General features: G+C 38.4%; 5 protein-coding genes across 5 annotated transcripts in view; 1 reads left to right on the top strand and 4 right to left on the bottom strand.

Annotated features, from left to right (window-relative positions):
* Positions 1–330: 330 nt before the first annotated feature.
* sec63 (SEC63 homolog, protein translocation regulator) lies at positions 331–15,331 on the bottom strand. The gene is made up of 20 exons (XM_084432759.1): positions 14,845–15,331; positions 13,423–13,522; positions 11,177–11,291; positions 10,957–11,069; positions 10,144–10,205; positions 9,990–10,048; positions 9,815–9,865; positions 8,308–8,416; positions 8,112–8,206; positions 7,858–7,990; positions 7,467–7,559; positions 6,338–6,483; positions 5,204–5,351; positions 5,022–5,104; positions 4,685–4,744; positions 4,389–4,553; positions 3,062–3,220; positions 2,788–2,988; positions 1,262–1,366; positions 331–905 (listed from the first exon to the last, which is right to left on the bottom strand). The coding sequence occupies exons 1-20, from the start codon at positions 14,966–14,968 to the stop codon at positions 768–770; spliced, it is 2,259 nt and encodes a 752-aa protein (XP_084288885.1). The 5' UTR covers positions 14,969–15,331; the 3' UTR covers positions 331–767.
* A 318-nt stretch (positions 15,332–15,649) lies between these two features.
* Positions 15,650–18,163, bottom strand: LOC311305594 (uncharacterized protein). The gene is made up of 4 exons (XM_084433400.1): positions 17,698–18,163; positions 17,073–17,111; positions 16,885–16,978; positions 15,650–16,799 (listed from the first exon to the last, which is right to left on the bottom strand). Exons 1-4 carry the CDS (start codon positions 17,820–17,822, stop codon positions 15,870–15,872), a joined length of 1,188 nt encoding a protein of 395 aa, XP_084289526.1. The 5' UTR covers positions 17,823–18,163; the 3' UTR covers positions 15,650–15,869.
* Positions 18,164–20,899: 2,736 nt separating this feature from the next.
* On the bottom strand, positions 20,900–27,989 carry ostm1 (osteoclastogenesis associated transmembrane protein 1). Its single transcript, XM_084431833.1, has 6 exons — positions 27,523–27,989; positions 26,970–27,084; positions 26,728–26,822; positions 26,534–26,644; positions 22,947–23,112; positions 20,900–22,702 (listed from the first exon to the last, which is right to left on the bottom strand). The coding sequence occupies exons 1-6, from the start codon at positions 27,898–27,900 to the stop codon at positions 22,647–22,649; spliced, it is 921 nt and encodes a 306-aa protein (XP_084287959.1). The 5' UTR covers positions 27,901–27,989; the 3' UTR covers positions 20,900–22,646.
* Positions 27,990–41,365: 13,376 nt separating this feature from the next.
* On the top strand, positions 41,366–48,872 carry nr2e1 (nuclear receptor subfamily 2, group E, member 1). The gene is made up of 9 exons (XM_084432588.1): positions 41,366–41,850; positions 44,846–44,991; positions 45,419–45,506; positions 46,380–46,615; positions 46,726–46,872; positions 46,983–47,079; positions 47,236–47,385; positions 47,961–48,066; positions 48,212–48,872. The coding sequence occupies exons 1-9, from the start codon at positions 41,691–41,693 to the stop codon at positions 48,372–48,374; spliced, it is 1,293 nt and encodes a 430-aa protein (XP_084288714.1). The 5' UTR covers positions 41,366–41,690; the 3' UTR covers positions 48,375–48,872.
* A 2,221-nt stretch (positions 48,873–51,093) lies between these two features.
* Positions 51,094–60,948, bottom strand: part of snx3 (sorting nexin 3) — a 22,108-nt gene continuing 12,253 nt past the window's right edge. Inside the window, exons 2-4 of the mRNA XM_084432589.1 lie at positions 54,023–54,118; positions 53,600–53,724; positions 51,094–51,922 (exon numbers count right to left, since the gene is read on the bottom strand). Of these exons, the coding sequence (XP_084288715.1) occupies positions 51,817–51,922; positions 53,600–53,724; positions 54,023–54,118 (327 nt within the window). The 3' untranslated portion in view covers positions 51,094–51,816. The remainder of the gene's footprint in view (positions 51,923–53,599; positions 53,725–54,022; positions 54,119–60,948) is intronic.

Below are 60,948 nucleotides of genomic sequence, written 5' to 3'. Positions count from 1 at the left end.
TGTGGAATGTCTGCAGTCATTTTTGTGAGGCTGAGACAACCTGCGCTCGTGATGCGAAGCTGGACGAAGTTAAGATAGGTGAGATTTTAGAAATGTATTTACTTTCCACACTTCAGGACAACGGAGACATTTTGAGATGCAACCCACAGCGGCGCGGCTCCTCCGCTCAAGTCCTCGTGCTCACTCCAGAACACACTCCCACACAGCCTCGGAAAAGTGGAAACACCTGGGAAATCTGAGATCTAATAAACTACAAAATGATAAGGTAGAAAACACCCTTGAAGCATAAACGGACATGACATTGAAAAATGACAGTCGTGAGGTGTGTGATTTTTCAGCGGTACTCTGGTTTTTATTTTTTCCCGACGCATTGGTTGGTCAGACATGTTTTTCGTCAAGTGGAGAGGAACATGAAACACAGCTGGATCTCCCACACACAACCACTGTGACATCCCACCGATAACGACTGGATGAACGCGGGGAAAGATAACCAACAGTTCCTTAAGTCTTGTTTTGATTGGCAAAATAAACGGTTCAGACAGATTTGTGATTCATGAGGGTTTTAAACAGGAAGAGGGGGGCGTCAACGTCCTTGTCTCCTGTTTGCCTCCGGTGTGTGGCGGCCCAGAAGACAGCAACGGTCTGGGGCTATGTGGGTGTGGGTGTGTGTGTGTGTGTGTGTGTGTGTGTGTGTGTGTGTGCGCGTGCACGCATGAGTGGGCACATGGGTGTATGAGCTGTGCTCAAGTCTGCATGAAATGACTGGTTTAGTCGTTGTCTTCTTCGTCTTCCTCAGACTCCTCAATGCCGTCACTGTCCTCTGGGTCATCCTCCTCTTCCTCAGTTTCTGGGATATCCCACTGTGGGTGGTTATCCAACATGGCCTTCGCCTCGTGAACCTCCAGCTAAAACCAAACAAAATTAGGACCACAAAGATTATAGTAAATACATTTGCTAATCGATTAACTGGAGTAACGGCTGGTGAAAATCCAGCTTTGCCATCACATTTAAAATATAATACAATTGTAATAATATTTTTTGCAATATTACCGTTTTACTGTATTTTTTATCAAATGAGGATAAGAGACTTCTTTTAAAAAATATTTTTTTAAACATTAAAAATTGAACTTAATTCAGTACAAAATTTAAATCGACCCCAGTGTGCGTATAAAATATTTCAACAAATATTTAATAAAAAAAATAATTTAACAAATAAGAAAGAGCATTTCCAAAGAAGAGAGAATGAACAAAGAACACTGACCTTGAGTGGCTTGACCTGATCTAATCCCATGAATGAATCTGATCTGAGGATCACAGAATATTGATAGTTTCCGGTTTTGGATGGAGCGGGGAATTTCAGTTCAACCTGAGGCAAAACAGGAAGTTTACATAATCGTTGGTCACTTCGCACAACTCAGCACAATCTAATACGGAGGAGTAATTGGGAAATATGGGCTGATTTATGACCCTTTTGTTTACATCCTTGCATTCTCATGCTCCTCACAGAGAGGAAGCACTCAGTATGTCAGACAGAATTATGACAGGCATCTGGCTGTCCTGCAACCAGACAGAGACTGCAGTGTGGAGGTTGCCTGGCAACAGGCTATGGGGAAAACTGCAGCGCAGGAGTCTCACACACACACACAGCAAAACACTCACTCATTCTATTATTCTTCCATTTAACTATATTATAATGGTACACCATATTGTGATTTGTTTTTGTTATTATTCCAGTTCTAAATGCCTTTGTTTTCCTATTGAAAGACTTGGAAAAAAAGAAGGAAAACCTGGATATTAGGGCTGGGTATTGACACAAATTTCACAATTCGATTCGATTTCGATTCGATTCAATATTGATTATTTTGGATATCTGGTACAATACATGGCAAATTTCAAATCTCTTAACTAATGCTGTAAACTATGGGAGTCAGCTTCATTAGCCTACTATAATATTGAAGGTAAAAATGAACCGATTTGTATAAAAACTTAAATTACACTTTTATTTATTTTTATAATAATAAAGTTATATGAAATGTAAACATTTAAATGGTGGCTGTCATAAAAACTTGCTAGATTTATTCAAACATGCATTAAAATATTGAAGAACATTAACAATTATTATGAATATGTAATATGGTGCATATATATAGCAAAATGCTCCAGAATTACTTTTTCTAGCTGACTAACGAGTTTATGGTCACATGGTTTTTCTGAGGTAAATGTGACGTTACATGACATTGTTTACAAGCCGTTTTACTGACGTCTTTCCACGGTTGAAGATTGAGCGATTCCATGTCACATGATACGGATTGTACTCTACCTTTTAACACACTTTCAGATGCTCATTCATGTTTATTTCGCGCTGTAACGGGTGTTATTAAGGCGGAAGAGAAGGTCATGTGTCGCTGCTGCTGCCAAAACAGTAATTATGTTTTTGAATTTCGTAAGAAAATGGACGTAATTTGAAATCTGAGACTTTGTTTCATATCAATAGTAACAAAGCACAGAGATTATTGTGATTTATTGGATGGGATGCGCGCTACAATGTTCCATTCATTCATCAACTGAAAACAGGATGACTAATCGATTCTTGGGATTTAAGAATCGATATCGGATCGTAAAAATGAGAATCGATTAAAAACCGAGAAATCGATATTTTTTTACCCAGCCCTACTGGATATACTAAACATTCCAAGACCGCCAAAACAATGAGCCTTTCTTTTACCTCTTTCAACTTTCCTCAACAGAAAGGTGTGATCGAGCACAAACAAGTGGTTGTGGCCTCACCTCCTCGGTGTCTTTGAGTGTGCACACATGATTGGGCATAGACACCAGCGTCTGTTCCTTCCTATCTGCGATGTAGAGCCACCACCACTCCTGTTTCTCCTCAGGGAAGTACAGGCTGTAGACAGGGTGTGTGACCTTAGACTTGGTCTCCAATAGCGCCCTTTCACGACGCTGAATGCTCTGTTGTAGGGCCTCCCATTCCTATAGAAAGAAGACGTGCTGGTTATGGAACACTACCATCAGCAGTCACTCATCCAAGCGATTCGACACACACCTCCTCATCATCTCCGGCAATCTCGTCCAACTCCGTGTCGCTCTGCTTGTCACTCTCCTCATCTCTCTCGCTGGGCGAGTCCTTATTTGCCTCTGCTTCGTCGGATTCGCTGCCTTTATCAGAGAGATCGTCCTCTTCCTCTTTTGATGCAGCAACTTCCTGTGAACAAAAACATAAGCAATGGGATGAAAGATTTGCTGTTGCCGTCAATAATATCAGAAAATGTGCATCAAAGTAAAACTGACTAAAATGAATGAATATTATGTATACTACACTAGCAAGTTTGGGGATGGCAAGATAATTGTTTTAAAGAAGTCTGTTATGCTGAACAAAGGCTGCATTTGTTTGATTGTGAAATATTACTGGAATTAAGAAAAGCAGTTTTCTATTTTAATACATTTAAAAATGTAATTTATTTCTGTAATGACAAAGCAGACGTTACTCTATAGTCTTCAGCGTCACATGGTACTTCAGAAATCACTCTAATATGCTGATTTGGTACCCTGGTAATCCAGAGTTCTCGACGAGAGCACAAGTTGAATTTGCTCAGCGAGTTACTCTGGTGTCCAGTAATGATGCTCATTAAATATGCCCCTCGATCTGAGCTGCACCAATCACATCGGGTTATCTGATATAGGCGGGCCAGAGGCGAGATGGCGACAGCGCTGTGACGTCGAAGTCATTAGTAAACATTGCAAGATGGCTATGGATGAACACCAGTTGTTTGAAACGGCTTTAGCCGCTACAATGAACGAGTTAGACTTGGCTTTTTATCTAAAACAGGAACAGAAGACGCCGCTCGAATCCTTCCTTTGCAAGAAGGACGTTTTTGCTGTTTTGCCGACCGGATACAGCAAGAGTATAATCTACCAGTTAGCTCCGCTGGTAGCTAAGTGATGTTGTGATTGGTCGTAGTGTTATCCAATTGCGTGCAGTGAGATTTTCAAACGCACGCTTGGTGCCGCCCCTCGAGCTGGCCGATTTTCATTAGTCGACGCCAGACCATTAATCTTTTAGATTTAGGTCTGGATCTCCAGGCTACTGATTTGGTGTTCAAGAAGCATTTATTATTATCAATGTTAAAATCAGTTTTCCAGAATTCTTTGATGAAAGGAAAGTTCAAAAGAACAGCATTTGGTCAAAATAGAAATATTTTGTACCACTATAAATGTTTTACTGTCACTTTCATCAATTTAATGCATCCTTGCTTAATAAAAAAATAAAAAAAACGTACTGACCTCAATCTTTTGTACGGTAAAATTGAAGGTTATTTTTATCAAAAGAAAAAATGTACCACTGAATATATACAAAATTCTAGGTTCCTTACATTTCCTGCCACATTGCCATTGGCCTGTTTGGCCTTGTCTCCTTTCGCTTGCTGTTGGGTGACTGGTTTCTTCTTAGTCAGTTTCTTCTTTTTGGACTTGGCAGCTTTTTTAGCTCCTTTATTCTTATTTTGCCAAACTTTTGTTTTGTTTTTGGCATCGCCTTGCTGCAAATGACAAATTAATCATTTTAAAACGTTCAAAACATGATAATGAGAAAACAGCAAGATGCAAATGTGCATTTTTAAATCATTCTAATTTTGTGTCTGATTAATGTGTAACTTAAAAGCATTACTACCTCCTCTGTATTAGCTTCCTCTGTAGGCAAAGGAGCGTTCTCTTCTTTCTCGAACATCTCCTAAACACAAATACAAAATTTAGTGTACACATTTTCAATGTTGTTGTGCGAAAAGAATTCAAATAATAAAGACTTTTTTTGGTAAAATATGATTGTCTTGCTGAAATTAATTCTCAACCAAAAAAACAAAAACAAAACAAGCTCAGCATTGGCCTCTTGTGGATGCCTGCTGCAACTGCAATGTGTGTACACATCAAACACTACAGTTGAGTAGCACTACCCCTTTTCAAGTAAACATCTGGATGAGAAATGGTGGCCCATGAGATATACTACTTACAGACATTCTCTTCCTTGTCAAAGTAACCGTAACAGTGACGATGGATCCTGCTGTGATGTTATTGCTATCTTCATCGTCCAACACTGCAGAGTGAGGAAACATACACAGAGTTAAAGTCTTTAAATCACACATATTGTTTGTATTGAACGTAAGAGTGTACAAACGCTGACTAACAAACACACCTTGAAGTTTAGTTTCCATGTTGATATGGGGGAAGCTCGCGAGGACCCCCATGACCTCATCATACTTCTCATCCCCGAGGAATCTCAGCATGTTTCTCCTGTCAGAGTCTTTCAGACTGACCAGATCCTGCAACGTCCGCACCTTATACTGGGAATAAGAGAGGGGGAACGATATTTCGAAACCATAATTTTTGCATAGAAACAATAGTTTAAGTGGGGGTATGTATCGCTATCTAAACAAATACAAATATAAATACTATCTATATTTGCATTTGTATTATGAAGAAAAACAGCCTACACAATTTAGAAAGTGCAACTATAACTGATGTAGCAGATTCCCTCACAGCCCTAACTATTAGTATGCATGGATTTACCAAATAAAATGCCACAGTTTTTATAGTTATACTATAGTATACTATACACAGCAACAAAATTGCCCTATCAGATCCTTTTACCTATAAAGTCCCGTATTAATTACAAGGTATTGCTACTGACCTATAAAGCCCTAAACGGCTTAGCTCCAGTCTATTTAACGGATCTTCTATCGCCCTACAATCCATCGCGCTCTTTAAGATCACTAAATTCGAGGCTTTTGGTCATACCTAGGATATCCAGATCCACCAAAGGAGGGAGAGCATTTTCACATTTAGCTCCAAAACTCTGGAATAGCCTTCCTGATACTGTTCGTTGCTCAGACTCGCTCTCCCAGTTTAAAACTAGATTAAAGACGCATCTCTTCAGCCAGGCATTCATATGATATTTTAATCTTACAGTTAAATCCGGTCTCTAGTTCATAAACGCCAGAGGAGAACTGGCCCCCGACTGAGCCTGGGTTCTCCCAAGGTTTTTTTTTCTCCATTAGGTCACCTGATGGAGTTTTAGGTCACCATTAAGTCACTTGATGGAGTTTTTCGGTTCCTTGCCACTGTTGCCTTTGGCTTGCTCAGTTGGGGATATTTTGGGGATATTTAATTTAATTTTATCAATCAATAAATTCCACTAGAATCAAACCTTGTTGTATTATTTTAATTTAATACTGTGAAGCTGCTTTGATACAATATGTATTGTGAAAAGCGCTATACAAATATACTTGACTTGACTTGACGTGCTGTAACGCCTTTGAGAAAGACGTACCTTTTTAGAGATACAGTATCGGAGGTGCTCCTCTTCAAAATGGGGCAGCTGCAGGAGAGGAGACTTGGCCTCCTGCAGGCCTTGAACCACCATCTGAGACAGCTTCATGCAGTTCTCTATGGACGTCAGCCTGGGGGCCCGGAGGCCTAGAAAATCAAACACAAACATGTTTTAATCATGTATGATACTTCATATGTGACCCTGGACCACAAAACCAGTCACATTGGTCAATTTTATGAAATTGGGATTTAGACATTATCTGCAAGCTGAATAAATAAGCTTTCCATTGATGTGTGGTTTGTTATGATAGGACGATATTTGAAAATCTGGAATCTGAGGGTGCAAAAAATAAAAAAATAAAAAATATCAAAACATTGAAAAAAATCTCCTTTAAAGTTGTTCATTTATGTTGGCGATTATGCTGCATTCACTCACAAAAATAAATGTTTTATATATTTACAGTAGGAAATATACAAAATATCTTCATGGAACATGATCTTTACTTAATAGCCTAATGATTTTTGGCATAAAAGAAAGATAGATAATTTTGGCCCATACAATGTATTGTTGGCTATTGCCAGAAATATACCCGTGCGACTCCGCCGACTCGTGACTGGTTTTGTGATCCAGGGTCACATGTTTTTAAAAGAAGTCTCTTATGCTCACCACGGCTGCATTTATTTGATTAAAATACAGTAAAAAAAAAAAACTGTTATATTGTGAAAAAGTATTACAAATTAAAATAACCATTTTGTTTTATTTTATTTTAAAATGTAATTTATTCCTTTGATGGCAAAGTTGAATTTTCCATTACTTCAGTCTTCAATGTCACATGATCCTTCAGAAATCATTCTAATATTTATTATTATCATCAATGTTGAAAACAGTTGTGCTGATACATTAACCTTTCAAGGCTCTTTGATGAATAGAAAGTTCAAAACAACAACATTTAATTGAAATAGGATGATTGATTTATATATATATATATATGCATTCTTGAATAAAAGTATTAATTTCTTTCAAATCAAAAATTCAACCAAACTTTTGAACTGTAGTGTATGTGTATATATGTATATTAAAATTAAGCCTTAGTCCTTCTCAGTATTTGAACATATTGTTTTGAAGTTACCTCCTCTACTGGTTGCCATCATAGTGAGTTGACAGCCAACATTGATCATTTCCTGCAGTAAAGCCGGGCCCTTCTTCACCACAAACCTTTGATCTGCAGAAGATACAAAACCACCAATTAATTCACATTAATAACCCTAAATGATCTGCAATGATAATTCAACATGAACACAGTTCAGTTAGCTCAACTAGCAGAGCGTGGCATTAGCAACGACAAGTTTGGGTTTGATTCTCAAGGAGCACACATACTTGCAATGTATAGCTTGAATTCTTTTGGATAAAACCGTCTGCCAAATGCATAAATGTAATGAATTGTATTAGACAGGTAGTTGTTGTGGTATTATCTCACAGGAATAAATGTTGACACTAGAGAGGTGTGTGTGAACGCGTACCCTCCTCTATGTTCTCAGAAACATCCATCCTGGCAAGGTGTGTAAGTAATAAGACTCGAGCCTTCAGGCTGTAGGGATAGCAGAACGGAGGCTCCTTCTTCTTAACATTAATGTTCCCCAGCTCCCGAATCAACTGCATAAAGGAACAAACACCCAGCATTATATTATTTACAATATTAAATTGTAATCATTATCCAAGAACGCTCTTAAATCTTCGGCACAAAACATTGCATATAAATGTTTGAACGTTTTACCTGGGGAACTTCTATGTTGTCTGTTGGTCTTATGATGGCCTCTTTGTTACTACGAGGATCAAACTCAAACGCTGCCGTCAACACCATCACCAATCCTGTCAAACAGAGAGAGACTCAGCCAGAGGAATTCACGAAAGGAAGTCATAAAGTAGCTTTCTGAATGGTGACTTCACGTCCGTCTAGGTGTTGCACTTACGTTTCATGTTCATATTAGGTGTTTTGTACATAAAGTGCATAAAAAGCTGAGTTGTGTTGATTAGGATCTGATCACCACTGTAGCGAATGGAACGGTACCACCATGTGCCCTAAACACAAATGCACACATTAATATACAGATTATTAGAAAATTGTTTATTTATTTATTTAACAGGGAGCATACAGTCAAACATAGTTACAATATAAAGCCTGTAACTGATGCACAGCATATAGAGTTAATAGCTAATGCTAATTTTCAACTCCTGTCCCTGGTTGGGCATTTCTAAGTAGAATATAAAACAGATACATACAAATAAAAAACATTCACATTTCTTCAATCACTCACACACTCACACACTCACACACTCACACACTCACACACTCACACACTCACACACTCACTCTCACACACTCACTCTCACACACTCACTCTCACACACTCACTCTCACACACTCACTCTCACACACTCACTCTCACACACTCACTCTCACTCTCACACACTCACACTCACACACTCACACACTCACACACTCACACACTCACACACTCACACACTCACACACTCACACTCTCACACACTCACTCTCACACACTCACACTCTCACTCTCACACACTCACTCTCACACACTCACTCTCACACACTCACTCTCACACACTCACTCTCACACACTCACTCACACACACACACACTCACTCTCACACACTCACTCTCACACACTCACTCTCACACACTCACTCTCACACACTCACTCTCACACACTCACTCTCACACACTCACTCTCACACACTCACTCTCACACACTCACTCTCACACACTCACTCTCACACACTCACTCTCACACACTCACTCTCACACACTCACTCTCACACACTCACTCTCACACACCCACTCTCACACACCCACTCTCACACACCCACTCTCACACACTCACTCTCACACTCAGAACAACAACAATAATTAGAAGTGGTTACAGTTTTGGTTTGCCAATCAATTAATCAATGGAAATCAATTAAAGGGTTTCTATACTACAGTTTCTAAAATGCCTGTACAAAACGACCCAACAAGGTACACTACTGTTTAAAAGGTTATTTTTATTTTTATGAATTCATATCTTTTATTCGGCAAAGATACATTAAATTGATCAAAAGCAACAGTTAAGTAATTTAAACATCGTTTTCAACATTGATAATTAATAAATAAATAAATTCTTGAGCACTGAATTAGATATTAGAATGATTTCTGAAAGATCATGTGACACTGAAGACTGGGGTAATTCAGCTTTGTCATCACAGGAATAAAAACAATTTTAAAATATATTAAAATAGTTATTCTAAAAAATTGTAATAATATTTCACAATATCAATTATTTTTGATCAAACACAAGCAGTCCTGGTGAACATAAGAGACTTCTTTCAAACACATTCTAACTTTTGAACAGTAGTGTACATGTTTTCTATTAAATCTAAATGTCTAAGTTATGGATCGCCACTAGAAGACTAGCTTACCACAACCACAGGAAGGATGACCATAAAAGCCAACCCGTAGACCAGCAGCACCTGTGAGAGGCACACGCAAACAGGTTTTGCCAGTTATTGCACTCTTGGGGGATTTATATCATTTTTAGTTGACTCTTAAAATGTGGTTAAAACTTAACAAAAAACAAATAGTGTGTGAACTTACCAGCATGGAGTTTTTCTGGTCAACAATCCACGCAGGAAGAGCGATTCCAAAACTCGTCACTGATCAAGAGTGAAATGAAACCGAGATAAAAAAGATTTTCAGTTTAGGGAACGCTAAATAATCAATCAAGTTAACAAGTTAAAGAAGTCATCACCTCTTGGGCCATCAGGGTTGCCATATGTCTCCCAGTTTTTCCGTGATTCCTCGTTTGTCAAACTGTGAGAAAACCAGCATGGAAAACCATTTAAAAAACTGATTATTACATACAGTGCCATATTGACAATTGCGATTTGCGATTTGTCTAGTTCTTGCAAGACGTTTAGTAGCATTTTACTGGAAGAACATAGAAGGTCCATCCATTGATCATTGGTTAAAAGATCTGTCACACTGTATTGCACTGGAAAGAATAACCTACAGTATAAAGGGCAAACTATAAAGATTACCATAAAATATGGGATCTTTTTATACATTTTCTGGAAAATAACCAAATATCGATAGAGGCAATATTAGATACCTCCCACTCCACTGATTGATATGCGTATATATGATGTGCTTATGTATTTGAAAATATGTGGACATGTCTGTCTTAGCCTTTGTATAATAACTTCTATACCTGTGTAACTGATTTTTTGGATGGTGAGGGTGAGGGTATGTGTGGGAAGATAGTTAAAATATATAGAAAATGTTTTGTTTTTTGGAAATGTTCTTGTTATGCTCCATGTTTTTCAATAAAAATATGTAAAAAAAAGAAAGGTGCAGCGTGGGTATTTCAAGAAGATTAAGCATTTAATTCTGGCACACATTATTATGAATAGCTTTTTTATGAATTGTATTGTGCTAGCTAAAACAACACACTGCAATACCAAGATTGACTCGCACAGAAAAATGAGTTGCCACAGCCATAAATAACATGACATTAAATTTAAAAGGCAACTATGAATTGTACGGGTGTCGGCAGCAGTCTTACGCTGAGTAAGCTTTAGCCAGCTTCATGAACATGGCCTCATCTCCACCTTTATCAGGATGGTGTTTTAGAGACAGAACTCTGTACTGCTTCTTAATCTCAGCAACAGATGCCCCCTAAAGAGGAACATAACGGATCTATTAATCTTGAGAAGTAGTAGTTTGGAGATTAAAATGACAAAGAACAAGATTGACAAGAGAGAAAGCAAGAATGTCGTCCTTACCGCGTCCAAGTTGAGGACCTCATAGGGGTTATACTCCTGGTACTCTCGATCTAATTTAGACACCTTATAGGCCAGGAAAAGAAATACTGCCCACCCAAACAACAGGGCTGCTTTTCTAAAATGACAGAACAACAACAAAAAAAGTGGATTTTAGTTTGTGACAACAATTTACAATTAAATCAGAGCTGCCAACTCTCACGCATTCACCGAGAGACTCACGCAATTGACACTTTTCACACGCCACACATCCATTTTCTCACGCACAGAAAAGTCGCGAAGCAAAGAGGACATGGAGACCCGACAGACTAGACAGAGCAGGTTAGTTATGATATAAAAAAAATCTCAGCTCTCAGATGCTGTCAATTTTATTACGAAATTCAAACGAAATTTGGCGTTTGTAAATGTGACGTGACAGATCCCTAGTGGCACGTGACCCGATCATCTCTACTAGCTAATAGTAAATAAACACGAATTAACAATGTTAAAAGATACAGTACAACTTACCGAAATGTATATTCATCATAGATAATATCAATCAATCAATCAGTGTTTTTCAACCGCGGAAAGGGGTCAATAAAACAGCTGGAGAACAATTATGTCACATAACATTTACCTCAGGAAAGCCATTTAATGACCATAATATAGGCATGTTGGCTAGAAAAAAAGAGCTATAGAGAGTATTTTATGTGTACTATATTACATATTTATTATATTTTTACTTATATCATTAAATAAAGTTCTTATTATAATAAAAAAAACACATTATATTTCATTTTAGTTATTTTTAACCTTAAATACTTTACATTAGGTGAGATTTTTTTTTTCTTGAGAAAAACTAACGCCTATCTTGTGTACCTAATATTTATCCAAATTAGTCAATATTAAATTAAATCAAATCACAAGAACTGAACTGAATTGAAATCCTGAAATTTGTTTCAAGCTATAATTAAAAAAAGTAGCTTACCAGAAATTGTCCCATGTTGTCACTAAACCTAATAAAATTCAGTTTAGTTACTAAAATGTTTTGACAATTATTATTTTTACACCCCCTCCTCCTCCTCCTCAATCTCACTCCAAGCAAAACTCAAAAGTTGGCAGCTATGATTAAATAGACAGTAGCTGCTGTATATGTAATGGTGACTAAATAGCCAAAAGAGCAGATTTAAACCATGAAAGACAGGATTGTCTGAACACTCCATGCATCTGATCTGATCCAAGCTTTGTGCTTTAAATAGTTGGTGCAGAGCTTTGAAAAGTGTCTGAGGCCATTATTTTGCTGAAGAATTAATAACTTCATAAGTTTTGCCCACAGTGCTGCTGCATTGCCGAGTCGTCACAGCAATTTAGTGCATTTGAATCGGCCCATTCAAATCAAACAGATCTAGATCGCTTTATGAAAATTCAGAAGTCAAATCAAATAGTGTGATATCAATAAACAAAAACTTACAAAATCATGAAATAACTGCTGTCCTACTGGTGAATCATAATAAAATATAATGTTTTCAGAATACCAAGCACCTAATACATCATATGTTAATATATTAAATAGGGGTGTAACAATATATCGTGTCACAATGTATCGCAATACAAAAATGCAACAATATGTATCGTGGAAGTTTTCAGAGTCAGTACTACATTAAACGACAATATAATATGTTGAATATAATGTATAATAATGGGGGAATATTAGTGTGTCCTCCTGATCATACATATATTTATTCTGGTGTCACCATTGTCCAAGCCTATTCATTTACACCCACAATGTTATATCAAATTTGGCATTTAATCAACAGTAAATTTTTTCTTAACCTTTTATTATGTCTTGGAGTATCGCAATAATATCGTATCGTGAGTTCAGTATCGTGATATGTATCGAATTGTGAAATTAGGGTATCGTTACACCCCTAATATTAAACAATATATGTTTTTTATATCCTTTAATATGCTTAACATGCATAAAGGGCAAATTTAAATAAAAAAAGTGCATCATCGTAAACAGATGCTGTTGTACAAATTGAGGAGAGATCCCCTGACGTGATTGTAAAGCGCTTTAGGTGTACAGTAGTACATATGAAAGCGCTATGCATTCATTCAAATGCAAATGTTCCCCAGTGCACACTATATACAAACATATACTGGTCTGCAATATCTATGCATGTTAAAAACTAAATGCAAAAGACAGCAAATCAAGCCAAACGAGATGAATTCCCCTGAAACGCACCATTTTCACAGAAACAATCACTTACTTAAGTGTTGGAACAACGCTCTGCTGTGATTTCATAAGCCGAAGACGATACCACAGACATCTCCCATGGACTCTTCGTAAACTCTTCAACCGCAATTGCTCTGTGAATTAATTTAAGTAACAGACAAGAATGAGAAAAAAAAAACAATAGTGCAATGAAATCTAATTCTCACTCACCATGCAAACAAACATAAGCCCATACCAAAGCAGCACTGATAGCTTAGCTTCAGATAATAATGCTGTGGTACGTTGAAGTATTTCATTGTACTGAAAGCTTGCCATATTCATATATCACAGTATTTACAGTACACGTGCAAGAAACAATATTAGTCTTAGCATGGACCAAAAAGCATGGCAGTACTATGGTGCTTTTTAGTTAGTGGGGTTTTGCAAACTCGGCATGGCATTTGATATTTTTATCTGAATGTGACCCTCTTACATTGAGAGCCATATTACAAAAGCTGCCTGAAAATGTACAAAAATGTTAATGTTATATAACAGAAATGAACAAGACAATGATTTTTGTGAAATCAAACCATTGTTAATAATATCTAGACAGAGGGTTTTATACGCAGTCGCACACACACACACAAATTAAGCTGAAAAAACCAAGAAACTATAGCTTTTCGTGAATGTTGCTTGTGTTACACACTTCATTCTTGTTTGCACAGCTGAACACTTGCACTGTTTATACAGCTGTTTAAACTCTTAAACATAAATGTGTTTACAAATGTGTTTTTTATCATTTTAATTATAAATTTGTACCTTTTACCTGTCAGTTTATTTGTGTGCTTTCTTCAATGTATCCTGCAGAAACTGCATGCCATTGAGGCTGGATTTATTGCTGTGAATTTGATCAAGTTTGACTTGACTTAATAGCATGTCTATCTGTTATAAACATGCAGTTCCTGAAAGAGCACAATTTACAAAAAAACGTTTCATAACACATGCTTACAAATTAGTGGGAGTGGCACTGAATGCCATGCAGACGGAAAAAATATTTATATTTTTTAAATCACTGCATTATATTATATGATCAAAATGTGTTTGCCAACGTAAACAAATGAGGACATACGAAAACAAGCCTATTGAACGGAGGACCGCTGTATTTAACGCATGTAGCTGGTGTGTGTGATGGGAGCAAAGCTCAAATAGAAACCTGAAAAGCCTTATTTGTATCTGTATTAGGATTCGTTACTGGAAATATCCCACCTAGTCTAGTTGATTTGAATAAGGGTCAGCTGCTAATGCCACACATTAACATTCTGGCGAGCCCTTGGTGACATTAACGGGTTTACTCTCGGCTTTCGTTTTATTAAATACAGCAAAGTCAACTAATATTCCTCGCAGAGAAGGCAATCTGGTGATCAGCAAGCGACAGGCAACTGGTTAGCTGGTGGTGCATTAGCATATGGGGCCTTACCCGCATTCTGATCCCGGGGCCAGAGGTAATAGGTGGCTGGGATGACTATTAGTCCCACAAAGGACGTGAGGAAATAGAAAAAAGTGTTGCCACTGTCGTCGTACTGAAACTGCTGTCCAGCCATTTCGCAGCGGCACTAATCCCCGATTTTTTCTGCCGCCTTGCCGCCGTACCAGTCAGTCGCTTCACTGTAGGACTAGACACATATGCGGGAGAGGGAAGCCAGCAACCACGCGCACTGTCTGCCACGATAGCTATTGTTTTCAAAATAAAAGTCCCCCGGTGTTCGTATTATTTTTATTGAGACTTTGCCCGCCTAAGTTGATTATGTAAAAATTCGGTGGGTATTTTTAAAAAACGCGTTTTATTTTACAGTACTGCGATTGTTGTTGGTAGGATAAAAGATTAATATATTTTCACTCTTAGCACGACATAGACATTTATTGTGGCGTGTTAATAACGCCTCGCCGCTTGCTGTCGTAGCTCTGAAATACGAAAAACCTGTGCGCCGTTTTTAAGTAACAGTGTACGTGTTCTACGCGTGCGCGTTGCAGTATTAGCCTACTTGTTTTTACACAATTTGTATTTTTAGTTGAAACCCCTGATTTTAAGTTTCTATTGGCGTTTAATTTACAAAATGACAGCGTGCTTTACAGACATCTCTCAGCCAAGAACCCCAATACAATATTATATAATATTATAATCTTTTTTCTTTACCAGATTTGGACCCAGATTATTGTAATGGATCATTTTAAATAAACCATAAAAGTATTTTCCGATTAATAGAGATCCTAAATCCTCAATAAAGAATATGGTTTTTATTACACAATTCAATATATGTATTTTTATGACATATCACTCCAACACAGTAGTGCATATAACAAAAAGAACAAAAACTACTGTGCTTTTTGACTTGTTTACACAAAAGTCACCTTACAATTTCAATTAGGACATTTTTTTTTTTCAACATTGTCATATTAATGTCATTATCATGCAAAACTGAAAATAATTTTCTAATTGTACATTCATTTTCTTTTTTTAGTGGTTCGCCCAAGTAAGGCGGCGATGTCTTGTCTTTTAGAGATTCCACCAAGACTTCCAGAGTGTCCATAAGGTAGTTCATGGAAAGGTTCTTGGGTTATATCATCTTCCATGCAATCCACTGGCACATTATACGTTTCCAGGAACATGTTGTATAAAATACAGCAGGCCTTCACAGCTAAGCTGGTTTGACAGATGGACTGCTTCTGCAGACACCGGAGCCTTTGAAAACGAGATCTCAGATTATGGATGGAGCCTTGCACCACTGCAAGAGATGACTGCACTTTCTGATTATAACATACTTTTTTCTGTCCGACTGTTCCATAATCAGGGAACGGGGTGAGGAAGTGCTCTGAAAGTGGGAAGGAGGAATCACCTATGATGTGCTTGCCATGTAGGAGAGCCACGGGGTCTTCCTGCAATGCCTTGCCAATCTCCGTGGCTAACAGCACTCTTGAGTTATGCCAGTTACTAGGGTGCTCTGCAGTCACATAGGTAAAACGACCCTTGTGGTTGCAAAAAGCCATGAGTTTTATAGAGTACAACCCCTCTGCATCTCTATATACCTCTGGATCTGGCACATCAGAAGGCTTCTCAATAGGAATGAAACACGTTCCTACTACACAGAGAGTATCTGGCAACCCCACAGTAGAAAAGAAGCCCAGCACAGACATTTCTGCTTCCTCCCCCTGAGGCCAGTGAATTTCATTAGCCAAATTGCTGGTAATGATGATGCAGAATTCATCCAGCTGATCACAAATGAGTGACTCTGTGATGTGGAAGCGGTTTGCCACACTGCGGTAAGACTCTTGGGTAGAAAGAGCCCACAGAGTAGCAAGCACAGCATGCCACACGGTCCATCCCTCTTGTCTAATGGCAGTCCATTTACAGGGTGCCAGCAGCCGAACCAACTCCTACAAACACACAAAAAAAAGAACAATTTGTTCACAAAATACAAATGAGATTAGCAAATAGTAGGATCAGCATTAGCTGAAGTACCTCAGTTTGAGTTGGCGTCAGCTGGAAGTGACTCTTAAACTCGCTTATCGTCAAGCTTTGCAGCACGGTATTGAACACTTCTCTTTCTTCCTCTCTGACACGTGAAAAAGAATAACGTTAGAGCATTTATCTCACATTTCATTATAAAGATGATTTTCTTTCATCAAATGCTGTGTGGATCGTCTTACCTTTTCAGATTATCACTTTGTTTAGTTTTCAGCTTCATTCTGTTGAAATATAAATTAATATATATTTGTTTTTTTTAGCTTTTTAGTTGCTGCTGGTCATTGGCACTCTCAGGAGAAAAAAAAAAGGTACAAAGATGTCACTGGGGCAGTGCCCTTAATGCACAAATGCTAAAAAAGAAAAGAAAAATAGAAAAGTACATCTTTCTACCTAATTTTACCCCTAAATGGCATATAATAGTATCTTAAAGGTACATATGAATACTTTAAATGTACATATTAGTACCTTAAAATGTACATATTAGCACCTACTGCCCCAGTGACAGCTTTGTACCTTTTTTTTCCCTGTGAGTGCTGGTGATCCTCAACCAGTAAGCTAGCAAAGGTACTAGCCAAGCTGGCTTTTAGTACATTGTGGGCAGACAGACAACCAGCAAATGAAGAGCAACCACGTTTGAAACATTTCCAGTTTAAAATAGATTTTCAACAGGCTGGGGAACATAATGAATACTTCTAATTATCAAACTGTTGCAAGCTGTAGTGAGTAAGAGCGCCGTGCTGTTTGTTTACTAAATGAAGCAACAACGGCTATAATATTAAGTATGAAATATTAACAGTTTTTATTCACCTGGCTTTCCGGCGAGTCGCATTTTTCTTGCAATATAAGAAATCTTCTTCATCATAACTGTCCGCTAATAAAAAAGCAATACATGTTTCCAGCGCCATATGCTTTCCGGACCGGTTCAAAGTCATTTATGTATTTATTATTTCAAGTTATTTCAAACACTCGCTGGTGTCTGAAAGTGTCTTTTGAGCTGAAATGGTTTAAAATGCCTTAAATGTTGAGGTTAGCTGGTAACGTTAGCCTGATATGAAAACATGGGAAATGAGCAGCGGTGCTGCTGACCGTCTCCTGACTCCTGGCCACACTTTAAGCCCCAGTTGGCCCGCTTTGGACCAAGATATTCGGTGGGACAAAAGCCCCCGATTTGGCACCATCAATCCCCGTGCCAGTGGAAACACGACTGGTCCTCCTGGCTCGCACTAACACTAGCTTTTTGCCCGACAGTGGTTGGCTACGCGGCTACTGGTGCAATGCCGCCCTCTTATGGCAAATCCATATATGTGATGGATTAAGAGGCTTTTCCCGAATGCGATTGATTTTCTTCAGTGAATATTGCTGTCAAACCAATCAACTAGGCTGAAAATATCTTAAAGCAGCCCAAGATAGCTGGTCTCATCTGGTTTATGTTGGTATGGCCTGGTCAATCAGGTATTCTGCTCTGGTTTAGCTGGTTTAAATGCTGGTAAACTAAAACCAATAATCTGATGTACCAATCTAAAAACCAGCAAACCAATTTAGTCTGGTTTAAGATTTTTTTTTTTTTTTTTTCAGCAGTGATGGCATGAAAACATCTTGTCTCTCAATCTAAAACTCAATCATAAAGCATAATCAAATTCCATCGATAGATGGCACCAGAGTAATACAATCTGATTTATTTATGATTCATCTCCATGTAGTCTCAGTATGGTTCAACTGTTAATAAATTCCACATTATAAAAAAAAAAACATCAAGTGTCTCTGTCTGAGTTGAAATGAGAGACAGAGTAAAAACGAGAGGAAGTGATCATGCTCAAACCCTCCTCAATAACCTTTGCCATTTCCTCTTCAATCCCATTGACCTGAATGATGATGGCAGCACAAAATAACAAATAAGAGCTACAGTGATGAGACTGCTTACTTCAGACTGGAGAGATGCTCTTACCGTCCTGCGTTAATCAGACAGAGTTAAATATGCAGGGAGTAATTGTGTAGGTCACAACCCTCATCTTAATTTACACATTATTAAATGGAGGTTATATGCTCTATAAGGCCATAAATCTGTATAAAAATCAACCATAACAAGTTGCATGAAAATTAAGAAATTAATTTTCATGCCCAAATATATTATGTCAATTTTCTTTTTACAATGAGGGTCATGAATATTTTAAAACTGGATATTCAGTAGTAGAAACTGTAAAATAAAGGTCATGTCCATAAATATTTCGTATTTGTGTTCATGGTCCCAGTGCATTTGTAGGCTAATCGTTTGAAACAAAAATTTGACCCTATACACAATTTATCACGCGAGACTCTATAATACTTGATTCTGACTGATCGACCGACGATCATATATTTTCGAACATGGCGTCGCTGGATAAGGCTATCTATCAAACAGTTTGCCCGGGTAAAATATGTTAATATTACTGTGATATTTTTTGCAGAGCTCGTTTGCTTATTTCGTACACTTTAATACACTCTTTCTTTCTTTCTTTCTTTTTTCTTAAGAGGAAGTTCAGTATGAATGTAATTAAGGAGTAAACAAACATTAGCATTAGCAAACAGAGAGTAAAAAATAGTAGCATATTGAGTTCAGTGCGTAACAAGATAGGCTATATGTATAGACTTAAATAAGTGGAACAATTTATTCATTTTATCCTATGCTTTCTGTTATGTTGCACTGTGCTATTCAGATGCTAAACCCATTTTAGAAATAGACTTGAATGCAGCTCATCACTGATGAAGATGAAGCACCACAGTGAAGCACTGTTTCCCCACTGAAATCTTGTGTATTATTTTCCTCAAGAGGCTTTATAGCCGTCTTATCCAGCTGATGGGCAATGCACTGTACCCAGAGATGAGTGGGCAGGGGTGCCCAACAGGGTCAGATGTTTCTGCCCTTATGCCATAGCCCCTTATTCAAAAGCTCTTATTCTGCCAGACCCCCTGTGTCTGTGTAAGCCTTGCCGACTGTGATCCCATTGTCTTATTAAAAAAAAGCTACGGGGAACAGAAGTCATCCACCTTAGGATTCTGACACACCAATCAGCATCTGCGATGTCTCCTCCAGCTGACCTCTCGTATGACCTTTGTAATGGGGCGAAGCATTTAAGAATGATCAGCGGCAAATGGAGGCTGGGATGGAGAGCACATCAGCGGTGCTAAGTGACCACTGCGATGAAGTGATTTTATAATCATAATACCATAATCCCATGATCTTCAGACTTTAACCCTTATGAGGTCATAATGGCCCCTTTCATTCAGCAACACATGTTGGCTCTTAAGTGAGAGTTCTCTAATTATAAAGCTATATTTCTTCAACAAAGCACCATATTCAGCTTTAGCTAATTTACTAACTGACAGCTTTAAAAGGTTTGCATAACTAGCAAAGTTGCACAAAATAAGAATACTATGTGTGATGGATGACAGATTGGTATAGAAGGAACCAGAGATACAAAGTTTAAAGATAAAAATTTGATAAGTGAATCTAATTTGTGTTAAATCAACAATATTTCATTTATATCCCAAATATCATTATGATATAATAACAGGTGTGTATATATTATTATATTACTATTATACCAGGGTTTTATCAGCTAGTTGATGGTTTTTCTTGTTGCAACACACTAGACATGCAATTACGGTAAATGTAGTGTTTTCCAGTATTTTATCTAATTTGTACACATTTTAACTAACAAGAAACAAAATAACACATTATAATGACTTACCAGTTATCACTATCAATATCTTCAAACTAATTTTGAGCAATATTGAGACAATTTTAAATAATTAAAAGGCAGAAACTGAAACTTACAAAATAATCAAATTACGAAATATTACATTTTACACACACAAAAAAAAAAATTAACAAAGAATTATTTTCTTAGTCAATTACAATTAAAGCTCCTTGGAATAGATTATAGGGGTGGTAATGAACTCAATTCACAATGCTATATACATTGCTGTACTAAGTAAATTATACATATAAATAATAATTATACAATAAACATTTTTAGAATGAATTTTTTTTTATTAGTCGGAATAAAATTACAGCTTTACAAAAGGTGAAAATATAAGACTTTTTTTTGTTAGTATACGAATTCTCCTTAAGAGCACAAAGCAATCATCAACAGACGAGAATGATTTCATTTCTAAATCACAGGTCATCCAAAATCCTAACGTCAACTTTTAAACAAAATGCAGCAGCGACATTCAAGGTTTGTTGGATTTCAGTTTCAGGCTCAGGGTTATTTCTTAACAGGCTCATTGCTTAAGGTCCAAAGTCACTGCTCTGATTCTTATTGGGGCAAAACGTGATGTGGGATAATCTCATATTTTCCACCGGTTTCCCCTCATCCTCTCTAGGGTTCTTGTCAGGGAAAGTAAGCTCGGGTCATACGTCTCAAAAGCTATTTCAGCTTTTGCGTCAGTTCGTCGAGCACGTGGCCATGAAATTCGCCTGGTTGCTACATTTGGCAGTCAGGTCAGGAGTAATGACTTTCACCAGTGCTTAACGGATAATGGCATTGCAGGGATGAAAGCTGTCATTCTTGTTAGACATTGCACTCATGAGCCGCGTATGAAAAGGCTATTTTTCCCCACATCTTCCTGTACGATCATATGATTGGACAAATCAAGCAAAATGCGCTTATGAGGCAGTGTGATAGGCAATGGCTCGGCTCCATAAGACCAAAAAGCCAATGCGGCTTAAACGGATGTGTTGTTACGATTATTCGGCCAAGTAACTTTATCCTACATTTAGATTAGCTGCTAATGACTGGGGAAACGGGTGCTTTGCAATCCAAGGGAAGTCCACATAACCATGAAAACAACGAGCCTGTCAATCCCTCCAAGGAAGGCTTTAGGAGTTAAGCACAATTAACATATTTTAATAGAGGTATGAGGAAACTAGATTGAAAACTATTTCACAACCACAAAAGAACGCAAGGAGATTTCTTATAACTTACACTTTACATAATTTAATACTCAGCAATGGGCAAATTAAAGTTTCCTCTGATATATCGTTAATTCAACTTTCTTATTCCATGCCTAACTCTGATTAGTCTAATTTGTTCGTCAAACATTATCTAACCATACAATGAGGTGAAGACTATGGCAACTCCATTGTAAAAAGCATAAAAAGCAAACAAGCACATGGTTCATCTGAAAGGCTTCATGTTGCCTCTGCCATCCTTTACTTTTCTCCTCTACTCACTGCATACACCTTTGACCCTGAATAAGGTATTTGTTACAAGACCTTTCTCTAATGCACACGGAGTGCTTCCAGAAGTGGTACATTGCCATGTCATTTATTTGTGTGTGTGCGCATTCGAGTATAAAATGTAACATGCTCTCTCAAAAATGCAGCATAACCAGTTTCATGTAAAAGATAAAGCAACCTTTTCATACCTTAAATACAATAATATAATACCAACATCCTTTCTAATTATTGAAAAGCTCACTGATCCTCTCTGAAAAACAGTAGAATTATGTCTTAACAGCTAAGCAAGAAGAAAAAGCACTGAACCTAAATCAATAGTGCAAATCACAAATAGTGCAAAACAAAAGAAAAAAAAACCTTCTGCCTTAAGAGAGTGTGATCACAGCAGCTGGAGGACATCAGTCTTTGAACCAGGATGTGCTCGGAGTCCAGGAGAAGACATGAACCCCATCCATCCATGCTAAAAGTGCCTGTTGATTTAGTGGGAGAGGTGTATTAAAGATTCAGTGCCCTCTCTTCCGTGCCTCATCTCCACTCAGCTGAACTTGTCTTGGATATTCATTAGGCTGCTGCTGGACTTGGCTCTATTGGCTGTGGATCAAGATGAAGGAATAGATTAAAACCAGACTGGCAGGAGATGCAGCAGAATATTAAAGAACACAGTTTGTGTATTACACGCTTTGAGAGATGCTAAAAGTAGTAGTCTTGGTGATCTGAGGCAAGTACCGTCAGCAAGTAATTGACCATAAAACCGAAAGCATGCACAGTTAACACCTGTGTCCTTTTCCTTGAACCTTCTGCAGAGACAATTTGCACAGCTAAGCAAGTTACTCACGGTGTATGAGCTTGCGTTTCTTTTGTTCCGAGTGCAGGAAGCTGCTCAAGTAGAAGATGATGGGGAGGAAGAGCATGAAGCTGGACACCGCGATGACAGGCACCGTCTCTTCCCGAGGCAACGAGCATTTAAAGTTTTTACTCCACAACCGCCGTGTCACGTTCATCTGAGAAGTAAGCGAGGTAATCAGTTTCACAATATCTAATGGCTCCATCTTTATCTGATACCATTAAAGGGTTAGTTCACCCAAAAATGAACATTCTGTCAGTAATTACTCGCCCTCATGCTGTTCCAACCCCATAAGACCTTCGTTCATCTTCGGAACACAAATTAAGATATTTTTGATTAAATCTGAGAGCTGGCTCACTCCTCCATAGGCTTCTAAGACACTATAACTTGCTGGCCCAGAAAATGTATTAAAGACATCGTTAATATAGTCCAAGTGACTCCAGTGGCTCAATCTTAAGTTTATAAAGCGACGAGAATACTTTTTGTGCGCAAAAACAAACAAAAATAACGACTTTATTTCACTTTTCATTTCCTTCTCTCTGGGCCTCGAGTCTTTTCACGTAGTGTTTAAGCGTAGCACGTCTGTGTTGCACGTCACCACGTAGGCTCACTATTGGGCGACGCTGGTCATGTGTGTGATACGTGGTGACGTGCAACACAGACGCGCTACGCTTAAACACTGCGTGAAAAGACTCGAGGCCCAGAGAGAAGGAAATGAAAAGTGGAATAAAGTCGTTATTTTTGTTTGTTTTTGCGCACAAAAAGTATTCTCGTCGCTTTATAAACTTAAGATTGAGCCACTGGAGTCACTTGGACTATATTAACGATGTCTTTAATACATTTTCTGGGCCAGCAAGTTATAGTGTCTTAGAAGCCTATGGAGGAGTGAGCCAGCTCTCAGATTTAATCAAAAATATCTTAATTTGTGTTCCGAAGATGAACGGAGGTCTTACGGGGTTGGAACAACATGAGGGTGAGTAATTACTGACAGAATTTTCATTTTTGGGTGAACTAACCATTTAAGGCTGAAAAACATTTTCTTTTCTTTGTTGGATCAGTGTGTTATATTACATCACTGCATTAGGCAGACGATTTCATCCAAAAAAGCAAATTACAATGAATTTTATCATGCATTTTCATCCATTCTGTGAGAATCAAGCTGTGTGAATGGTGTGAAATGCTACTGTTTATTAAGACTGGAATACACTACATGACTTTTAAAATCTGAACATATTTTAAACACTAGGCATTACACACTTGCCCAATTTGTAAATGGTTACAGAGGAAAACTGGCCGTCATACACAACCAGATTTTCAAGGTGTCCCAAACACAACAAACTCACATAAGCTACGTCCCAATTCAGAGGCTGCATCCTTCAAATGCAGACTACAAATGCGTCCTTCATTTCCTAGGCCACAAAGGATAGAACGAGTGGATCCTCCACAGCCTAGCCTATTCCAAGATTCATTGCGCTGGTGACGACTAGAATTTTTTTTTAGAGAAAATGCCATATTACACTCTTAAATGTAAGTATTGGGTTTCAACTTACTCGAATATCTAACAATATTAATTTGCAAAAAAAAAAAAACTTTAAAGGGGTTCAAATGTTGACTTAAATCTATCTAAGATGCTTTATTATGTACATAAATGGATCAAGGTGAAGAGATTTAGACAGGTTGCAAACCCTGCTTTGTTTTCAGACAGTTTAATATAACTTTCAAAAAAGTACAGTACAAAAGTTACTGGCGCTCATCAATGGCAGCTGTCACAGATGCAAGGCAACAAGAGAAATCCTCCTTAGGCTAGACCGTCCCAATTAAAGTACCCATGAAGTTTTTTGTGCTTTTAATATGAATATGTAAGCCTTACTGTTATCTATAAGGTAGTGTGCTCCAAAAGCATTCAGAACTTCTCAGTCTCTCACTTCCACCAATATGGATCAACGATTTTGATCAGATTTTCTGTCCAATCAGATGCTCTCTAGAATCTAAAGCATCCCGTCCCCTACATTATAAATAGATGCTGAAGCTGTGGCTAAAATGGCTCATTTGTTCACACATTTACTATTTGCGTCATGGTGAATGGCACATAGTGCACTATGTAGGGAATGAGGAAAGATTCAGACAGTGTAAATATGCTTTACATTGGGGCGAATAAAGTCTGGTTTCACATTAGTATCACGTGAACCGCCGCAGCGCACACACAGTCTGCTCTGGTCCAAAAACATGATAGCACAGAGCGGATCATATGCGCGAGTCGGAGCATACCAGAAAATGTATCAGACCCATTTGAATTTTGCTATTTTAAAGCGATACGGAGGAGATTAGGAGGAGAAACGGTTAGAGATTAGGAAACGGTTAGAACTGCGGGTTGTAATGGAATTTTTACATTTAGATGTGTTTTTTACTTTCAGATGTGTGCAACGTTGAACATTTATTTTTACTCATAAGCATTTAAAGAAATATAATCATATAAGCTTGCAGGAACAAAATGTTCAGGGTAGCAAAGAGACTATGTGTACTCAAAGTGACCTATTGTTTGGACTTCAAGTGTGAAAAGTATGTGCGCAGCTTTGATAAAAATAGAGATAAGCAAAAGGTGTGAAAAAGCTGCAGCTAAAAACAGGAACTTGTAGTAGACGTGATATTGTTCTGTCTAGATAGAATTTATTTAAGAGATCTTGAACAAAGACGTTTCCTTTTAAGGTAACTAAGGCGATCTTTTGAGACAGACCAGGATGTGTTTTGTGTATATAAGCTGGGCAAAAAGCAGAAGTCGGCGCGCTTCTCATATCAGACTCTGACTGATGTGTGAACAGCCTTTCTTGCAAGAAATAAAGCTGATCTTTGTTAACCTTTGAGATATCCTACTGTCTTACAATTATTGAGAAAAGTTGAGAAAAGAATTTCCACAACAGGGTTTACCAAGCTCAACGGCTCTGGCCAAGCAGTGATATAGACGAAACGCTATTGGCTATTTAAAAAAAGGGGAGGAGCTGTTCGGCATGTCCCGTCGCAACTTCCATAGTATTTTTGGAAGTCAATGGCTAACATCAACTGTCTGGTTACCAACATTCTTCAAGATGAATGTAGAAGAGAATCGAAGAAAGAAACTCGTACAGGTTTGGAACAACTTGAGGGTGACTAAATGTCTGAATTTTCATTTCTGGGTTCGCTCGGTTCGGCCTTCGCGGAGCAAGGTCCTTCAAAGGATGCAGCCTCTGAATTGGGACACAGCTACAGAAACATGCATTGCTAGGAGGCGTGACAAATGAAAACAATATGTTTTCTAAAATCAGCTTAAAATATCAAACATGTTTGATATCTTCCAAGTCTGTGCACATCACAAACTACAGAAACTCCAACTTCCCAATATTTGCAGAATCAACTAGCGTCGACTTGTCCAGACTGGAAATTGGAGGCAAAATGAGTGTACAAAAAGCATTGTTACAGATGTAGTGCTATTGAGGGTGATATTTTACAATTCTCCCAAACTTGCACATTGTAAAACTTAATTTGCTAATAACTTTTGGACTGTTTTTGTCAAATGACAGGGTTTGCGTATAGTGGGTACTTACTGCGTCTTCTATATCAATGCAGAGTGTTTGGTTTTTCTCCATTCTACCATAGAGCTCGTTCAACCTTTTGTATGAGGCTTTGCAGTCTTTGCACAGTTCGGTGTGGTTACTCTGTTTAGAGAACAGGATACACAAACTCAAGGATTTGTTTTAACTGTGCTTGCATTTGATCTAAGTGAGCCATTCGATATTACCAGATATTGCTCAAAGCAGGTGAGTGACTGATTCAGAATTGCCATGAAGTACACAGTCTCATTGGAGAGAGCCTCTCCATCTTCAGTCAGACAGTCTAATGAGGAAAAAGGTGAATTTTTACACATGACGCAATTTCTTCATATTGCAAGTGGTGATCATCTGGTTAAGAGTGAAAATGAAAGAAACGTGCTTAAGAGAAAGGATCCAGTCTAATGCCAAGGTTTCAGGTTATGTTACTTACGTTTGCATTCTGCTGAATCCCAGATCTCTTCCAAATTGCTGTAGAGGGTATAGAGCAGCATCAACCTATCAGAACGCATCAGGCTGTCATGACAACTAACATTTCCAGGGCCCAGCTATGAGAAGACATAATTTAGTCACAAATTATTAAGCATTAACGTCTACATCTGCAGATCATAACTTATTTTATAATAACAGTGACAAAATACCCACTAACACTATATGTGTTAATCAAAATATATACAGTATGTACTGGCATCTTTAGCTATTTGTTCAGTTTAAAAAGGTGCAATAATATGACAAAGATGTGCAACTATTCAGAAGGACTCGAGTTCATTTAAATTAACTTAAAATAGCTCTATAAGCTCACTAAAACATTCCAGAGTCGGTGTGAGTCAGGCTTGTTGAAACACACACACACACACACACACACACAATCACGAGACATGAGTGCATGTGACCAGTGGTTGACCAATTCTGTCAAACAACCTTCAAACCATTTATAGGCTCGTTTAGTGTTATAGATGGACATTTAGAGTAAATTAAACACTTACTTCAGATGATATATTTGTATATATTTCCGTCAGACCGTTGAAGTAAGTGTAACAGTTCTGACAGACTTTGACAGGTCGTGCATAAGACACCAGGCAGTTGGCGTAAGTCACGTAGCGTTCACCGTAGATATGAAGCAGTTTAATACAATACTGGTTCACTTCCAAGTCATCTGGAAACGTAGATGCAAGACTGAGAGAGTAGAAGAACCCCAAACCGCTTGCCTGCGATACAGGCATGACTGCTGATGGAAGCTTTAATGCGGCATCGACACTCATTCCCGATGGGTAAACCGAACAGTTAGCAACGTTAATTAATGTAATCGCCCATCCTGAAAATAAGCATGATACCACACATGTAAATTTCGCTAACAAATCCATATCTTTTTGGACTCCAAAGACAGACCGCTGTTGCTTTGCCAGACCCTGCACAGCTTCCTGTTTTCTTCTCGCCTGCGTCTCGATCACATGACTATGGAAATCTCGCGATGGACGGGATTTTAAATGACAGGTGAAGTTGAAAGTAGTGGAAATTGAGCCCAGTTTCAGCAAATTCCACTGGTTGTGTGTCTATACAATTTATTGTTTAAATTAAACTATTCGCTTTAATTTAGATAAAAGCTAGAAAGTAGAAAGAGCTGAATTAATTCAGTAGCCTATAGGTCAGTGATCTCTGCCCGTGTACGTAGGCTATTTAACAAAAAAATATATGTGTGATGCACATTTCTTTTATGAAATATACATTTAACCTTTTATTTACTGTATTTAACCTACTTGGATCATATGTTTACACATCTACCGCGCCTCAGAATTGGACTTTCCGTCGGTTTTTAGATCATGCACATATAATAGTCTTTATTTGCTTTAATTATCACCACTAATATGAATCAATTCACGGTGAATTTTAAAATGTCCGCAGCCTCAGGAATAACAAACACTTGATATGAAAATTTGATGAATTTTTTTCATTATTTTATTATCTGTGTGTTTGGAGACAGTGGGTTTACACACACGCGCTGCATCCTCTCTCTTCTCGGTTTTTGACACCGCGTGCAATTTTGCGAATGCGTTAGCGCGCACGCGGCCAAAAAATAATTACGGAGTCAAGGTAAACGATCTGGGCTCCGATTCTGATTGTGTTAATTGTCACAAACCCTCGAATCAAGCCACTGCAGTCAATGGTCTTTAATGTGAAATTAGTGCCTCTTGATAACTTGCAGTCCGCGGCAATTCTGCAGTCATGAGAGCCTGATGGAAATGGGGGACTCAGAATGCCTCGCATTAAGGGCTATTCTACTGCGTGCGCTGATGTCTGAGGGTAAATTCGCTGGTTTTATGTCGTGGATTGTGGCATTAGCTCTCCACTACTGCAGCACTGTTATTGTGATAGCCTTAAATTGGATGATCCAAGTCACCCAAGGCAGCTGATTTCAGCGGTTTGCAAGCAGAGAGCGGTGTGCAAAATCACACTGCGATACCAAGGACGTTTGCAAAACCCTTTCCCCTTTTTTTAAAAATCACATAGCCTACCTCACATGCCCTGGGAGAAATAATAAATGCGATTATTGATCAGTAGGAAACTAATCAGGTTTTTATACAAGACAGGCCTACAATTGCCATGTGCATTACGGACTTCATTTGAATGCACAACGGAGACAATTGAGCGAGGACAAAAATCACTAATTAGGCTGCCTAAGTGAAGCATCTTCATCGACTGGAGAGCTCTCAAGCAAAGGGATGAGCCTGGATAACTTGGCTTATATTTTGAGAATTATAGAAGTGCGTGTGGCTAAAGATTGTCCTGAATTCTTAAAACGAAAAGCGGGTTTTCAAGAAAATATATTTCATGGGTCATCTGATCCTCACAATCATTTGTGAAAGAAATGGTGCCTGCACATATATGGGATGCGATCGTGATCACATTAACCCGAGACCTATTGAGGCGTTTTAAATCCTAAAACAACATTTTGGCATCCGTATTAAACTTTTAGATTAGGTTACACAACTATGTAGGTTTTTATTTATGTCGTCAAAAACGTTATTGTTACTGACAATTGATGATTTTTTTTTATTTGTCCAGATAAATATAAGCTAAATATCATAAAAAAAAGAAAGAAATGCAATACAAAAATAGGGTCTGGTCTCGTAGGGAGCAGTTAAGGGTTAACTAAAGACTGTGCGCTTTAAGCCGTGGTCTAAACCTGGAGAGAGAGAGAGGAGCTGTAAAGTTATGCAGAAGTTATTCTCCATCCTTTGGTCCGTCCCTAATCCTCCAAAACCGCGTTCTTTTATGCGAGGACTGTGCCTCTTTTCTTGTTTTGCGTTGCCTATACAACATAAAGTCAGACTGCATTTAATGCTTATGGCGGGATGTGAGGGGGATTTTGCAAATGCGAGGCCCCTTTCGCCGAAATATTGCTCTCTAAACGTCGTGTGAGTCTACCAACCCAAAGCGACCCCAGATTCTCCCCCCGGTGTCTGACTCGAATGACAAACCAGCCTGATTTCACTGCATCGCTGGGAAATGTTGGGGCTGATAATAGAGATTTCGCTTTCATTTTTTACGGTTGACTTGGTTATTGTTGCTTTTCTTTTGCCCTGATTCCTTCCAGGGATTAGGCCTGACTTCCCCACTAGCAGCGGCCAAAGTGGCCCGAACTGGGGATGACAACTGACGGGGATCAAGGCTTGGGCTATTCTGCCCTCTGAGAGGCAATGTGAACTGAGAAGAGCTACAGGAGAAAAGCCCTTGGACAGGAGGAACGCGCTCTCAATGTTCAATGAACGGATCCCACTAAATAGCTTATAGAAAGTCCTGCAGCCTAATTAATTACAGCTAACTTTCTCGTTAAAACGTGAATATCAGGACAGGACCTCGCTAATTTGCATGCTATAGATGGTGGTTCTAGAAAAAAAATAAAAAAAATAATAATAATAAGACTTGGAATTGTATTCTTGAAATTCTCTAAATAAAGCACAGCATTTAAAGTACTGTGAACACAAGTTTTGATAGGCTAGATCTAAGTTGGATAAAAGCTTTATAGTCTTTTATTAGTATTATTATTATTTGTAGTGACGTCATGACTGACAATCCTCTCAAACATAAATTTATCACAACAATATTGAACATAATATGGCAACATATATAGCCTATAACGACTATTTTTTACCCCAACTGAGACATGGGCTGGTCTTAGATGTATAGTATGTGATTACTGCAGAACTACAAAATAATCTAAAATCTATATAACCTTTTTTTTTTTTAAACAAAAGGTCTATGTCCCTGCTTTAATAAAAAAACTCATATCAGCTTGGCAGTGAAAGTGGAGCATGGTTTGTCACTGGCCTCCCAGGTCAATCTCAGCCCCATCCGCTGGTAGTCCAGTTGATCCATCATTTAGATCAGTTTGGACCAGCTAATGACCATACATGATTAGGATGGTCCAGCTGGAATAAAAATGTAAAACCAGCTACTATTAAAAGGTTAACACTCACAGCCACTTTATTACACTGTAAAAACTCAAAATTTTCTAGTGACTGGTCACATCTAAATTTTTCAATTGGCCCAAGTGAAATTCTGTACATTTAATTTTATAATTTACAGAATTTCACTTGGGCCAATTGAAAAATTTAGATGTGACCAGTCACTAGAAAATTTTGAGTTGGGGAGGTTAGAATTTTTTTACAGTGTAGGTACAATGCCTTAATTCTTCGTGGCATAGAACAAGGTTCTGGAAACATTCCTCCGAGATTTTGGTCTATATTTACACGATAGCATCACTCAGGTGCTGCAGATTTGTCGGCTGCACATCCATGATGGACATATTCCGTACCACCACATCCCAAAGGTGCTCTATGGGATTGAGATCTGGTGACTGTTGAGGCCATTTGAGTATCGTGACCTCATTGTCATGTTCAAGTAACCGGTTTGAGATGATTTGAGCTTTGTGACATGGTGCTTTATCCTGCATTAGAAGATACACTGTGGTCATTAAAGGATGGACATGTTCAGTAACAATACTCAGGTAGGCTGTGGCTTTTGAACAATGCTCAATTGGCACTAAGGAGCCAAGAAAATATCACCCACACCATTAATAGAAGATACCAGGCAGGATGGATCCATGCTTACATGTTGTTTAAGCCAAATTCTGAATATCGCAGCAGAAATCGAGACTCAGGCAACGCTTTTTTCAATCTTCTCACAGTAGTGGCACCCGGTGTGGTCTTCTGCTGCTTTAGCCCATCTGCTTCAAGATTTGACGGTTTGATGTCGTTCAGAGATGCTCTTCTGCACACCTCGGCTGGTTATATGTTGCCTTTCCAATCAGCTCGGACCAGTCCGGCCATTCTCCTCTGACCTCTGGCATCAACAGGGGATTTTTACCCACAGAACTGCCGCTCACTTGAGATTTTCTCTTTTTCGGACCATTCTCTGTAAACCCTAGAGATGGGTGTGCGTGAAAATCCAAGTTGATCATCAGTTTACTTTCTGGCACCAACAATCATGCCTAAAATCACCTTTCTTGAAGTTCACAGTTTGACCACATAAATGCATTGAGTTGCTGCCATCTGATTAGATGTTTGTAGTAACAAGCAGGTGTACCTAATAAAAGTGTCCTGTGAGTGTATATGGGTTACATAGCTCTAACTTAATATGACATAAGCCATGTTAGCTGATAATAGCATTATGATTAATGATCATAATCCAGAGCCGTTTAAAAAACACTGAACCTGAAAGATTTAGTTCTAGGCCTATATATTTTTGTGTAAGTTTTGTATGGGTGATGTTGTTGAAACATCCACTCGGTAATGATTAGTTGACCCACATTTGTCTTCTCAAATAGCACATATTGTTTTACTATTAAAAAATGTACTAAATTGCTGTTGCAGAACTGATTGGCAGCACTAATCAATGACGTTTTGAGTTTGTCTCCCTCAACTAGACATGTCAGAAGAAGTTAATCTTTGTTGACGGTGTTGTGCTCTACTGTCTGCCGGCTTGGCTCACAGATCCAAGTCTCCAACAAACAGGCGGGATAATTACCAAACATGTAGCCGACGAGCTCGATGCACAATGGCGCATTGACTTCCTCGCTGTTGGTCGCCTCTGTGGAGCGCCACGGCGAGGCCATCGTTCCACGCAAGTCACCCCAGGAATCGTTCACCCGGAGCGGGAGGCAAGAACGTCTTGTTTCATAACAAGACACGATGCTGACTTCTTTCAGCTCCAGCGAACTGGACATAAAACTCTACTGACAACCTCCAGCACAGGCTGAGGGAGCTTTCTCTGGGGAAAAAATACAGTTAGTTACAACAGTTTAGAGTTTACTAAGTGGACTTAAACAGCATTGACATTTTAACAGAATGCAGAATTGCATCTAGGACTGCACCAAAAAGCAAAAGTCAGGCATTATTAAAACATTTTTTTTTCTATAAATCAAAGTGTCCAATAATTTTGTGTTGCCTTATTGTAATTGTATTATCTGCAATAAAAAAAAAGTGTCCAATACTAGAGGATAATGAAGCGGGTGGTATTGCGCTGGTCATGTGATCTCAAAATGGCTGCCTCCATTAGGAGACCTATACTTCATGTATTATAAAGGCATTTTTATTAGGCTAATTATATCGTATGTAAATTATTTAAAACTTTTTTATGTAAAACTTAAATACGTAAAAATCACTTATTTAGAAATTTGCCACTGCAATATGTTTAAACTGTTTATCTTTTCTTAATTATTTGCACATGACTGAAACAAAATGTTAAGTTTCATCTAACACGACGCGAATACATTTTTAAGGTTGGTGTCTGAGAGTTTCGCCAGTGATATCGCTGAATGAAAGACCCCCCCCTACAACTCCTTGTTAGCTGCCAACTCTGAACTTTTTTTGCCCTGAAGAGCAGTTCAGTGCGAGTCGGTTCTCATTCACTGGCCTGCTTTTGTGGGCCGCCCTCGCTTTCATTCCTCCGTGCGTTACACCAATTAAAGGAGGACGTGCAGCAACTGTAATGGCCCGAAGAGTGATTGTTTTTGACAAGCAACAAAACACATAGATCCACCCCTCCGATTAGGACGACCAGGGGGAGGGTGTATTTTAGGGAGGTAGAGCTCAGCCCAGTCAGTGCCCTTAAAACAGCATGAACTATGAGAGGAGGGATATGGTCTTCAAGGGAAGTTTTTTTTTTTTCTCTCACAAAGACTGGTCATGTCAAAGAAGAGGACAGAGAGATACCCAGCCTCCCCCAACAAAGCTTTATACACGCTACTCTACCGCTTGTCTGTGTACAAGTGTCAGTATTAGCTTTTACCACACCAGGGCTCGGTTTGAAAAGCCTGGAATTCCAGCATCAATGAAATTCTTAAAGAGCTGGAACTCAACACACAGACCAAATCCCACAAAGACTAAATCCAATATGAAGCTCTGCTTGGAGATTTAAATCAGTCATAATCAAATAAAAAGAGCAACTTGGCTTTATGTGGAGAAGACAATAGTTCCTGGAGGAATTTGATGTGAGATTCTAGTTGTCCGGTGACATTTTTCTGTAAACCCTCAAAGACGTGACTTAGAAAAGCCAATTAATGACGACGGCTTATCTAGACAACTTATCTAATTCTGCAACACAAAGACAAAACGCGTAACACAGATGCTAAAATAATGCTAAAAACATCAACTAAAAAAACAAAAAGGGAAAATGTAACAAAACACTGACAATACTTATAACGATTAAATATAATCATATGTGATGTGCCAGACTTCTGGAGGTCTGTTTACCCTTTTTCACTGCAAATTTACATTTATTAAAAATAAATGTACTGTTTTACACCGGTTACATAACTAAAATAACATATAATGCAATGTATATTCACTGTATGGCAAGATAATTAACAGTTAACAGTTTTTTTGTTGTTGTAAAATTACATTTTTAGGGTGTAGAACTACAAGTTAAGGGATGCATCAGGACATCATGCAATTATTTCAACTGAAAAAAATTTCTGAAAACATATTTGTATGAATAGAAAGTCTCTCTGTTGATATTTAATGAACTATCTTTTTCAATTTCATGATGCAACCAAACCTGCGCGGAAGCCTTTGTTAGTGGCATCTATGAAATTATAATAGTTAAAAAGACAAATGTGACGGACTTCTGAGCCAACAGATATGACAAAGCACAAATATACTCATTCTGATCTGAAATGAAAAGCATTTACAGTTCACAGTCGGTCATTAATTGATCATGGTAATGCATTGAAGAGAATCCAGCAGATGCTAGGTGAAAGCCAGCTCTGATCAGCAGGGGTGCGTTTGCGTTTTGGTCCTTTAGAGAGAAGGCTTTGGCCCAGATGCAGCCATGTTAACTTTGAGTGCCCCCCCCTCCTCCACCCCCCCAAACTCCTTTCCACTCTTCCCAAGCCCCCAGGTTGCCTTTGCATGACATCATCGCTGAAGCATGCCCCCCAAACCCCTGTGAATCTCCCCATCCTTATTCCCATTGAGCCTCTGCAAGCCATACGTTCCTTTCTCTCCCTCTCCTTTTTTCCCCTCCTTCTCTTTCTCTTCCTCCTCTGCTTCCACCAATCCCCTCCCTTTTTCCTTAACCAGGAGAAGGCATTGTTTGGGGCGAGGGCCTGATCAAAAAACGCGGCCCGCCCAAACTGCGGCCTTTCTGTAAATTCAATAAGCCCACCTTAAAGATTTGCCTAATTAATGGATGACATCTTTGGCTGGAGGAGAGGCGAGGTATTTTGCTCGGGCTCGCTCATTGTTGGCCTCCTAATTAACTTTCCCAGGTCAGCCCGGGTCTCAGCAACCTGGGAGTGAAGAGCTTCATTGTGAGAGGAGTTGTAAACTTACTTTTTTTGCCTCGGCACTTAAAAGGGAAAGCAACTATAGGGAACAGAAAATATCCTATTTAAGGCCTTTGTGAGTGAACTGCCTGCACATGGTCCAATAAAGGAAGTCTTTTTAAATAAGCGTTCATGGTCCTCCCCACAGTCCTCCTCTCCCCTCCCTCTCTCCTCTCCTCTTTTGCTTTTCGGAGCAATGCAGAAAGGTTATGAATGATAGTTTGGGGTTTAAGGAGTGAGGGGCAAGGGCCAGTCTTCTGTGTACCATTTGTGTTTGAACCTTTTGAGAAAGTCCGAGTTTGGGGGGGGGTTTCTGGTCTGTCTGGCAACTGTATGATTACGTTTCTCACTAAGAAGACTAGAAATTCAATGTTTGAAATGTGAACGTTATTATCTCCTTCTATTAGGCCACCTACAATGGGGATAGTAATGTGGGGGGGAGGGGTGCGATAAATATTGGTGACGGATGTCATTTACATAAACGTAACACGCGAATATCTTTAATCGCCGCCGAGGAGCTTAATAAAGACAATGCTGATTGTGAAACAACAACACAAATCACTCTTTGGGGAAAACAATGAATCCATCAGTAACACCTAATAACCTCCCCTTCCACCCCGCTCCGCCCCAGTATCCTCTCACCTCCCCTCCCTCTACACCCTCTGTCTGATCCCAAAAATGAAGTGTAATGAGTGGGGTGTGATCTTCCCACAGTCAGTAAGGCCAGCCTCAGCATCATGACATCACGCATGTCCGGCCAGCTCTTTGAGCTTTAACAAAATATACAGTGGCCCAAAGATCCAAAATGTACATGTGTTAAATAAATAAATAAATAAATGCTCATGTACAAAACAATACTAAGCTATTTCAATTCAAATTAGATCAACTTTAACTTCATTATACTTGTTGACTTCAGTTAAATGTATTCGTCATCATTATTTCCATAACTGGTGGGCATGAAGAATTGAAATTCACAAGAAAAAAAAAAATCATCAGTAACAAATAAATAAATAATTTGTTTACATTTAAGAATGAATTATTTTGTATCGGATTTTTCATCTGAATTATTTTTTTAAACTATATTAATTTAACAGATGAGCACTGCATTGCATGTATATCAAATTAACACAAAATGTGCATACATAACCTTGACAAATGTATTAAAATGTATTATTAAAATGCATGAAGTTATCAAAGTCTTCTTGTATTCATTTTTTGATATTAAATCAAATTCAAGGTTAGTAGAAAAATAAAACTTTTTACATTTACTAAAATTGAAGATTTAATATTAAGTCTAATATTAAACTATTTTATATATATATATATATATATATATATATATATATATATATATATATATATATATATATATATATATATATATATATATATATATAATTTAAACAACTTCAAAATGTATTATATTAATAGATTTAATGTAGTATTAAAATTATTAACAACTTAAAAAAATATTTTATTATTAAAAATAAATAAAAATATATTTATATATAATAATAATAATATATATTTTTTAATTATTACAAATTATAATTTTTTATAATAGATTTAATGTATTATTAAAATTATTAATACAAATAAATTAATTCAGGAAAGAACATATCAAATTCCTTCACTGCAAATACGGAAACTAAAAACACAAACTATAAAAGAGATCAACACGCAGCACCACATTGTACTTATCACATAAAAGCCATCAAATGATGTGATAGGCTTTGGCAGGCAAATTGTTTCTGTGAAACATGCCATTGATGAGACGTCACCTGAAGAGACAAATAAACAAATAAAAGAAAGTTGATGTCACAGCAGAATAAAGTTTGTCATTTCGTGCCCCTACGCCGGTCGCCGAAACGGTGTGAACGGCGAAAGCTTCTTTAGCCAGCTGTCATAATTTGTTAACGAGGCTTTTCAAAAAAGCAGAATGATAATGAGAGGACAGAAAAAAAAGAGACAGGCAGGGAAAGAGGGTAGAGGGGGTGCCCTTCGTGAGTGACTGTGGAAGCGGAGAGTCGGTCCCCAGGGAGCCGGGTCGGGGGGGGGGGGGCAACATCAGACCGATTTCAGCGCAGCAACATGATGGCATCTCTGACGTTTTAATATTAATGAGAACGAGCTCCTCGGCTTGGAGCTGCCAGCACTCTCAACAGGTGCCTAGGCTCCTCTCCGCACACGGGCCGACAAGCTCTCTCCCGTCCCGCTGGCGATAACACCTCTCCGTCTCAGGAGGAGCTCAGGGCCCTTAAAGAGAGGGAGGGAGGGCGGGCAGAAAGGGAAGCGGAATGAGTTAAGTCATCCATTTAAAAACTTAGACGATGAGCTCTCTTTTAAAGTCACCTCTCGCGAAGCCGAACCACGAGGTCTCGATATTTCTCCTCTTCTCCCAAACCCCCTTGAGAAAGAAATTGACTTTTGTTTGGAGTTTGTGAAAAGTGGGAATCAGGAGAAGGACAATGGGGCTCCCCATGGAGAGGACCCGAGTGAAGCCATCTCAAATCAGTCAGCCAAGGGACCAATTAATCCGGCCATTGTCAGGCCCAAGCCACTGCCAGCACATCAACACATTCAGAGCCCATTGTCCCGACCCTCCTGCAGTAGGATTTAGTCCGTCCAACAGCCAGTTTTGTCCGGGCCAGCTCAGGCGGAAGTTTCTCACTGACAATTTGCCCCAAATAGATTTGTCAGAAAGCGTCCGTCGACCTGCCAGTTAGACAGGGTGAGGTTGTGTTCGGCCTTTATTACTACTACTATTATTATTTTATTTTTATTTATTTTTTGGAAATGTAGTAATGGGAAAATTCTATACACAGGCATGTGGAGTGTGTATATGTGTGACGGTCTAACCTCATATAAGGTGCGGGATGAAATGAATACTGCAATATGGAACATAAAATATATATGATTCAATTAAATTTGATGTCAGGCCTAAAGAGTGCTCTCTTTAATATTAAAACATCTGTGTAAGTGAATCTATAATGTTTACTGTACCTGAAAAAGAAATAAAAATGATTAAGATGATGATTACGTCGTACTTTGCAATGGGATGAAATGTGTTTATATACTCTCTTGAAAAGAGCAAACGCCTCTCCTAATTTCTAACATTACTGTACAAGTTGGACTGTTATGAAATTGCGTTCAAGCTTAAACTCATAACACCTTTTTAAGAAGCTTAAAAATGTATTAATTTACCAGGAAAAATAGGAAGCATGATAAAAAAAAAAAGATCACCTTACTTCTTTTCAGTGAGAACAGGCAGCAGGTGTCCTCTGTTAAACAACAAAATTAAATTAAAAAGACGTAGAAATGTAAAGATGGAAATACAAAACGGTTCAGAAACAGACATATTTCTATCAGGAACAGATATTCTATACATCATATACTGTAAGAGAACATGTTTAGTATAAGGACAGCACTCTAACAATGTGATCCGCATGAGAAAAACCTCAAAATGCGTTTAATTAGTGAATGACTTCAATTTATAGTTGGATGAAATTGGCCAAACATTTCTTCTCATTGCCAGTGTTTTTATCATATTTATTCAAATTAATTGTATATCTAAAATACATTCTTGCAGTTTCTTTCTTCATATATAAGTCAGTAACGGAAGTGCTCGTCTAAGCGGCCTAAATATATTTTTTCCCAGTCCCCTGGCTAGCAGCGATCTGTAGATTTGTTTCTGGTTTGCTGCCTCGTTGATACACACATGCGTTTATCTCAGAACAAAGTGCTGAAAAGTTCTGCTATCACAGAAAAGTATTTTGCAACATCTCCAACACGCTGTTACAGGAGTGGTTAAGGATAAGAGTTGGTGTTGCTGTCCCTCTCCACTTTAAGGGCTAAGTAAGCAGTTGCATACTGATTCTGTCAAGCCAACAACTAGATACACAATCAGATGGTTCTTTGTCAGAGATTTTCATTGACTGTTATTGAGAGGAGAGTCACAAGCACAAAAAGTGAAAGCAAGCAGCCGGGGCAACCATGATGTTGGTTATGTTTGTGTAAAGACTATCTATGAATGACAGGATTAGGGCGAGTTAAGCAGATTACTACGAGCAGACCACCCCACCCCTAAGACACACACACACACACACACACACACACTTATAAACACATAGATAGGGAAAGTGAAAAAGAAAAAAAAAGAGAGAAAGAAAAAGAAAAAGAGAGAAAGTCAAATCAGATTTGTTCACACTTTTTAAAATGAACATGATGCTCTTCACATAGTCTATCATACATCTAGAAGTCATTAGACTCATTTTGATGTAATCACTTGTGGCCCCGAGTTGGCTGGTGATGCCCACAGAGATAGGCAGTATGAGTCTACTGTGACACTGTTTTTCTCAGTCTGGCACCCAAGGTCGTGAAAAACGCACATTTGAATATGCAGTCATTCACCTGTCAAAAATCCTAATTTCTTTTCAGTGCACTGAGAACACCGTTTAAAGGAGGACATGACAATCACTAATTGCGATTAGATACGCCCCCGTTCGCCACGTTTAGACCGAGATTTAGGGCTCCCATATGGTCCCGAGCTACCGTGGGAATGTTCATAATTAAACCTAAAATATGGGTGTCTGTTGGCGGTGACCACAACACGGCACGCTGTTAAGGTCAAGATGTCATCGCGCACGTTCTCAAAGGGGTACAGTTGTGATTCTCCCAGTGCACGCATGTGTCCCCTCCAAAACAGAGCGCACGATTTCGCTTTTTTTTTTCTTTTTGCGGAGAAATGTTTTCAATATTACAACTATAAAGCTCTAACATATGTGTATGCAAAAATCTAAACTACATCATATCACTGTGTATTTGTACCCGTTAAAGTGAGTCAAGGCTAATAATAAGCAAATTACCTTTAAATTTACACGAAATAGAGACAGAGACGTTGCATTCGGCAAAAACATGTAGGCTTACAAAAAAAAAAAAGTATAGGTTACACTAGTATGTTATACAGATAAAGTAAATGTTGCCTATACCCCCAACTCCCTAGAAAACACGATAAGAAACGTTGATGTGTAGCCTACATTTAGATTATGTTTTACATTATAAAAAATAGAAAAGAAAAAAAGGGTCACACTTTAGTCTAGGGTCCAATTCTCACTATTAACTATTAACAACGACTTTTGCCTTAATAAACTCCTAATTAGGCTATTAATAGGTAGGCCTAGTTGTTAAGTTTAGGTAGCCTATTGGGTATGATTAAGGGAGTTTGAATATGTTCATGCAGAATAAGGCATTAATATGTGCTTTATAAGTAGGCTACTAATATAGTAATATTCATAATAAGCAACTTAATAGAGAGAACTGGATCCTAAGCTAGTGTTACCAAAAACAGTGCACTCGAAAATAATGTATCACATTTAGAGTATATAGCATATAGTAGTAAACATGTTAAGCATGCCACATGTTGATTCAGAATAAAAAAAAAAAAAAAATTAAAAAAGATTTCCTCCAATTTCCACGCCTGGCGAGAGAGCGATGAGAATCAGTATTCGGGCTCGAGGGAGAACAGATCTCTTGCAGTCGTAACTCAACAGGTGCACGCGCGCGATGGAAGGATACGGTGAAGCGCGGAAGAAAGTAAGTTAGTTTCGAAAAAAAAAGAAGGTGATTATGTTTCTGAGGATTATTTAAATAGGATACTTTAAACGATTTACTTCAGTCTGGGAGCACTAGGTCACTGAACTCCCAGAGGATGGAAATGTGTTCCCAATCAGTGGCAAACGTTTGATTCGGTCATTTAAACAGCCTCGCTGATCCTAATCAATTCCTACAGAGCGCACCATTAGCCTCTCGCAGTGTCTCACTCACTGTGTGTGGAATATCACTTCATTCGTCCCCGTGACGTCATGCGAGAGCAGGAGTTGAAGCAGAAGGCAGGGAAAAGCTAAGTGGTCAAAGGAAGTTGGGCTCTCCTCCCACCCTCCCTCTCTCCCGCCCTCCTACTCTAATACATCTCATACATATTAGCAAACCTTTAATCTGACGGTACACATCACAAAGTCACTCACCAAGACTCTAGGCTGAGACGCGTTTTCCAGCGCATGCAGTAGCCTACTTTTTAAGCTGGTGTTGAGCAGTAAGTAACAGTGCTGGCTTATGCGTTTCACCAACTTTCCGTGTCGCTGAGAGAGACCAGGGGACCGGCTCGGGCATATCGTCTGTGCGGCAGCATCCATCGCATCAATCAACAGTCACACACCAAATCTGGATTCTATTCGCTGAGACACAAGAGGAGCGACTTGGACACACTCAAAGAAAACTGCAACAGAAAGCAGAGGACCAGTTGTCCACCGCAAATCGGATGTTTAATTTATGCTTGTCATTTCTGAATCCAAGTCAAAAGTGCTGAGAACTCCCCTGGGCCTGAGAAGTGGAACTTTTCTACGCAGTTTTCTTGGAGCAGAGGTCTTCAATATGAGCAAGCCTGCTGGTTCAACAAGTGGTTGTCTGGATATTTTAAATGTCAAATCCAGTGAGTAGATTGTTTTTCTTTGTTGTTAGTAATAGCGAATCAGAAACGCAATCTCTTTTGTTTACGAAATAAGTGAGTTTAAAATGTTTATGGCTTAAGGTGACAAAAATCACCTTAACTCCACAGAGCTGTCAAACGCAAATCGATGTGTTTACATGCTGTCAAATTGTTGCCAACACCGAAAGCACGAATGCCTAAAAAATCTACATAACAGTATTTTTACATATTAGATATATACGTGTAAGAAAATAAATAAGCCCGGAAAAGGTTAGATAAGTTTGCGTTTATTGATGCTGTTACACTGCTTGACAGCCTTGATTCCCCATTAGGCTACGCTTAGCAAATAAGTTGTGAATAGGCTGCTAATATTGTAACAGCCCGTACGATACATTTTTAAAATATAGTTTGGTCCTATAAGGTCTGCGTAAACTGTGCATAACATGTCATCAAAGCAGATCTGAGTTATCCTTATTAGCGTGCTCTTTTGACTCGTCAATTAATTTCAAGGAAACAAGAATGCAGATTTCCTGACAATTTATTCTTTTACATTTGCAATGTGGGTTTTCAAAATGGTCTGACTGGAAACATTTTTTGAAATATGAAAAATTCAGTGTGATTTGAGAAATACGCTTGTGGTGATAAAAAAAAAAAAATGTGTGCGCCTCTATTTGACTTTAAAGATTAGACTTAAATTAAAAGGTGTTAAATGTTTTGACGTGTTAAGTATCTTCTAAATGACCCAAGAAAATTATTTAAGTGAAAGGCAAAAAAAATAAGGTAACCCAATCACATTTTTTCCCTAATGCTCACTAGTAATTAATGATGATTTTAAAATAACAGACCTGTGTTAAAAACACAATTTTTAAATCTAGCTTAGTATTTTAATCTAAATTAGTAAATTTACTTTAGGACCAATGGACACATGAAATAATTTCGTTGAGGCCTAAACTTGAGGTTCATTATTTTGAATGCATAGCCCCCCAAAAAACTTTCTGACGACGCTTTACACGCATTTCAAATCATTTTCAGAAGATATTTATAATACACAAGAGTATTATATAAAAAGATATTTTGCTTTACAGGGGTAAAATCGCGGCACTTGCACTGTTTGGGTGGTCGAAGGCCCATTAAGTGCAGAGTTTCTCACAACTGCACTTAATCCAATGCAGCAGGTCTCAGGGTTGATGCTGATTACAGTAATGAAATATGCCATATGTCTTTAAACAATTACAGCTCACAATGCAACAGACCGGGACCCCCACAGAGGAAAGTTAAAGACGCGTTTCATTCTCTAAAAACAAATCCGCCTTCAATTCATGAGTTTCTTAAATACGAACGTACCATTGAGTGTTGTCAAATTATGCGATGATTGCATCTAATCTGGATGGGGGAACAGTATAGGCCTTTATGACTTCCTCGAAATAAGAGCTGTCTGCTTTGATGGGTTTAATTATCATACCACATAAAAAGAAAATCGCACTGGAAACAAAATAAATAAATGATAATAATCATACAGAAACTCTAAATGCAAATTAAAAAGCAGGCGTTCTTCGAGCGCTTCATCTGAAAAATAAATAAAGAAATAATTATTGGTGCACCATGGAGCAATTTTCAAGTTTCAAAACGACTCAAAAGCAACAAGTTGCCTCCATCACTCTTTTTCAGGCATGCAAGATGCAAGCAAATATTAAATGAATCTACATTGTTGTCAATACGAGAATTTCCCACTGTTCTGATTTTTTTATATAGCCCTACACACAGCGAATCTTTTCCGTCAAAAGTGATCACCAAGCCTGTAACAAAACGCCATTATAATTTCTGAAAGGTCCTGTACGAGGAACATCTGGCATGTACAGAACAGAAATCTGTTTTTCCATTAAAATGCAGCATCGTTTTTTCCTTTTTTTTTTTTTCTTTTCTTGTTTTAAAAAGTCAGAGTGCATGAAGTCGTTTTCCTTCTCCTTCGTTACTGGTCTATATCCGAATTCCCATGCTACCCTTTTTGACGGGTCACTGGAAAATCAATGAGCAGGTGGACATATGTCAGTGTAATTACATAGCCGTTTCTCTAAACGACTCCCCCATATACATGCAAATATACCTCTATTGACAGACTTAAATACAGAAGAAAAAAAAAATTCTGCACACAAGAAAAATCACAATTTTCATTTACTCCAAGTTCATTTGCATACACTTCATTTGAGTCTCTGAAACGCGCTGGTGCGTATTATTCTCCTCTCCCGTGTCACTCCTTAATCCGCGAGCCTTTAGACGGCGCGAAGAAAGCAGTTGTCGAGCTTCATTATGAAGCGGGGTTGGCAGCTTGTCGAGACCAGGCCAGTCAGACGAGGCTCAATGGGGAAATCATTAAGTTAACACTCTCCCTAATGTCGCCATTGTGCGCGTCTACTGAACATTGTTTTATGCGACCTGCGATATGACGCTTCCCACCAATGCGCCCAGGGTTTGCACATTCCTATGGACCGACTCATTAAAAGTGTGTCCTTTAACGCGATTTTTAGCACGATTGTTTGTTTTAGTTTTTAGGCCAAAGATTTGGGAATTGTGCGAAATTATGCAATGACTTTCAGGGAAATTTCTGTAGGCCAGGCGCAATGTTGAGGTTCGTCTCGCGCATAATTTCTCTTTTGGGCCCTTATCACAGAACTATAACTATTAACTATAGTTTTAAACAAAACTGATGGGTTTTTTTTTTTATTTTTTATGTGACACTTGTTTATCTAGGCTAAATATAACAAAGTGATAGATAGCCTAATAAAAGCAGGCTATAGCCAACTTTCTGAAAATATGATCTCGGCCTAACTTGAAATCGTAAACTTAATACCAATCTTTGAGTTAAAATGAATAACTATTAAACATAAGCCTATTAAATGTCAATATTCTTAAATAGACATAAAATCTGCTATTGGGTTGCTGCATTTTTGTCGTTTTTTCATTAAATGGCTAACTGCTATATTTTCTATCTCTGGTATAGGTCGGATTCTGGACATTCCATGTAAAGTGTGTGGAGACCGAAGTTCTGGAAAGCACTACGGGGTTTATGCGTGTGATGGCTGCTCGGGATTTTTCAAGAGGAGCATAAGGAGAAACAGAACGTATGTCTGCAAATCTGGCACACAGGTGAGCTATAGCTAGGTCTACTAATCAATTACAGCGAAGTGTTTGAACCATAACAGCGTCAGCTAATTTGATCTAAGCAAGCGCGTCTAAGGACTAGATTACACCTCCAGTGATTTTCATAATTGAAAGATTATCCCAGAAGTGAGCCCCCTCCCGCGCCTTTGAGGGCCCTTTGCCCCGTCTAGTGTAACAGGTGTAATCCAATCTAACGCACCGGCAGGACTGGGTGGATTTGGAGAGCGGTAGGCGGGATTGAGACTATTGGTCGTGCGGCGGGGGAGCGAGTCAATAGCCGTCATTACTCTACCATTCCCACATACCTGTGGAGTGGAGATCACTGGAGCAGAAAGCAGAAGAGGCTGTTTGTGTGCCGTTGCTAAACGAAACCTACTGTATTTCCTTATTCTCTCGTCCTCTTTTCCCTCAGGGCGGCTGTCCAGTAGACAAGACGCACAGAAATCAGTGTCGCGCCTGTCGCTTGAAAAAGTGTCTAGAAGTTAATATGAATAAAGATGGTAAGTGCTTGTGAACACATTCGTTTTTTAAAAATATATATTTTCAAGAGTTAACAACAGAAAATAGTTTTATGTTGCCTGTAATCCCCTTAGACAGTTGCATAAATTCATACGGTAAAAAAGCTGATTGCTTTTGTCTTTACTTGCCAACTAGTTGACTGATACACTTGTATAAGCTAGTTATAAGTGTCAGTGACTTTGTTTTCCGGATCTATAAAATCTAATTAAAAGGATGACTGAAAAAAACACCACTGATTTAAAATTTTATTATGAAATATTATCATATATTATTGTTTATTATTATATATTATTATTATATAGGCATATATATATATATATATATATATATATATATATATATATATATATATAAATAATATTATTATTTTTATTATTATTATTATTATGAAAGTGTATTCTAGCCAACATGCTAATAATCAGTTTTGTCATGTGACCAGAAAAAAAAAAAAAAAAACAGACTCCTTTAGACCCTCATGTAGGCTATCCCAGTCTTTAAAAAAAAAATCGGAATCAAAAATCTCAATTTTTCCAAAGGTGGAGTAACACTAATACAATATATTTATATTCATGCAAATTTGTAGAAAAAAAGTCAGCACAACGATTACAACTTTAGTGTCTTCATTGTGCAAGTAAAATAATTGTGTACCTTTAACTTGATTGTTAGCATATATAGCCTACATTAAGTCAATATTTATTGTAGAAATAATCGATTTTCAAAAAATCCAACAAGAATAGCCTACATAGGCTATTACTTGCCACATATTTCCAAACTAGCTGTAGCTTTTAAAACTATTTCTACTTTTTATCCTATAAGAATGCTTATTTATCATCATGCCACTTCTATGAATACAGCAGTGCAGCACGAGAGAGGACCGAGGACGTCAACCATTAGAAAGCAGGTGGCGCTGTATTTCCGAGGCCATAAAGAGGTGAACGGTTCGTCGACCCATTTTCCATCCACGTCTATCCCGGGGCCGCCGTTTTTCACGACAGTCACGCAGCTGGAGCCTCACAACCTGGAGTTAAACACGGTCACGAGCACACCGGAACGACAGGCCATTGTAGGACTCGCCCAACCCACACCGAAGGTAAACGCAGTTTAATCAACGAACTATCAATTTAATTAAAACATAGTTGACCTTATAAATGAATGCCTACAACCCCGCTTATTTTCTATGCTCATGTAATAACTTTTCAGTATCCTCACGAAGTCAGCGGCACTCCCATGTACCTGTATGAAGTGGCGACAGAGTCTGTGTGCGAATCGGCCGCGCGCCTGCTCTTCATGAGCATTAAATGGGCCAAGAGTGTTCCGGCCTTCTCCACACTCCCTCTTCCTGACCAGGTAAACAAGTGCTTTAATCATTTAATGTATCATTTTCATGTAACCAAACCAAATGCTAGGTGTTTTATGTATAATCATTAGTGAACACTCTTACCTTTTTTTTCCCGCAGTTGATCCTTTTAGAAGACGCATGGAGGGAGCTGTTCGTGCTGGGCATCGCGCAGTGGGCCATCCCAGTGGACTCCAGCACTCTCCTAGCTGTTTCAGGTAGGCCATACAACATGTTGCCTGGAAGTTGTGCTTGGTTGGTTTGACAAGTTTGAAATACTTTTACAATTGCCATTTCTATTTTTTGCTTACAAAGTCATATCCATACTTTGATTATCCAAGTGTAAGATTTTATCACGTTTTCTCGCGCATTAGGAATGAATACCGAGAACACAGATTCCCAGAGGCTAAACAAAATCATCTCCGAGATCCAGGCGCTGCAGGAGGTCGTGACGCGCTTCAGACAGCTCAGACTGGACGCCACGGAGTTTGCGTGCCTCAAGTGCATCGTCACCTTCAAAGCAGGTAGAGTTCGTTTAAAAAAATAAATATATATAGGCTATTATATAAATAATAATAATAATAAAAATAAATAAATAAATAAATAAATCATTTTATTGTTACTAAATTGTTGTCAGTTACTGATTCCAAATTACATGACAAAAATTATAGTTAGCAACTAATGTAATCGATCACAACACATTTAAGGTAATTTGACTACTTTTTGATTACTTTTAGATTACTTTGGACTTTATCACATTGATTTGAATAGGATAATCTTGTACCACACTGATATAAAAATACAAATATTCCATTCTTTGTTAACAACAACATGAAGTGCATTAAATATTAAATCATGTCATCGTTTCCAAGGCTGGGGTTTGTGATTGAACTGCGGGGTTTGTGTGTTTAATGAAAAGCTATTAATTAAATAATAATAATTTTAAATTTAAATAAATTTGATCAGTTCTATACATAGACCTGTGAACTTAATTTTATTAATGATTATTATTGACCTAACTTATTGACATGTCCACATGACTAGGACAGCGTAAAGTGAGCTAAACAAACATGCCGTCTCTCTTTTCTTTCTTGTACAGTTCCAACACACAGTGGTTCGGAACTGAGGAGCTTTCGTAACGCTAGTGCCATTGCAGCCCTTCAGGACGAAGCCCAGCTGACTCTAAACAGCTACATCCACACCAGGTACAGCGAATACTTCCTGAAACATGGGGGAATCTGATAAAGCGCATGCAATGAACAGTGGTGAATTTAGAACTCTTCTGATTTCTATTTTTACATTCAACTCTATTCCTATTTCAAGGATTTCAACCGAATGGTTACGTTTCAGGTACCCCACTCAGCCGTGCCGCTTCGGGAAGCTGCTGTTGCTCTTGCCTGCTCTACGCTCAGTCGGTCCATCCACCATCGAAGAGGTGTTCTTCAAAAAGACCATCGGAAACGTGCCCATCACGCGACTGCTTTCAGACATGTACAAATCCAGTGATATATGAGCTACTGAGAGACAGAAAAGAAACAGAAATGTATCTTTGACCTTGGCATTCACATGGACGCTGTGGATGACACCAGATCCCCCTAATGTGATTCTTCACGCACTTGTTTGGAGAATAAAGCTCTACCAATGTCAAGATGTTGTTGTTACGCAGGGAAAGTTTAAAACGAACAAACAGACTGCATCTCTAAAAGTTGAGCTCACTGCTTAGAAAGAAAAACGAACGTTTAACCAGTAATTTTCTAATTGATTTAATCTATTTAAGGTTGTTTATGGAAGTAACTTAACAAGCTTAATCTGTTCTTGTTCTATCAAGATTTAAATACAAAATGATCTTAGTTTGTAGTCATATTTGAACGGAGTGTCTGTTATGTACAATCATTCATTTCAAAACGGGACGTTTTATTGTGTCCAATCGACCAGCTACCATCATGACCAATGCTGTTTTGATTTCAGCGCCACTATTATTGGTACGTCCACGAGAACTTTGAAGGAAACCAAAAATACAAAAAAAGAAAGAAACCATGAGGTATGTTGCAGGGAAGTAAGTCGCTGTCCCTTTGACATAGTGCTGAAAACCAAAGGCCCATGAGTCAGAACTGAAGAGCAAGTTCATTCCTGTCCTGCCTTCCAGCAGAAGCTCCAACTTGAATCATAAACACTTGAACCAGCTAATCGGGTTTACTTGAAACGCATGCTTTAAGGTTGGAATTAAACTTAGCGGGAAGGCAGCAGGACTGAGCATTACTGACCTGATGAATCACATAATTACCTATTGAGGTGACTGGGAGGCCACAGCACCCACGGCTTGGGACCTTTATGTAAGATTAGGGTTCACAGGCAGGGCATTTCAAATCCTCTGGATGTATTTCTGTCGGCATTGCGAGTTTTCTGTGTGGCCACTCTGCAAATGTAATTTTATTGATTGATTTTTTTATCGAAAGCGGTTTCTGCTCATACTTGGCCCATGTCAGGGGTCAGCATTTAAAACCCTCGTTTGACTAGCTACTAACCATGGAAAAGAGACACGATCAGCACTTGGATTTTGTTTTTTTGTAGTCTGTAAATACATTTCTCGTTGTACAGTGATGATTTTTGTGAAAGTTGTTCTAAGATATTAGAATAAATATTGAATATTGATTGCCTGGTTCTTCATCGACGGTCTAATTCAGGTCTCCTTTCGCTGTAGGGGCTTTGGGTTTCTAAAGACACCGAAAAAAAGTCCATTGCTCCCTAAACGGGGTACTGAACGGAGACAGAGAGAGGTTCATGTCTGCACGTAAGTGCATATTGAACCACTGTCGATACAATACCCTGGACCTTGAGTGAATTTGATGTGCCTCGCACGGCTCGGGGTTTCAAGCACTCTTTCACAAATCAAGGGCTTTGCCCAAATTGCATTTTTTATCTTCATTTTTTTGATAGAGAGGATACAATAGAAAGAAACATGATTGCGGTGACAACTTTCAATCCAATTTATCCTCTTTATCCTAGTTCCTGCTCTGACGTGGAGTGAACTCCAAGGTTGCGTGAGCCACGCGGCTGTGCCCTCCTCTTTACCTTATACAGCATTGTTGCACATAAAATTGACTCTCGACAACATTTGCATTCCATCAAAAGTAATTTAGGCACAATCCGTCAGAATAACAAACAATTAATACCCACAGGATGAGACAATGCTAGACTCGCAAGCAAAAGGTTGAATGTAGGCCTGTAATTTGTACAGCAATTACAAACAATACAAAACACACCTGTTTCCCAATATTGTACACTCAATTTTAGATCCCACATCTGTTATATAGTTACATACACACATAAAGTTCTAAAAAGTAGACATTAAGTGCAGTGTTTAACCCTTGTGTTCAGGTCATTCTTGTTCTGTTGTCATTAAACAAATGCTAAAAGTACCCAGACAAAACAAACTTTGAAGAACCAGTTCACCATGGCTTATATATAGTTATATATAAAAAAAATATAGTTATTAATTGGCCAATAATTCACAAGCCAAACCCTGTCTGTCTTAAATGGAAAAAAAAGTTCATTTTACTCTTATATTCGGGTCATTCGAAGAGGATCTGTCTTCTTTCCAGTCTGAGTAACCATTCCTATTGAAACTAATTTATCCTTTTTACAACTTCCTGCCTCAGTCTTTCTTAGAAGATCAATAAAAATATCTTTGACTAAATTCATTCTGTCTTTTAAGAAGTATCTGTTTACCAGTAAGATTGAAATGCCCTAAATCACACTCATCTTGGTGGCATGAAGTTATAATGCATTCGAATAAAGCATAGAGCAAATAACAAATGTGCGATAACTAAATTAATTTACGCATCTTTTAATATTGTTTTGTGTATAATACTCAAATTTCCATGTGCTGTGTGAATGAACAATAACTGGGCGCAATTCATTTCAGTGTAAGGCTCATTTTTACAATTCTTGCATACAATACTGATATTTTTATCACCTTGTCCTAGTTATTTCTTTAGCTATTGATCAGAAGAAATGCAATTATGTCCTATAGAGAGTCTAACAGAACAACGCTAGTCAAAATATACGCAAGTGACTCACTTTATACAAACTCCCGATGGTCGAAAAGGAAAAACCTTTTAAGGCAGAGTGAATGTCTACAACCACTTCTAATGCTAGGATCATCTCTTAAAAGAAGTTTTAGCGGAGCCAAACAGAGGCGCTTTCGTTTTTCAAACCACATCATAAGTGCGTGTGTTTGATCCGTTTTATTGGAAAATTCTCATAAACAAAACAATGGCACAGCAGTATACAAATCTGGAAACATGCAATGTTGGCAGAACTCTCTGTGTTTCTGTGTAACACCATTACACAGTAAAAACAGACTTGTCTGCAGCTAAGTGGGACACACAGCACACAATCAAAGAGGTTCCCAATTAAGTGCACCCTGCACGGTAAGCTTCTGTACGTGTTCTTCAGCATTAAAAGCAACATAAGTAGGTAGTACAGTAACACAGGGATGCCAATGTGTGTGATATAGTGCTTGCATAATTGTGATATAGTTATTTGGTTCGTTTCGTTTGATCTTGTACTACAAATAATCAAAGCTAGTGGTGCTCTCTCAGACAAAACTACCATAAATAATTCTTAACCACAATTAATTACACACAAGAATGTGTTTGATTGGACTTAAAGTGGTAATATTAACATATGGATTTATAAATCAGAGACCAAAACTATCTATAAGGACAGATTAAAACCGTACTGGTGTAAAAGTGAAGGGATACAATGACTAATTCTAGAACATTTTCAATCATTTGTCGTCTCGTGTTCTGCGCAGGTAAATGTGTTGGACGCCCTATGGTTCATGCGAAGATTCTTTTCCAGTTAAGAATGATTCAAACCTTTCTTATTGCTTGTGGGCCATGTTTTTTTTGTGTGTGACGTGTGTATGTGTGTGTAGAGTCCAGACCGGTTCAGGCTTGTCTAATTTTGGAAGGGGTGTAGCTTTTATCCACGGACTCATCCTGTAGGAACATGTGCAGGCAGCGCTCATTTTGGGCCAATGGATGACCAGCCACTCTGGAAAATCAGACCACAAAAAGGCACATTAGCCATCATAAAAATATTATGCAAGGATGCACATTGTAGAGGGAGAGAGAGAGAGAGAGAGAGAGATTTGATGAGAGATTTGACCCCAATCAAGATGCAACTCTTAGATATTATTAGGAGGCTGTGACGTTTCGCTGCATCTTCTTTCAGATCATAAATCATCCAGCTTGAATTTAAATTACGCATATCTTTAAAAAAGTAGAATGAGCCATCATGCTAATTAAACGAATTATTTTACCATTAGCTCTATTCCAGCTTCCAATGGGATAAAAAAAAGACACTCACACCTCGAAAATTACATGATGCTCATGATGTTATAAGTCAAGATGACAGAGAATCATTTTCAGGTTTGGGAGAGGCAATATAAAGACATGCTGTGCAAATCCACACACACATAGTCGAGAAGTATGATGGGCATGCTTCCCCCTTCCCCAGGTGCTATTAGTACCGAACAATGATATTTAATTCAGGAATTTTTGGTTGAAGAAAAAAAAAAAAAAACATCTTAATTACCTCCATATCCTTTCTCTCTTCAAACCTAATTTACAGCTGTTCGGCTCGTATTAAAATTCAAACAGGTAGAGCCGGCACATTTGCACATGAAACAAAGATAATGGCAAAGTCTGCAATCACAGCAAATAATTACAATCGAACTGTAACTTTTATTGTCTCAGTCGTCGGGGGAACGGCACCTCGGATCAAAAATAAGCAGGAGTGCACACAACATCTTGTAGGGAAAAGGTATGCATGCCTGTAATTTCACTCGCAATTATCATAAATTACACATCAAAAATAAAACAAATGTAAAAAGTAAAGCTGGTGCACTTGTGGCCTCTCATCAGTTTTGATCATTCTGTAGGTAATTATGAGAGAAGGAAAAAAAGTGTGAGGGAAGACATCGGATGACACAAAGGCTGGCAAGTGTATGTTTTTCTCTTTCACTGAAGTACCTTAACCTAAAAACTCCAAATTAGCGGAAAGAGGAAAAACTCTTGTGTTATGTTATCATGAGAACCGCTTCACTCTTCTTTACAGAAACAGTTCAGATGTGCTGAGGCCAAAAGAAGTGAAGAGGAAGGACACGCAAGTAGAGGACTACGGAAATCTTGCCGTATCAACATTAACTCAAATGCACTTAAGAACAAAATCGCAAGGATAAATAGTTTTATTCCCACAATGCATCATGGATACATACAGTGTCCTTCAATAATAATGGCACCGTCAATATGTGCAAAATAGGCTGTCACTTTTTTCTAGAATTTTACTCCATTTAAAGATAATATTTTTGTGAACATTTTGAATGAAAGACTAATGTGATAAACATCATAATTCAGCTTTATAGGTTGTGGAGAAGTGCTTTAGCATTGAGAACTGAATGTTGGGCGTAAAGACGCTGCAATACGGCAATCGAACAGTATAACATGGTGCTAGCATCTCCAAAGTCATGAGCTTTTGATAGAAGAATCTGCCAAATTAACAAAATGTACTTGGTCTGTAAAAAATAAACCTGTCAACTGTTAAATTTGAAGCTAATTTTGTCCTGCTTTGTGATGTACAGTGATTTAGAAGAATTGTCTTTTCCTACTCGCATGGTTCAACTGCATGTGAAGGTAGATTAATGTTTGTCAGGAGGATCTTGTGACTCACTTGTTGAGGAAATGCTCTAGGCCTTGCCGCCGTTCCTCGATGAAAGAGTCGTCAAATATACCATCATCCCCACGGAATGGGAGCTGCCTGAACAGAGCCTTTCCAGGAAGAGGAGGAACTACCACCTGTTTGAAATACAAGCACTTCATTCACTTTACATACGTCTCCAAATGCAATCATAGGTCTCTTACAATCACTTCAAACGCCATTACCTGAACTACAGAATCATTTCCAATCCAATGAAAAAAAAAAAAAAAAAAAAGCATTACTACTAGATACCTAAACGTATCTAGTTGAACTGGACCCTTACAACAAGCCTGATAGTATGCAGTAGGATGGAAGGATGATAAAATGCCTCAGTCTGAGCATTCGTGCGATGTTCCAACCAAACCAACACTACTATTTCACTCATCCATCCTTCACCTTGCTTTCCCTCTCCAGCTCTCCTCTCAGCCACTCAAAGTCGCTGTATCTCCTCCGGACACGTGACTCCTTCAGCTTGAATATGGGGAGGTTTGTCTGTGGAGAACAAGAACGGACAAACATCACATCAATCTCAGATTAAGAAGAAAAAAAAAAGACCTACATCTTTTATAAAAGTAGTTTGAAAACCTTTGAAACTTGAAAACAGTTTGAAGGACTGACAGTGCAGCTGAACAGCATCAATACTTCAATGAAACCCAGTTCAGTATTAGAGTAAAGCATTAAATAAATAGGTAAAGTACACAAAAAGGCCCACTGAGACACTAAAACAGGGTCACTGGAGAGGCAGATGTTTATGAAATAAAAGAACAGCCCGATGACAGCATTCAAGGAGAAGCTGAAGAGGCAAAAGGCAGCACAAGTAACGAACGCGCAGATGGGAATAAAAGTACAGATCAATACTACACTGGCTGATTTGCTCGAGGCAGACTCAAAACAGATGAATGCGTGGTGGAGGAGACAGTAAGTTAAACGAATAAATGAATGTGTGCTTTGGGGACAAAGTCTCACGTGGGCCCTAATTGGACAGGAAGAGTTGAAATGTTCATCGATCCTCAGTTACCCCAAGACCATTCCTCTTTCCATCGCTCACTCTCCCTCCATCTCTTCAGCTGCTTCCAAGTCATGTTTTTAGCCTTGAGAGGGTCTCTTCAGAAAACATAGCTCTCTCCACACAATGAGGAACATTGATGAAATACTCACTACTTCAGCTTTCCCCCCCCCATCTCTATTTTTTCAATCTTTATCCATCTCTGCTTGTTTCCCCCTTCTCTATCAATCTGACCCATATCTGTTTTTCTTCTAATCTCATTAAACAATGTTTCACTGAAGGTGTGCTCGCTAATTTTGTGTCATGGTGTTAGAAGCAAGTCGTCATTAAACTGTTAAGGAAGCTAAAGTGATAATGGTAACAAAAAAGAAGATAGTAACCAAATGAGTTGTATATCATGTGACCCGACCCATGTAGAATAAAATCACTTTCTCACAGTCTCGCTTTCTCTCGTGTGAGTGAATAATTTGTAACATATTAGTAAATTACTGATTGCACCTTTTAATCTTCACTACCGTTCAAAAGTTTGTGGTCATTGAGATTTTGTGAAGAAATTTTTTTTTTAATACTTTTATTTAGAAAAGATGTACTATATTGATCAAAAGTGACAGGAAAGACATTTATAAATGTTACAAACAATTTAAATTTAAAATGAATGCTGTTCTTTTGAACTTTCTATTCATAAAAAAAAAATCTTATTATCAATTTTCACAAAATATTAAAGGGTTAGTTCACCCAAAAATGGAAATTCTGTCAGTAATTACTCGCCCTCATGTTGTTCCAACCCCGTAAGACTTTCGTTCATCTTCGGAACACAAATTAAGATATTTTTGATTAAATCTGAGAGCTGGCTCACTCCTCCATAGGCTTCTAAGACACGATAACTTGCTGGCCCAGAAAATGTATTAAAGACATCGTTAATATAGTCCAAGTGACTCCAGTGGCTCAATCTTAAGTTTATAAAGCGACGAGAATACTTTTTGTGCGCAAAAACAAACAAAAATAACGACTTTATTCCACTTTTCATTTCCTTCTCTCTGGGCCTCGAGTCTTTTCACGTAGTGTTTAAGCGTAGCGCGTCTGTGTTGCACGTCACCACGTATCACACACATGACCAGCGTCGCCCAATAGTGAGCCTACGTGTGACGTACAACACAGACGCGCTACGCTTAAACACTACGTGAAAATACTCGAGGCCCAGAGAGAAGGAAATGAAAAGTGGAATAAAGTCGTTGTTTTTGTTTGTTTTTGCGCACAAAAAGTATTCTCGTCGCTTTTATAAACTTAAAGGGATACTCCACTTTTTTTGGAAATAGGCTCATTTTACAACTCCCCCAGAGTTAAACAGTTGAGTTTTACCGTTTTCGAATCCATTCAGCCGATCTCCGGGTCTGGCGGTACCACTTTTAGCATAGCTTAGCATAGATCATTGAATCGGACAAGACCATTAGCATCTCTCAAAAAAAAAAATGACCAAAGAGTTTTGATATTTAAAACTTGACTCTTCTGTAGTTACATACAACTTTTTATTTTCCGTCGGTCTTAGTACACGATGTAACTACAGAAGAGTCAAGTTTTAAATAGGAAAAATATCGAAACTCTTTGGTCATTTTTTTGAGAGAGATGCTAATGGTCCTGTCCGATTCAATGATCTATGCTAAGCTATGCTAAAAGTGGTACCGCCAGACCCGGAGATCGGCTGAATGGATTCGAAAACGGTAAAACTCAACTGTTTAACTCTGAGGGAGTTGTAAAATGAGCCTATTTCCAAAAAAAGTGGAGTATCCCTTTAAGATTGAGCCACTGGAGTCACTTGGACTATATTAACGATGTCTTTAATACATTTTCTGGGCCAGCAAGTTATAGTGTCTTAGAAGCCTATGGAGGAGTGAGCCAGCTCTCAGATTTCATCAAAAATATCTTAATTTGATGTTGAGAAGATGAACGAAAGTCTTACGGGGTTGGAACAACATGAGGGTGAGTAATTACTGACAGAATTTTCATGTTTGGGTGAACAAACCCTTTAAGCGCAATGAGACGTGAAAGAGAACTTAGTTTAATACTCACGGGACGCACAGTCTGACATCCAGCTTTCTGTGCACGTGCTTCGGATGTGTGCGCTCAGAAAACCATATATCAGAAGTTTAGACTGATATTGCTTTAAAACGCATGCAGATAATAAACTTTCATGATGATGAAGAACTGCAATGTCGCGTGAGCGTGATAGAGATGATAATCAATTCAAAATCAAACAGATGTTTTAGGTTTTGCAGACTATTGGAGGCAGGATCTGTACAGGCTCCACCCTCTTCTGGAAAGCGGGGCGGGGAACACCAGCTAATTGCGCTAAAGGTCCTGTTCTTCGTGATCCCATTTTTCAAACTTTAGTTAGTGTGTAATGTTGCTGTTAGAGCATAAATAATACCTGTAAAATTATAAAGCTCAAAGTTCAATGCCAAGCGAGATATTTTATTTAACAGAAGTCCCCTTTCAAAGCCTACAGCGAATGGCCGGTTTGGACTACATCCCATGTTTTTTTACACGTGAAACATGAACACATTATATTGCACACTGTAAACACAATCAAAGCTTCAAAAACACAGGAAAAACGGGACCTTTAAAGATACATGCATGAAAACAGCATGTTTTCCCTTCCACTCGAAAATGCATTTAAAACATGATATAATAAATGATCTGTAGGGTATTTTGAGCTGAAACTTCGGACACATTCTGGGGACACCTGAGACTTGTGTTACATCTTGTAAAAAGGGGCATATTAGGTCCCCTTTAAAAAGTTTAATGATAGGTATAATGGACAAAAACAGTTGGAAACATTCTTCAAAATATTTGTTTGTGTTACGCAAAATATACAACTTAATACGGGTTGACATAAAACATAAATCATACCATTTTGCACCGACATGAGGGCGAGTCAACAATGACAGAAATTTTCATTCTGAAAACACTTGAGGTGAACTATCCCCTCAAGTGTTTATATCTTCAAATTTTTTCATTTAAGTTTCATTTTTATTTGCAGTAACCTAAATGAATAATTTCTCTAACCTTACAGTTAGAATTTTTATAACCCTTGGACATTCCTTCAACCCACGCGGTCATATGAGACGGGGATTAACTCAACGGCTATGAGATCAGGGTAACTGCAGTGCTGAGGAAGCATTTAGTAGCAACCTTGCTGAGGTGCTTGCTAATACTGTGTGAATGGCTGGACCACTGGGTTTAGGTTCCACTAAGTAAGCAGGTCTAAAGAAGTTAATCCCCATGTCAATTGATCACGGTAACAGGTAATTTAATACACACACTCATGACAATAATGTCATAGTTTCGGGACTATTATGTGGTGTGCGGTCACACCGGAGGAAGAGTTAGTTAGTTATTGAACAGGATTAGTTCTTAGGCCAAGGGTGAAAGCCCATTTATCTAGAAAACTTCTTAAAATGCACACACAGAAATGACAAGGACCTATGAAGGTGTCAATAGGTCAGGTTTTGTTTCTTATTTCACTCTACGGCTTAAGTGTTGTGTTAACAAGGTGAAAGATTGAAAAAAAATCATTCCAAATAAGTTTGTCATCTATTCCCCTTACAGCAAAAGAAGACATTTGTCAGACTTACATCTTCTAATAGAGGAGCTATTTGAAGTCATTCAGGGCAGGGCACAATACATCAATGAAAACAAAGTCAATGGTCAATAAGTAGATAACTTAAGGAATATTATTACATTTTAAATCTCCCTGGAATACTTACCAATTCTACAGCTGGTTTTAAAAAGTGGCCAATATTCTATCCTCACTGATATACTATGGACGGCTGAATTCCCTTCTTCCAAGTCACTGAAACTGATATATAATGCACTACTGAGGACAAGCTATTTATGTGCCAACTTGACAATTTCAGTGTATTTTTGGCAGTCAGACAGGTATGCAACTGTTTTGCATAGTCACAAAACTCACTCCTCCACAGTGAATAAATCGCCATCCGAGTGCATGAGTTTTATAACTGAGGTGCCATGCAAATGTATTTTTATGGTTGTCCACATGAGAAAAAAAATTACCATCCAAATAGGGCTTAAATTGTACAATTAATTTGCATCGTGCTTAAACGTTGGTTATAATGAAAAGTTTCGCGAGCGTGCAAAAACTATCTGAATTTTTCGCATTAACAACAATTTGGGGGCGGCAATTGCTTGAATTATGGGTTCATTATTATTCTTAATGAAAAACACAACTAACCCCTTTGCAGGTTCCCTATCAAAATTAGGTTTAAATCCAAAATATTGCCAAATGGGCGCTTTTATATTACGCTTTGAAACCAAATCTTCCGTCATCGTCTTGTCAGTCAGCTCAGCTGGCCTCACTCTCGTCACTTGATAAATGAAATCTGACTCCTGTTGCTGATCTGTGCTACGACTCTTGTTTAGCTCATGTTGAATTAAGCAGACGTGTTCATTTTTTAAATTCTTAGTCTGTTCTCTAACTGAACTAAATTATTTTTATTACTATAAAAAAAATCAAAACAACAATGGGGGTGATGTAATCGGTGTGCGGCTGAACACAGTGTAACACCAACTATCGCAGCAAGCCTACTCAGCGCTTGTAAAAACACAATGTAAATAGAAACCCCCTCAATACAGTAAAACTGCACATTTTAGAGTGGCCTTTTATTGTGGCCAGCCTAAGGCACACCTGTGCAATAATCATGCTGTCTAATCAGCATCTTGATACGCCACTCCTGTGAGGTGGATGGATTATCTCGGCAAAGGAGAAATGCTCACTAACACAGATTTAGACAGATTTGTGAACAATATTTGAGAGAAATAGGCCTTTTGTGTACATGGAAAAAGTCTTAGAGCTTTGAGTTCAGCTCTTGAAAAATGGGGCAAAAACAAAAGTGTTGCGTTTATAATTTTGTTCAGTGTATGTACTCTATACTACCAGTACTGCGGGTACCGTCAACTTTTTTTTTCTTTTTTCTTAGTACCAGGGCATTTGACATCCCTACAACAAGGGTCAAAAATCTTTATTAATAGATCTACCAATTTCTGTGTAGAAATAAAATAATTATGCAGCCATCTTTATAAAGTCATATTCCTCCACCTGTAATCTGGCGCCAAATCTCAGGTAAATACTGAAGTACTGGCTGCTAAAAATCCAGCTTTGCCATCACATAATAAATACATAATAGCATTTTATTTATTTATTTTCTTATTGATCGCTTGCCAAAAACTAAACGGAATACAAAAGTAATATTACACAACAAGCTGCATGATTAACACATCATCAGTCTTGTCCCAAGTGCAAACTTCACAGGAACAGTTGCATGCTATAGTTTAACTACTTTAGGGGGTTGTTCAAATCCCTCACACCAAGTATGAGCAATAGTAATAGTGACGCTCGCAAGCACCACTAATTACACTTCAACAAAAATGCTGTGACGAGAGCAGTGTTGTATTTGTGTGCGTGTGCAAAGAGAAAGGAGGGGTACATCACACTGTGTACAGCTGCAGATGTAAACTCCAAAGAGTTTGACTGTCCTCCCCTCACTGCTAATGATCTCAATCAAACCTGAGACAAGCAAACAAAACAGCCCAACAAAGGGCCTGATTACCGTGGCAACCAAAGTTAACCACACAGACGGAAGCCCTTACACATCAAACACTCAATGAGCAGATGAAAACAGCCCAATTCATTAAGACAGCAGCCTTGCGCTGCGGCTAAGACGGGGCTTTTCAAGAGGTCCATCAATACCTGTGAGCATACTGGAGAGGGGAACGGTATGACATGATTAAACTGGCAGGTAATGAGACTCAGTGTTAGACGAGACGATCAAATGCTTAGAGACTCTCTGATGGTCAGCTATGTTCTCTTGGGTGGTTTTTATGTTAATTCTGTAAGCTCCGTGGGATATTTAATGATGTCTGTTTTTTAATTCTCTCTAGTTGGCCACTAACAGGACTCATTACAATCCAAGCCTTCTCATCATAAATCATAACACTGCGGCTAAACTTAAGAGCGCTGCGATAATGCATCAAGCGATAAAAGCTCCGTCTTCCATGTTAATCAGAGTTTTTGGACAGTTGCGCATGTGGGAAATCAACATTTTGTTGATCACTTGGTTTCTATTTGTTTGCACTCAGTAGCCCTGCCCACGGTGAAAGCTCACTGGTGCAAAGTCCTGCTCTACATAGCTGTATTAAACATTAAATATGTTCTGATCGGCTAGGAGTATGTCGTGTCATGCAACATGTCCACATTCAGTGTGACAAGGCATATAGCTTGTTGCTGGAAACTTAGTGCATT

Source organism: Rutilus rutilus (assembly GCF_951802725.1).
Source record: "Rutilus rutilus genome assembly, chromosome: 15".
Classification (NCBI taxonomy): domain Eukaryota; kingdom Metazoa; phylum Chordata; class Actinopteri; order Cypriniformes; family Leuciscidae; genus Rutilus; species Rutilus rutilus.
Note: the sequence above shows the minus strand (reverse complement) of the source record. Positions and strands in the feature narration are given on the sequence as shown.

Bases quoted from the DNA above. Each gene is read 5' to 3' on its own strand.
- nr2e1 (XM_084432588.1), top strand. From the start codon at position 41,691: ATGCTTGTCATTTCTGAATCCAAGTCAAAAGTGCTGAGAACTCCCCTG. The intron at 46,616-46,725 runs GTAAACGCAGTT...ATAACTTTTCAG, and splicing joins TCGCCCAACCCACACCGAAG to TATCCTCACGAAGTCAGCGG. The intron at 47,080-47,235 runs GTAGGCCATACA...CTCGCGCATTAG, and splicing joins CACTCTCCTAGCTGTTTCAG to GAATGAATACCGAGAACACA.
- ostm1 (XM_084431833.1), bottom strand. From the start codon at position 27,900: ATGGATTTGTTAGCGAAATTTACATGTGTGGTATCATGCTTATTTTCA. The intron at 27,085-27,522 runs GTAAGTGTTTAA...GTCTTCTCATAG, and splicing joins ATACAAATATATCATCTGAA to CTGGGCCCTGGAAATGTTAG. The intron at 22,703-22,946 runs GTGAGTAACTTG...CTTGATCCACAG, and splicing joins GAAACGCAAGCTCATACACC to CCAATAGAGCCAAGTCCAGC.
- LOC311305594 (XM_084433400.1), bottom strand. From the start codon at position 17,822: ATGACTTTGAACCGGTCCGGAAAGCATATGGCGCTGGAAACATGTATT. The intron at 16,979-17,072 runs GTAAGACGATCC...TTCACGTGTCAG, and splicing joins CAAAGTGATAATCTGAAAAG to AGAGGAAGAAAGAGAAGTGT. The intron at 16,800-16,884 runs GTACTTCAGCTA...GTGTGTTTGTAG, and splicing joins TGACGCCAACTCAAACTGAG to GAGTTGGTTCGGCTGCTGGC.
- sec63 (XM_084432759.1), bottom strand. From the start codon at position 14,968: ATGGCTGGACAGCAGTTTCAGTACGACGACAGTGGCAACACTTTTTTC. The intron at 10,049-10,143 runs GTGATGACTTCT...ACTCTTGATCAG, and splicing joins CAACCCTGATGGCCCAAGAG to TGACGAGTTTTGGAATCGCT. The intron at 2,989-3,061 runs GTGTGTGTCGAA...TTCTTTCTATAG, and splicing joins TTGCCGGAGATGATGAGGAG to GAATGGGAGGCCCTACAACA.